This window comes from Lampetra fluviatilis, chromosome 23 (genome assembly GCF_964198595.1).
Source record: "Lampetra fluviatilis chromosome 23, kcLamFluv1.1, whole genome shotgun sequence".
Taxonomy (NCBI): domain Eukaryota; kingdom Metazoa; phylum Chordata; class Hyperoartia; order Petromyzontiformes; family Petromyzontidae; genus Lampetra; species Lampetra fluviatilis.
This window is the reverse complement of record NC_136297.1, coordinates 8,492,660-8,563,702: the sequence shown is the minus strand read 5'-3', so window position 1 is coordinate 8,563,702 and position 71,043 is coordinate 8,492,660. Positions and strand designations below refer to the sequence as shown.

The 71,043-nt window shown below is 45.5% G+C and overlaps 5 protein-coding genes across 11 annotated transcripts in view; 4 read left to right on the top strand and 1 right to left on the bottom strand.

The window, feature by feature from the left end:
• Positions 1–17,602, top strand: part of LOC144940718 (uncharacterized) — a 20,684-nt gene extending 3,082 nt beyond the window's left edge. The window contains exons 2-13 of one of the 4 annotated variants that reach the window (XM_078867076.1): positions 524–606; positions 1,018–1,129; positions 1,683–1,887; positions 2,711–2,829; positions 4,114–4,228; positions 5,116–5,247; positions 5,893–6,056; positions 6,780–6,873; positions 7,645–7,750; positions 8,188–8,350; positions 9,324–9,907; positions 10,295–17,602. In XM_078867076.1, coding sequence (XP_078723202.1) covers positions 524–606; positions 1,018–1,129; positions 1,683–1,887; positions 2,711–2,829; positions 4,114–4,228; positions 5,116–5,247; positions 5,893–6,056; positions 6,780–6,873; positions 7,645–7,750; positions 8,188–8,350; positions 9,324–9,907; positions 10,295–10,868 — 2,451 coding nt within the window. In that variant the 3' untranslated portion in view covers positions 10,869–17,602. Of the gene's footprint in view, positions 1–523; positions 607–1,017; positions 1,130–1,682; positions 1,888–2,710; positions 2,830–4,113; positions 4,229–5,115; positions 5,248–5,892; positions 6,057–6,779; positions 6,874–7,644; positions 7,751–8,187; positions 8,351–9,323; positions 9,908–10,252 lie in introns of those variants that run through there. The other 3 variants (XM_078867075.1, XM_078867074.1, XM_078867077.1) reach the window with 3 other exon arrangements.
• Positions 17,603–20,521: 2,919 nt separating this feature from the next.
• Positions 20,522–42,102, top strand: LOC144940717 (protein FAM114A2-like). 2 transcript variants are annotated; one of them, XM_078867072.1, is made up of 15 exons: positions 20,522–20,758; positions 23,442–23,572; positions 23,908–24,312; positions 24,835–24,919; positions 25,366–25,497; positions 25,653–25,786; positions 25,894–26,028; positions 33,383–33,550; positions 34,808–34,934; positions 35,122–35,207; positions 35,320–35,430; positions 36,309–36,448; positions 37,927–37,999; positions 38,365–38,418; positions 39,597–42,102. In XM_078867072.1, the coding sequence occupies exons 2-15, from the start codon at positions 23,462–23,464 to the stop codon at positions 39,705–39,707; spliced, it is 1,872 nt and encodes a 623-aa protein (XP_078723198.1). In that variant the 5' UTR covers positions 20,522–20,758; positions 23,442–23,461; the 3' UTR covers positions 39,708–42,102. The 2 variants fall into 2 exon arrangements, with proteins under 2 accessions (XP_078723198.1, XP_078723199.1); XM_078867073.1 differs by lacking the exon at positions 37,927–37,999.
• A 5,283-nt stretch (positions 42,103–47,385) lies between these two features.
• LOC144940910 (acetylserotonin O-methyltransferase-like) lies at positions 47,386–55,988 on the top strand. Its single transcript, XM_078867412.1, has 9 exons — positions 47,386–47,689; positions 47,832–47,940; positions 50,416–50,647; positions 51,407–51,536; positions 52,930–52,998; positions 53,291–53,409; positions 54,221–54,355; positions 54,768–54,890; positions 55,549–55,988. Exons 2-9 carry the CDS (start codon positions 47,842–47,844, stop codon positions 55,758–55,760), a joined length of 1,119 nt encoding a protein of 372 aa, XP_078723538.1. The 5' UTR covers positions 47,386–47,689; positions 47,832–47,841; the 3' UTR covers positions 55,761–55,988.
• A 1,650-nt stretch (positions 55,989–57,638) lies between these two features.
• LOC144940715 (toll-like receptor 4) lies at positions 57,639–60,610 on the bottom strand. The gene is given in 2 exon segments (XM_078867067.1): positions 57,639–57,736; positions 57,739–60,610. Coding segments are annotated over 2 exon segments (2,901 nt in total). The 3' UTR covers positions 57,639–57,707.
• A 7,952-nt stretch (positions 60,611–68,562) lies between these two features.
• LOC144940716 (heme oxygenase 2-like) overlaps positions 68,563–71,043 on the top strand; it is a 13,877-nt gene continuing 11,396 nt past the window's right edge. Inside the window, exon 1 of one of the 3 annotated variants that reach the window (XM_078867068.1) lies at positions 68,563–68,656. The gene's annotated coding sequence lies outside the window, so the exon portion shown is untranslated. Of the gene's footprint in view, positions 68,764–71,043 lie in introns of all 3 variants that reach the window. The other 2 variants (XM_078867069.1, XM_078867070.1) reach the window with 2 other exon arrangements.

The window sequence follows — 71,043 nt, the reverse complement described above, 5'->3', positions numbered from 1 at the left end:
TCTTGTACGCAGGCGAGATGTCAAACTGTTATGTGGAAATTAATGGAATGCAGTGACTCTCATGTGTTTTTTGTTTTAGTGTGGTAGATTAGCTTGAATAAGGTGGCAAAAGCATTGCCAATTAGGCTGAGGATGCATTCATAGAAAAAGTATAAACGTCTTGCTTGTGTTTCAATGATCAATACAGGGCATTGTGTACATAAGTGGTTTGTGTTGCTATCGGATGGTCGCTTTTTAACATGACGGAAGGACGTGCTTGGCATGGATGATGGTGGTGGGCATGTTATGGATTCCTTGTGGTAAGAAAGAGTTCAATAGTGGATGTTGTGAGACTGATGAATCAAACGCTCGTAATGGAGGTCAGCCTTTAAAAAAACGATGGCCTGCTGTGTGCCTGTGTGGCGAGACATCATTTAAAAGGGCACAGTCGTAGTATGGCCATGCTGCAATGTTGGGCTGAAAATTGCACCGTTTGTAACTCTGCATTGATGCGTTGTGTCTGACATGGATTGTTGTTTGGAAGGTGCTTGAAAAACACAAGAATGCTCCCATGAGCCAAAAGGACATTCTCAACTTCATTCAGAAGGACAAGCTCAAAGAGATCAGGTTGGTAAATATTGGCGTTTGAAAGTAAATTAAAAAGCGAGCAGCAGTACACACGTTTTGGCGGTCATGGCTTTAGAGGCCAACACATTGTCTTCACACTCTAGAAGTGTTGGTTTCGATTCGCAGTAGACAACCGACCAGGGTCGATGCACATAAGTTGATTGGTGGAGCGAGTGTGGTGGGTGAAAGAGTGGGTACCCCCACGGTCACAGCCCATGTGTTCGGCGTGCAAGAATAGGCGAAGGGGGAAGCCCCCGTGCTTGCCGTGTCGTGAGCGAGCGTTCCTGGGTGCGGTGTTTTTAAATAAAGTGCAGTTTACCTGTTCAGTGAATGCAATTGCTACGTCTTTGATATGTGTGTTCTTTGTAAATGTCACGTGTTATATCGTCAGTGGCATGTTGCTTTCTGCAGTGGTGTGAATTACCCGCTGAATGTGCTGGGTGCCATGCTGTATTCTAATGCTCGGACCACCAGCGGCATTTTCTACAAAGTTCCAGGAAAACTGGGGGTTTATAAGCTCAAAGTAAGCATGTGTTACATAAACCACCCACCACACTCTGCGCAGCATGATCACCTATTAAATAATGTAAATTTTATTATTGCCATGGAATTATACTCTTGACACGATATGCACATTTTATGGTGTAATTATTAGGAGGTTTGAACAAAACCTTTTCTGCACTATTGTATACTTTTCATATACAATATACTGTTTTTGGCCAATTTAAACTGTGATAAGTGGAGTTTAATACCTACGCTAATTTATTCCACTTATTTCACTTCTGAGGATAAACACTTCATACATTTGCACGATATAGAATGAGGCGTAATGGAAACGGACCCCTAATCTGCAAGGCATGAAGGAGTGTTGTGGTAAGAGGTGTATTGATGTGGCACCGAGTTACGTGCGTTGGCTCTTCCTTGGTCATTACCCAACTTGACGAGCATCTGTAATTGTCTGTAAGGATCGGCATTGTAGCCCACCCACCACTACACCGTAGTGCATCTAACGTACACCGCAAACACATCACATTCTTGCGCGTATGTACGCAGTGCCATCCTCCGTGTTCTTGCAGAAATCCGCGCCTAAGAAGAAGAAGAAGCCGCAGTCAAAGAAGCCGAATAAATGTGGAGGCTCACAGGGGGCTAAGGGCGTGAATAACAGCAAATGTAACTCGGCCACGCCGGGCAGGGAGAGCGGGAGTCGGGCAGCACACGCGCCGGAACGCGCATCCCAAGCGACCATCAACACAAGGGCACGCACCATGATCAAGCGCAGAGGTGACGGCTCGCTTCTCCTGGTTCTTGAGACCAAATATAGCTTATCGGTACCACCCAGAGAGGGCAAATGCTTACCATTATTTTATTCAAGGGTATTATCTCCAGATCACAAACAATTGTGAGAGCAAAGTCACCGTGCTAGTTTTTTCGGAGGAAAAAGAAGTCACTGTAAAGTTTACCATGATATGTTTAAGAGAGAATATTGTTTGGAGGAAAAAATACGAAGAAGATATGAAACGTACGGAATAAAGAATTAAATAGCAAGTGTGTCTTTAAAACAATATGCTATGTTTTCTCCCCATGGTGGGTATTCTCCATGGCGGATTCTGGTAATATTTGCCACCTCAGGTGGTACCGACCAAACCCCTTGGCTTATTGCCCCCCTTAATCAGACTGTGAAAGACGTGTGTCAGTTACCGCATTGGTGCAATGTGCGGAGAAGTCGCCGTCCTGTGCATGCGACGCACACCTGTATAATTTAGCACTGAAAGTAGGTTTGTACAGACTTGGGAGTGCAAAGTTTTAGTGTTATTCTCTTATGCGTATGTATGTGTGTATGTATGCAAAATTTTCTCTTGGAGCTGTGTTTTTATTTGTATTCAAATTGCATGTACAATACGTAAATAACGGTTAGCTTTTTTGTCTATCACCTTGTTTAGTTTTAGCCACTGTGCAAGAAGTCTGATTACGGTCGACCAAATGCTGCCAAGTGTGTTTCTGATGTGTGCGAGCCGCATTTATGCATGCTCTTCCGTTTGAAGTGACAGCGCAGCTCCACTTTGGCTCAGTGTCACGTTTCGCCCCCCCGCTTGTGCCCGTGCAGTGTCGTCACGGCTGGCCTTGAGACGGAGCCTGGCCCAGTCGGGAGGTGCGGTCCCATCGGCCTCTCCAGGGCGGCCAGTGTCCGTCAGCCAGCAGCACTCGCGCAAGGCTCTTAAGCAGGTCACCACAACCCCCGTTCCCTTATTGCACGACTCGCCGAAGTGTTCCCCTTGATGCTCAATTATAACATTTGTTTTGCAAGATAAAATGGGATAGGTTTCGGATTAAACCTTATTTAGGATTTTTATATGACTGGTTATTTACATGATCTTGTCGAAAAGCTTTCGTGACTGCAGGAATTAAGATTCTTTGGGTCTTTCGGTAAAGTCACGTAGATAGGTTCAGTTTGAGTTTCTGTACCGACAAACGTGATGTCACCTGTATCCACGGCGGGAAAAGCACCAATGTAACTTCATGTGTAGTGACTTAGCACTTCCAGTTTTAGAAATAATCTGAAACATTTTATCTGAAATTTCATATCAATGCCCGATTTTTCCAATTAATATGAAAATGTGGAACCCAACCCAATAATATAGTTTCGCAGTGGTATCACCTCACAGAAAAGTGTTAGATTTGGTTTATTACGGGGTTACTGCGATGTGGTGATGCTTCAGTCTACGTAAAATGTCTTAATTTGGAAACGCATAGCAATCGTCACCCCCTAATGTGAAAGGTTTGTGGGACTCCTGAAAACAAACTTTTGAATCGGTGTGATCACGGAGGGCTTGTCCACATTACTATGACAGTTTTATTTTACCAGGTAAGCCCCACTGAGCTATCTAGCTCCTTTTCAGAAGTGACCTGGCCACAAATGATCGCTCAATGAAGTGGATTATCATTTGAAAATTTACACCATCCAAATACTCGATACACATGTTTTGAAATGTGGAGAGAAAAATAAGAGGACCCAGAGAAAAATCCACCCAGTCACAGAGATAACATTAAAACTCCAAATTTCCAGGCATCAGGGTCGGGCTCATACCCACCATCTCCTTTTATACCAGGTGAGGTAGTTTACATCTCGCCACCGCGACACCACAAAGCCCCTGAAGCGCAAAGCAGCAGCATCAGAAGACAATGAATGATGGCCATTTATTGCTGATGATTCCTAACAAGGATGTAACAGGTGTATTGTGTCATTGTTTTGTTTACTGTCTAAAATATTATGGCCACTATTTTGATTCTTTCGAGTTGGTGGTTTTAAAGTAGGCTGTGTGCATTCCGCACGCAGCATGAAGATGTCACGTGACATGCAATGCGTGATGGGAGGAATGATGCAATGGTCACGTTTGCATCCATTGCGGTCTTTTGCGTGTATTATTATTACTCATGAATGGTGTCTCTAGCTCGGCCGAAGAAGCGGAGAATGTAAGCGGGAGGTGGTGTTGTGTGGTGCGGTCGCAGGCACTGAAGCGGCAGCAACAGCAGACCCAGCGCCGTGGCGTGGTGGTGTCGGCCGGCAAGCTCATGTCCCGGCTCATCCTCACGAGCTGCGGCACTTCTGAGCACACCCCACCCCGTGAGTCTCCTCTTCTCCATCTTCTTCCGAGCGTTTGTCGCGGCAACTCGGTGGGGTCACGACGAGACGCAATAAAGAAGGTGGGAGTGGTGGCATAACGGGGATAGCGTGTTGCGCGATGAAATAATAAGGTTGGACGCACCATGTCTCGCTTATAAGCGGTGTTTTTTTGGGCAACCCGAAAAATCGAATTAACAAAAATGTGACGAGCATGCAAAGCGATGCCAACTTGGTTGTCAGCTTCGGCTCCACGCTGCATATAAACGTAACGTGCCAGGCAGTCCCGGTTTAGAACTGTAGCATTGGATTGCAATGATCCAGAATTGGCTTGTCATCTTCGGTGGGATGCCACGGTGGCGAAATGTGAACTCCCCATTGCCCAGTATGCAGGAGGTCATGGGTTCGATCCCGACCTTGGCAACTGTATATTTGTAGTCTCACATGATAAGGCACTGTATATTTGTAGTCTGCATGTCTCTATCCCTGGGGTCACTTGGATTTTATCCTGGTCCTCCGGTTTTTCCCTCCACATTGAGAAACGTGTGTTTCGAGTACTTGGCTGCTTTAAATTTCCACATAATAAGCCACTTCATTGAACTATCATTTGTAGTCGGGTCGCTTCAGAACAATATTTTTTTTACCTTTTTATGTTCTGTTTTAATATGTGTACAATATACAACTGCAAATAAAATATGTTCCAAGGTGTAGGTGGGCTAAATTTGGTTGGAATGGACATAGCAGGCTTTTATTAAGAAAACTCATCCCGGGGCACACACCCCTTGAGTAATTCCGTATTTTGGGTAAACGCTACTGACTGTATTCGCTCCACTCGTAGTACCGGCGAGTACGGAGCTCACTTTTTGGTTTGATTTTGTCGTTCGGAGCAGCTTCGTCCAATGGCAAGGTGGAGCAGAACAACAACTCGAACAGCAACTCGCTCCGGGCTCCCGCGCTCGCGCAGACCACGTCGCTCGCCATCAAGAGGAGGCTCCCGTCTCGGCCTGACAAGCTGGATGCCGGTGAGCCACACGCGCATCCCCGGCATGGGGAGACCTTTCGCCGGGTTGCCCCCCACGCGCACGGGAATGGAACGTCGCCAACGTTGATTGTCAAAATCGGAATCTTGATCTGGACTCAAAGAATCCGATGGGCTTATGAAGCTCTTTCACACGTGTCCAGTAAGGGTGGGGGTTGGCGCATCACAAAGTTAGAACAACAAACGATGCAAAAACAGATGGGAGTGAAAAGTATATGAAAGCTAAGCAAGTAATTAAATGTAAATAAAAAAAGTATTTAAGTACAAATTGCATAAGTTGATTAATTCCTTCCGATTTTCCAACACCAAAATTTTTATCTTGGCAAGGCAGCAAAACAGAAACAGTCCCAGACCATACCAAGACAACACACAGTCCCTCAATAAAATTGCACATTAACATTGAACTATCACGGATTAACGTCGATTCTCACACTGATATACGCCCACCCTCTACATTAATTGGCAGCGATTCTCACGCTCGTTATGCGTGCATCGGTTCATAAAACATTCCTCTTTGGTAACTGATTACCGCGGCTAAGGCGCTGGTGGCGATTGATCCCCGAGTTCTTCAGCCCTACGTCTACAAGAAAAGCTCTGCCTTTGCGTGTGAACCGCCCTCACGCCGCAGGCGAGTTCAAGCGCGGCAAGGACTCCGGCATGGACGTGGAGAGCCCCGACTCTGTGCTGGTCAACATCGACCTGAAGGCGCTCATCAACCGGCACACCTTCGCAGCGCTGCCCAGCTGTAGCCAGCGCACACTGCTCTCCCTGCTGCCGCTCGGGGATGGGCAGGTGAGGGGGGCGATGATGGGCACTTGAGGGGGCGATGGGCACGTCAGGGGTGATGAGCAGATGATCGGGTGAGGAAAGGTTGAGGGAGGAAAGCGATTGAACTTTTCACATTTAAAACCCGTTATTTATTTAGAATATCTGGCTTGGCACCCGTTAGTGCTCCACTGAACATCTTCGGCTCTCATCTCTCTATGAGAGAAGAAAGGTTCAGTGATAGTAAGGGTTACTCTCCTGAAAAATAATTCCCATGACAATCGCCAAGAATGCAGCGTATCAGATCTCGGAGGCTAAACAGGCTTGAGCCTGGACAGTGCTTGGATGGGTGACCACAGTCCATGACAAGTTTCTATTGGCTGCTGTGTGATTACATGGTGAGCAGCAGAGGGCAGTTCTGCAGCAAATGCCATTAGACTGTTCTACGCCTTCGACTCACACTGACCAGAGTGGTGAAGTATGGTGAAATAACCCCCATGAGGCCCCTAGTCCAGCAGCGGATTGACAAGAGGGATGCGCATACTGGAAAAATGAACGAGCGTATCTTGTCGATTCTGAGACAGTTGTGACCACCTCTTAGTTTACATGTCCCTAGTGGTGCTCAGACGCAGGTTTATGCTTCCATAGTCACCCGTCTTTATTTTTTGCATTGTTTAATATTAACTTGAAAGTAACTATGGTTATGAGCGAAGACACGAGACTTGGCCGGGTGCCGTCTGTACGTTCCAGGCCACGGAGAACGGAGTGAGTCTCAAGAGCACGGCCCTCAACAATGAGTTCTTCAATTTTGCAGCTGGGGAGTGGACGGAGAGGCTGGGGGAAGGTGAGACGACGTCGAGGTGGTCGGGCTTTCAGGTTTCGATTTCGTAGCCTGGCTCTGAGCCTTTCTGGAGCGCGAGGTGAGATGCAGCGTGGTGCCATTTAATGACCCGGGCGATTCGACATGATGCGGGTCGCTACGACGCATCGTGAGCGAGCGCCGTGCCCCGTGGAGACGAAGTGTGGGCAAGCGCAATGGAGTAAGCTGCGTAGAGTGAGTGGCGTGAGATGCGGGATGTGGAGTGGGCTTAGCGAGGGCAGTGTGCAGAGAAGCAGATGCTTGCGTGCGGTGATTGGAGATGCATGGAGCGAAAGGGGCGGAGATGGGTACAGCATGGGAGTAGGGAAAGCAGAGAAATGGCAGGGGAGATGTATGGAGTCAGAGAAGCAGAGCGAGACATGGTCGGAGATAAGTATGGAGTGAGTAGCAGCATGGAGATGTATGGATTGTGAGAGGCAGAGAGAGGCATGGTAAAGACATTATTTATTCACCACCCTGAATCGGGACAATTCATCAAATCGCTTGGGAGAGGGATTTACATACAGTCAAGTCAACATTTGGTCCTCCCATAATCAATAAAGTGCAGGACACTGTGGGAAATTAACAAATGGTTTTCATTAAAATAGACTTGATCCTTTCCAAAGGGATAAGAAGTCTGCACCATGACTCAGGGATGGAACATTAGTGGTCGGCATGATGTTTTCTCATCAGTTTACAGCTGCAGAGCCACTGAGCTGGCACGCACTTGCGGTGCCGTGTGCAATGTGTGTCCAGGTGAGTTTACGCCCGAGATGCAGCTACGGATGAGACAAGAACAAGAAAAGGCGAAGCCCGTTGAGCAGTGGAAGGAGCGCTTCTTCGAAAACTACTACGGGGAAAAGTACGCATCCCCCCCAAGTCCTCGATTTCTGTCGTGACCTCTATGCAAATCTGACCGATGGGTTACGTTAAATCTTTGACTGTACATGTGGGTGTAAACATAGCCGATGGAGCGGTAGCATCGTGGTTAGTGCACAATACGACCAATCGAACGATCCCAGTTCGATTCCTCGCCGCCACCAATATCGGTGGCAAATAACTGAATCAGTTCTAGGCCCTCCCTTCAAGTCAACTTTAAATGAGCGCCAGGTGCAGTTTATAAACAGCATTGGGGAGATGAATGCAGCCGGCACGCGGTTTCCAGCCCCACTACTGCCCATGCTGGCCTTCATCGGTGCTTACCGACAGCATTTGCCCCGACAGGCCACCGCAGTCCAATTTGATGTCTTTGTATGCAGTATGTGCAATTGTTTGAACGTCCGTGTATTTCTCCACGAGGTCTGGCTTAACAAAAGAAGAGTCGAGGCAGCTCGTGGAGGGACACTGTGAGTTTTACTTGAGCCCAAAGCACGAGGCCGCCTCTCCAAATAATGAAACCCCCAACGGATCGGACGAGAAGCCCGGGAGGCGATCGGGGTCCAAGACGGAAATCTACGCTGCGGTGAGGCCCCCCATTGCATTCGTGATCATCCGCACGCTGCCCTTCGCGCGACGCCTAACTCGCGTGGAACCTGCTTTTTTAAAAATCCTTTATATTAAGTTCGCTCGCTTTCTTGCTTGCGCGCTTACGACCGTGCAAATCTTTCGGTCGTTTTTTAACCCACTTCCCGTGATCCAATCGAGCTGACATTTTGCACACAGACTCGTCGTGCGTGACAATTTATTTTCGTGAAATTTTTTTTCCAAAATTTTACACTTTTTAGGAAAAATTTCATTATTTAATTATCAATTGCTTAATGGTGGCAGGCAATCATCTGACCCATAGGTGGCAGCCATCTCAAGCCAGAGGACGAGAGGACTCTAGCCGCCACGCATATAAAGGATTTATAGTGAAAAACTTTGTTTTTACGGGTACATTTTTTACACTCATTGTGTGTCATCTACTGGATATCTGTGAAAGAGAGCTTCATAGCTCATCGGATTCATCCAGTATAAATAAAGATTCCGATTATGTGTATTGAATTTTAAAGAGGCCTTTTTTTTACACTTTTTGAGGTAAATACGGGTGTTAAGATTTTCAAACATCAAAGAAACCTATTACAGTGCATCATATTTTAGCGTAACCACACATACTTGTAGCAAAAACGCAAATAAATATGCTCTGATAATGTATGTATTGTCCTTGAAATTGATTGGCCTCCACCAGAGACAGCCTCTTTATGGCATTGTCTCACTCATCAGTGCTCGAGCAAACGCCTCCAAAAAGTGAGCAGTACAAGAACAATACGAACACCAATGCATGAATAGCTTACGTAGCTAGCTATTCATTGTGTGTATTAATGATGACGTTTGTAAGAATTTTGTTTCTTGAAAACTTTCATTTGAAGTATAATGGATGTGTCTGTGTGCGTGCGTTCCTCCACGGGTTGATTGCTTGTGGCGTGCACATGCTCGCTGCTCGCCCACCCGCTCAGAACTCTGCGCTGCCGCTGTGGAAGGCGCTGGGCTTTGTGAAGGAGCCTCCGTGGATGGTCGGCGGGCCCCTGGTCGCCTGGCTACAGAAGCTGTGGCAAGAGCAGCCGCCCCCTCTCAACGGCCGCTCCCTGCGCAGGACCTCCGAGAGACGGTCCGAGGCGAAAAACGACTGCAAGGCGAGCACCGCTGCCTCGGCGCTGGGCAAACTGGCCGCCTGCGACGAAGGCCGGCCGACGAGGTTGCCGGCGAGACGGAAACGGACGTCGGAAGCGAGCGGCGAGTCGACGAGGTCGCACGCGAAGGTCAGGCTGACGAGGTCTTCGGCACTTGCCGAGGAAATGGATAGGACGCTTTCGCAGCCGCCACTGGCAAGGACACCGGAGGGATTTGCGCCCGGCAACAACAGGGTGGCGGCGTTTGCAAAGAGGAGCAGGGACAGCCCGGCGGCGATGGTGCCAACGCAGAACCACCTGGTGGCTCTGATGTCGCCGCACGAGAACCCGCACAGCGCTCACGGCCGCCCACACCCTGCGCTCATCTGGGAGGCGAGCGAGGCGCAAGCGCCGGCCCACAGCATCATCAGGTGAGTGTCTGGGCATGCGAACAATCCGGCCACATCCTACACGAGCTATGTGCTCTGTACTCTACAGTTCAAGCTGGCATATTGTAACCCACCGTATGAACATTTTCTATTATCGTTACGTAAATAGGGCTACAGTAACAGAAAATAAAAGTTTGTCTTCACCAAGTGAGCATGGGAATGGATCTTTGAGGGGACTGTCGGTGGTCAGTGTGCTCACCGCCAAGTAGTTCAACCACCCATTGTATTTCGATGCTGTATTTAACTCGCATTGAATATCACGTTGCGTTTCACTGCCCTCCCTCTCTGGTGTCCAATATTTGCTGCTACTTGCGCACCTATTCGCAGCTGCCAAGATGGCAAACGTAATGTGACGTCCTCCGACAGCAGCAGCAGCAGTTCAACTCTGGACATGGCAGCACGCAGACCAGACTCACAGTGCGAGAAAGATAGAGTCCAGCAGCAGCTGCAGCAGCAGCTGCACCAGCAGCAGCTGCACCAGCAGCAGCAGCTACAGCAGCTGCACCAGCATCAGCAGCTGCAGCAGCTCCAACAGCAGCTGCACCAGCAGCAGCAGCTGCACCAGCAACAGCAGCTGCACCAGCACCTGCAGCTGCACCAACTGCAGTTGCAGCAGCTGCAGTTGCAGCAGCAGCAGCCACCGCCAGCGAGGCGAGCACGCAAGCAGCGCATGGACGCCCAGAGGCAGCTGAAGGACCTTGATGCACAAGAGGACGGAGAAGTCCGTCTGGAAGACGGGGAGGTGGAGGAGGGGCGACGACGCATCCTCAGCAAAATATGGCAGGGCCTCCAAGGAGCTTGGCCTCATCCACTGCCGCTGCAACAGACTTTGCTGCTGCCCCCACTGCCACAGCCGCCGCCGCCACCACCACCACCGAATCCGCAGCAGACGCAGAACTTTTTAGTGCTGTTGGAACATAATTACTGTCGGCCGGCCTCATGACCAGCGTGCAAGTCGTGACGGTGCGGTTCCGACGTGAGACGGGGGGGGGGACGCTTTACGAGAAGAGGGATTCGGCACAGCTCACAGGAGGAGTGGAGTTTCAAGAGAGAATTGTATGGAGTAAACATTAACTGCATGGAAAAGTGTTTACATTTCCAATGCTGTAATGCTCACAGGTGGCAGGGAATTTTGTTTTCTCCAGAGAATGGATAAAAAGAAAAGTTGCGCTTTGGGTGTGGATGTTTGGGGATATGCAACCGTCATACCAGGAATTTTCGGAATGAAACAATGTGCATTTTCTCTGTGACAAGTCTAGGGATGCGGCTGGTATAGCAAGGCACCGTAAAATAGTTCCGAGTCTGGATGAATAAGATAATTTTACGTAAGATTATGATTTGTTCTTCACTTAAACAGCAGCTCGGTAAAATAAGGGCCCAACACCTTACAACAGCAATATGGTATAGCAGCAGCCTAGAAACAATATGCAGGCTTGTAGTGTGAGAAAACCTCTTTGGTGTTGTGTAACAGTGGAACCTGTTTTCTTGAAATATCACATTTCCATGCCAATTCTTCTCTGGGGAAATAAGGCCCAGCTATTTTTTGTTGAAAATTCACAATGTTGTGCATAAGAGGTCAAACATTAGCGTAGTTCATCACACACGCGAAGGAAGATATATATATTTGTTTTGAAAACATGAGAGAGAAGCACTAACAGCCTGCAGCTTTAAGTGTAGCTGTACAAATACCAACCAACAGCAATTGGTCAAATATCTGGGGGGAAAACCAAGGCAGACACCAAACAGAACTTGTGCAAATATATGCACGACATGCAGCAAACAATACATCATTTCTGATGTCCGTGCCCACAGTTGCATCTGCATATGGCTGGGTGGTGAGCTGAAGGCTCTCTGGGCAGGCATTTTGGGTATGGTGCAGAAGGTGCATCACAATATCATGTTTTCTATTTGTTGTGCATGTATGTGCGTGATGTGCCACGTGTGCATATGTAGTCTTCTGCACTCCAGATGGTTATTGGCAACACTGGCAATGGCACATGAGCTTTACGCTTAACAAATTTTAGTGTAAAAGTCCTTTTGATGCTCTTAGAATTTTTTATTTAATCTTGAAGACATCAGCCTGAAGCTCACATTTCGGGGAGTAGAAAAGGATGGGGCTAGTGACTGTCATGCTCACCTTGGAGCGAGTTTCAAGTGAGCAGAGCACGGTCTAATCTCCCAACAGCTGCTAAGTTACTTTCTTGTTCTCAAGAAATGTCCAAAATGCACAATGTGCTGTAAACTGGATGTCAAAAATAACCAGGTGGTATCATACAAATCCCAAATGTTGAAATATTATATTTAATTTGCACATCATAGCATTAGATATGCAAGGCCGACTGATCCGCTCAACGGCTGTGGTCAGTCTTGAGCCACGGGGGGGGGAGAGCACCTTTCTAGGTGACTCGCACAACCACCCAGACCCATTTCACAGCACTTTGTATCAATGAATGGGTTTTGTTTAATATTGCCTTTTTTTGATTTCCTGTGTTGCAGTTTCACTCGCATGTGGTAATTTTTTTAAAGTTAAAAGAACTTCAAATTGTTCGTTTTGGTCAATTGAGTTAATTTTCAGGTCATGGAATCATTTCGGTGTGTATTGACATTGAGATGGAAGGTCATATCCTAATTTGCCTTCATAATTCGTAATAATTGAATGGACACATTTTACAAAGGAAGATAAAAACAAATGGAATCATTAATTTTTCTTAGTTTTTTTTGTTTCTAGGAGCTGCTTTACATCAAATTTTCTTCAAAAGCTCTTACGTTATGGAACATTTACTGTAGTTAAAATTGGATTTGTGGTTTTACTTCAGGAACCTGGCAACATGGGTGAAATCACACGCGTTTGTTTTAAAAGTAAAGTTGTACGACTTGTTATGCACATTTCAGGTTTTTAACTAAACGTGTGTTCCTTGTTGATTTGCATTGGGTGATGTAAACCAATGTTTCTTCTCAATAACAACATTAAAAGTACTTTTTAGGCTGGAGCGTTAACAGTTGCCACCACATTCTTTGGACAAAATGGAAGGTTTATGAAATGTACAAATGCATACTTGTAGATACGTAGTTTGGTTGCTGGGTGTTTTTGTACAGATTTTACGACACAGTTTACGTTGAGAGCTTGCAGCCGAGAATTGTGTACTTACATGGATAAATTAGGAGGCCACCCACTTGGATAGAACCGCAGTCTAAAAAGGTGAGCGTACACGATGCCATTAGTTTCTCAAGTCTAGTGCAATATTTAAGGAACTGACAGAAACTCGCAACAGCATTCACATTTGGGCAGACGTCCGATTGCATACGATGACGCGACTGGTTAGTTGGCAGCGTCGATTTTAAAATCTACAGTAATTGCTTTTAATAACCTTTTGGTCATGCACGTGGACAGCGGAAATATACATTGAAGAAGTTTATTTTGCTTGAAAGATAAAACATATATATGTAAACCTCAAGTTGAAACTATTTACGCGTGTTATTTTTTTTGTTCCCGGAGTACGTTATATCCCCAGTGTACTTATTTTAATGCCAATTTTGTCGTGAACAAACCTCAAAGTGTTACAGATGCTCACAAAACCTCAGGTCTGAAAAATACGTAGGGCTCAATGTGTACCTTGTCAAATATAATAGCACACTGTAAGTTATTATCCCTGCCTAATTTAGATCAGGTTTAATTTAGCCTTAGAATAGTAAAATAAAAACAGTTATTATTTTTGTTAGTTGATGTCCAGACTTGTTAAGATATCCAGAACACCCTAATAAGGAGTATGTTGTTTAAAATTGTAAAATATAAACGTCAAATTTTTGTTTAATATTCCTGAAATAAATTTGAACCTTTTAAAAAAAAAGCGTTGTTATGCTTTTAAAGTGCAGTTTTGGAATATTGACTTAAGCTGGCTCTCATTTATTCAATTACTACTTCATGAAGGCTGTCTTTGCTGATTTTTTACAATTTTTATATGCGATTAGACACTATCAACTACTCCAAAATTTTTATTTTTGCGCAAAAAAATACATTGCCTACGACTTTATTAAACTTATATTTAAAGACGTACCCATCCGAAACCGCTCAATTTCAAGATTCCTTGCTTTTTTATTAGAACAAATTAATGAACTTAATACTCTGAGAGGAGTTCAACACGTTGGCTTGAGGGGAAGCGCTTGTTTTTTTTTTACCGTTTTCGAATTCAGATTTGAACACCATGAAATTAGTGTTTTTTCGTTCAAAACCGCTTGAAATCCGAAATATCTCAAAAACAATAAAAGGTAGAACAATGATTCTCGCTTTAATCTTATTTGCTATTTAACGCTCTTATCAAACGAAAAAACCCCGCAATCTCATGTTTTGAACGGTTTATGAATGACACGCACAAACATGTTTAATGGGGCACTTAAAATCCATATTTGGGGGGGGGGTCTTAAAATGAAGATTTTCGGATTTTCAGATTGTTCCTGTTTGTGTATCAAATTTTCAGCTTTCTACCTTGTCGAGAAGTACCCTCGATGTTTTTGAGATATACAGCTTAAGGTCTTTATCTAGATCAGTGAGCAGTTTTTACAGCCCATTGCTGGGAGCTACTGATAGCACACACAGACGTTAAGTGGTTGTGTAGCATGAAAAATCATTCATATACATTAACGTGTATGTAGGCTTTACGTCTTAAACTCCATTGGCTAAGGTTGATAAAACAAAGCAAAGCTGTTCTAAAACGCACCCTCCAAAACAATTGTGAATTATGGAAATGTATTATACAAGGTGTGTACAATTAAATGATTGCGCACATCTCAATAGTAATCGCTATAAAGCAAGGATGGGGATCTTCAGGGCCCACTACTCGAACACGGGGACAGACCTGCGATATTTATTTGTCACTCCCAAGCATTTTAGCTGTACTAATTGTGAACTCAAGGCTAATATTTTCAACCTCGAAACATCGTTTTAAATTTTTGTTGCGCGCTCGCGGGTCACTTCTGTCGCCATGAGGTCCTCTTACAGTCGGGGGCCCCCTTGCATTGTGACGGAGTGAACGAGGAGTGTGTTAATGCGTGGCCCTGCCAAGGGTGATTGAAAGTCCTGTTCATCAGGAACGTGTTCCCCACCCATTGCTGTGACGTGTTTTGGACGCTCAGGGTTTCCCTGCATTTAGAAACAAAAGTTTATTTCAGCGTTGTGGCATTTAATATCGTGTAGTTTGCATCTTTGGTGAATTATTGTTTTTATTGCTAGGGACAGGCAGCAATCGGCGATGGTCATGGTACACGTTAATAACTAACGTTAGATTGTGCTTCGTGTCGCGTGCAAGAAATGTCTCTGATGTGATGACATACTCCACCAAAGGTGTGAATTCGTAAGCCGTGAACGTTCATTTTAGGGATCTTATTGTGACCGAAATGTGTGCTTTTATGGCAAATGGCCATGCTAGTAATGAGGGTAGTGTGTGTGTTTTTGTCTTTAAAGCAAAAAAAGTCTGCCAAAGCCAAGCACAGATGCCTGAGTGAATGTAAATCGATGGCCATACAGGAAAGATTCAAACAAAACCCCAGTCTGGGAATGGCTTAAACGTGGCCTCAACTGGACATTATTTTAAATTAAAAATTCTGTGTCACAATGGCTTCATCGCTCATCTTAAAAAACATGTTTTCTTAAATATTGTGGCCACATTGCGAACAAAGTAACGTGTTTTTAAGTGTTAAAAACATTGCAATCGGTACAAAAGAATTTGTTGATAACCTTAAAATGAATTAAATTTAGCAAAAGGCATTCAAATTCAATTTCACGATGTCGGGTCACGATTTGATTTTTGTTTTGTTTTTACCGTCTCATTTGTATTCGTTCTCGTTGTGCCTCGTTTGTACAGTCTCATTTACTTGCATAGACTAAATGTAATATCAACATAGCTTTAGCGTGTAGATTTTATTGTCGATCATTACGCGCGTGATTCATTGCAAGTATCGCGAGCGTAAGAATTCATATTAATCGATGAATCACAACATACCCATTTGGAATAAATGGTAACAGCTATGCTATTATACATCTGAAAATATGCAACGTGAATTGCTGCAATGAGCCCTACATCTTATCAGTCAGAGTGATTGTGAGCTCGTAATTAAAAGCAACATATTACCGTAAGAAATACATGTGCAACTAAAACCGGCTGTGCTGAATACCAGTAAGCATATAATGAAGGCGTGTATAAAGGTTGCTTAGATGCTAAGGTTATATTTAGTAGGGAGTGGAACGATGCATTGATTCATGCGCGATACATGCATCGAATCACACGTGTAGGAATCAATGTATTTAGATTATGGTGAAAGATAATTGGTTACATGACCCCTGAAGCGACTAAAGCCGGTTACATCCACCGTAATGTCAAACAAAACATATTCTTGAACCCAATTCACCACCGTGAATTATGAATGGGGTGGTGAATCGTTTTAGCCTCAATGCTTAGTATACACGTTAAATTGTTTGACAAATTCCAAAAATCTTTGAGAGAATAAAAACAACCTTCTGCACTTGATGTATGAAACGCACGCAGTTTTCCCATTGGTTGACTCTTTTCGGATTCGTTTCCTTTAGATTTGCTTTTGAGTTCAACTTAGATCTGTGGTTGATAAATGAATGTATACAAAACGGTGGTCCTAATGTTTTGACGAGATTAAAATACACAGACTTGGTGATTACCTATACGTCGTCAATACAGAAACATGTAACAGTGCACTTATTCTGCTGTTATCAATCAGTACTGTACAGTACTTGGTCGTTTGGATGAGAGACCTGGGGTTGCATTGGGAAAGCTCAAAACTTGGACTGGTTACTAAAAAGCGGGGATTTAAAATATGCGTAGTGCCAGGATGGATGTGGCTATTTGTGTATTCTTAATCTCAAAACGTCTTTACCGCCTTTCTCATGGTGTGTATATATGTACAAAACTTATACTGTATTGTATACAGTAGATTATGTATATGCAGTACATGTATATAAATGATATACCTTACAACACGTACAGAATGCGTCTTAAACTTTAATTTGACATGTATGTCTCAATAGGCCATTACAAACACATATACTAACAATTTAATATTTCAATTAAAATAAAGTCATGCAACATTCATTCACTTGGCTTCATAATGTATTTAAAGGAAACAACGGAAGTGCATTTAAGGGCATATTTAAATTCAAAATAAATAAATTACAAATTAGATTTACAATTCTGTACAAAAGACACTTGGATATTTCATGACATTTGAAGCATACCATGTTTAGTAAATGTCAGTAACTATGGCACTATATTATTCGCAGGCATAATTTTTGGGTCTTTTGGCAGACGTGGGGTTAAGCCTAATCGGGGTCACTTTTGGTAAACAAAAACCATTTCAATCTGCCCGACATGTCCACTTCTTGCACTAACCCTTCCTGTTCACTGCACTGTGCACAAACTGTTAACGCTGAGCCTTGTACATTTTCATCTCTCAACAATTAACGTAATAATGTATATCTTGTAAAAAAAAAGAGAGCCCGTTGTAGCATTTGTTTGTTATACTGGACCCAGTTGTTTTATACACGTGTACACAATTGAGTGGGGTTACGTCTTGGTTATATAGGTTTATGTATATAAAATCAATAAATGACCCATTGTACAGTTGCATACGATGAAATAAAACTCTTCTGTCTCATTGTGACTGAATATGGCTAGTTATTTTTCTAAATGTTCATTTGGAACCTTTGCCATGCCCATGATATTCACGTGCTCGCAGTTCCTGCATCGCATTGCGTGCGTGGGAAATAATATATATATAGAACGGAGGTTGCAGAAACTATAGTAATCATAAGTAACAGCAGACAAAACGCATTCAAACATAACAAAAAATTACATCCCATCAACCACATGGCCTTTTGAAAGTGCATCTTGACAGCACTGATTAGTTCAGTACTCGCAAACTTGACTGGTTTCGAAATAAAATCAATAAGTCACAGTGTCTTTATCAGCAGAGTCAAACATACTGGTTGCTACCAGAATTATATTTATACTGGAGGAATCCGATGAGCTTTAAATCTTTTTTTTAACAGATGTCCAGTAAATTTCGATTGAAAGCTATCGTGACTGCAGGGATTCATCTTCTTGGTTCTTTCGGTAAAGTCACGTGGAAGTGAAGTAATAAAATAATAAAAATAAAACAATAAAATAATTCTCACGTTTCGGCCACAACGCAAGCAAACCAGGTCTGTCGAGGCGACAGACCTGGTTTCACCTGAGGACGGCTGCTCACCTGAGGACGGTTGCTTGCGTTGTGGCCGAAACGTCGTGAGAATTATTTTATTATGTTTTATTTTTATTATTTTATTACTTCCCTTCTACGTGACTTTACCGAAAGAACCAAGAAGAAGATGTCCAGTAGTTTTCACAAATGGTTTGACCCAGACAGTTCGTGAGTTGGTGTCTTGTTTGGAAGCGGCAGTAATTGGTTTGCACGAGGATCTGGTGGCGTTGCGTTGAACCTTTACGACAGTCGACTGCACAGTTTTGATAAACAGGCTGATTTATAAAAGTGCTAGTTTTGTATGTTGGAAAGGTTACAAGGCGAGCTTAACTTGGTTAATGCAAATTATACGTTCATTCGGCATGTAACTATTAATCCATTAAACATGAATATTTTAACGACACAATCGTATGCGCACGATTGAAATAAATTAACATGCTGTTATATTTACAGTAAATGACCAAACAAAACTATAACAAAGCAAACAGTAAAACCAAAGTAATTGATTTCTTGATTCGGGTGCTTTATTTAATTTTGTTTGATTTAAAAAAATGTGAGAACTCATTTGAGTGACAACTCAAATGACAAAAGCGATAACATAAAATCAGTGAAAAAAATATAAATGGGAGTAATATAAACAACCGCGTTACGCTAGAAATCGAAAAATAATGCACCAACGTTCGTCAACACATAAAATGTATTTCCATTGATTCCCGATAACTTAGGGGCCGTCCATAAATGACGTCACGCACGGAGGGGGGGGGGTCAGACATTTGTGACGATGTGTGACGAGGGGGGGGGGGGTGAGAAATGTGACGTCACATCAAAATGCGAACTTTAAATAAATATTAACTAAATATAATTGTTATAACAACATGAATTTTGATGAATTTTCATTATTAACTATTTGATTATTTAAATTTACTAAGGTCACCTTTTGATAATTGGTTCTTTACCCTTCTATCTGGCAACAAAACTGACACCTTTTTTACAAGGAGTCATGTTTGCATAGACCGCAATACCTGCAGTCATAATACAAACAAAAGAACATAACTCTGATAATGTGCACTGTCCTTAAAGTTGATTGATCCACACCCGATACAGTTTTGTTGCCAGATAGAAGGGTAAAGAACCAATTATCATATTTTTACTGGCAAATGAGGTTCCCATAGTGTAGAAGGTCACCTTTTATTTATCCCATGGCGGAGCATTTTGCTTCTCCATGGGAGAATGAAGAAGCATACATGTTGTCAATTGTTTTAATGTTATTAAACATTTTGATTCTAATGGTTCTACGAGGGCTTTTCATACTGTGGAATGAATATGTGATTGTTATAATCGTACTACTACAAAGTTTCAAATATTTTTTTTATAGCTACAATTACTTTTAATATTTTATAATTATAAGAGAATTTCAATATAATATTCTGAACATCTGCAGTTTTAGTTAGACGTTTAATATTTTCACGTTAATTTTATGCTAAATGTAAGCTTTCCAACGCCTCCTTTTTAATAAATGTTTTCTCCTACAACATCAGAGTGCAGCGCCACATTACATACGCAATACAATGACAATAGTTTAAAGTGAGGGGGGGGGGCAGAGCTTTGTGACGTCATATCTGACTTTGTGACGGCGCGTGACGAGGGGGGAGGGTCAAAAATCGGCCAAAATCGCGTGACGTCATTTATGGACGGCCCCTTAAGACAAATGAAACGCATGACACTGACCAAACGGTACAATACAAACGAAATAAAAAAATGTCTATTTTTAAGTGTCAAACAAACGTAAACGTCACCATGTTCCCACGGCGATGATGTTGGCACGGACTCCGCACGTTCTTACTTTCCCGCGGTAAAATGACGTCACCGCCTTACCCCGCACGCCACCGCTTAAGAAAACGTTCGCGTGACGTCACCAAATTGTAACCGTGATGACGACAATGATGACGTCACCGCCACATACATTCGCCTTCGTCACCGCGTCAACAAAGTTCTGGCGGTGATGACGTCCACACCCACCGGGGGCAAGGCAGCGGGTTGGGGGGAAGTTTGACGCCTACGTCACGGCAAGCCCCCCCCTCCACCTAACCCCTTCGCTCAACGTCACCGCGTATTCGTGACGTCACCGCGCTTCACGGATAGTGGGGGGGGCAACGGTAAGGAGGCGGGAAAGTCCCGGCGCCGTGACGTCACCGCGTCACGGCACAGGCGTGTGACGCGGTGACGTCGCGGCACACGACGACTGGGACGCGATGACGTCACCGCGGCACACGACACGACGACGTGCGACGCGGTGACGTCACCGCGGCACACCACACGACGACGTGCGACGCGGTGACGTCACCGCGTAAACGCAGACGCCGCCGAATCGTGAACTCCGTCGACGTGGCCACGCGGAGGCGGCGGCGGCGCCGATGAGAAGAAGCAGCAGAGGGGACGACCGCGAGTGTGCGGCAACGTTGGCGGTGGAGGTTTCTAGGAGGCCGGGCTTCTATTCCCCTTGTTTGTCTGCAGGCTGACGTGAGGGGAGAGAGAGAGACACACCAAGACTTCGGGTGGTTGGTGGCGACGGTGAGGTGGGGGGGGGTGGACGATAGAATAAACAAGCAAAGTCATTAATGGCAATGTACAGTGCTGTGTCTTTTTCTGCAATATTTGGCTGTCTTTACTTGGATTTTCTGTTTGCACTCAGTCACATAGTCACTTTAAGATGTTTTTTTGTTCATGTTTTTGTTCGTTGCGGTTGCACCCGATTCAAGAGCCGAATGGCTCACAGGGCTTTACCTAATAAATTAACTTGAACTTGTCTTCAAAGACGTTTGGTTGGCGTGGAAGAGTAGGCCGAATACACTTTAAGCAGTGGTCGTGACCAAGCGATTGTGCAGAGCCACGCAATTTTTTCTACGTTTTTTTTTTCTGAAAGCTTTATTTGTGGATTCGGTGACTTGCCTTGGGCCGTGTGTTTGTGTGTGTGGCTTCCCTGGGGCTGCCAGGATCGAGCCTGAAACGTCGGTCAAGGATAGTGAAGAAGGTTTGGGGCGATGGGGTAAAATGACTTTAAAAGCCACAACAGCGCCCTTGTGACGTCATCGCGCCTGTGACGTCATCGCGCGGAGGCCGTGGTGCGTTCGTTGCGACGTCAAACTCGGGCCGGCGGTCAATTTTAATTGTTGATAATAAAGGTTTTTGGGTTCGATCGCGTTATTATTTATAAATGTGTCGTAACCCTCCACCACCCGACACGGCCAATCAGTCAAAAAAAGTGTCACGTTGACAAAGGACAAGTAGTTCACTACTTTAGCCCACCGTTGTTTTGAGTGAATTCACAACATTTATAAATAACGCGCTCTAACCCTAAAAAAAACCCCTTTATTATGAATAATATTGGTCGCGAAAGCCTACGTGTAAAATTTTTATTATCTCATTAGTTATATTCTTGGTTATTTCGGTAAAGTCACGTAGAAGGCAAATAATAAAATTATAAAAATATAAAACAATACAATTCTCACGACGTTTCGACTGCAACACAAGCAATCATCATCAGGTGTGAAATCCACAACAATAAATCAAAATTTATCCCATTAGTTGTAAAAAAAAATTAAAATCTTAACGAAAAAGAACCAAATTCATTTATTATTATTTTATTATTATTTTCTTACCTACGTGACTTTACCGAAAAAACCTAAGAGTATGAATCCTTGCAGTCACGGAAGCTTCAAATCTAGAATTAGGCTCCCTCCTTCTCTGAGCATCACGCGAGGCAAATTACGTGCAAGCCTCCTCGTCGTCGTTGTTATAAATCTACTGCTGGATTGACCGGCCACGCCGCACGGGTCGGTTAAGGTTAACTTGACCACGGATTTGTGACGGCGGAAACAATAAGAGGCCAGAGCATATTAAATACTGTACAATACGACGAATTATATTCTGACATGACTTAAAATGATTGAAAGCAAGAGGACGTTTTTTTATTATTACATTATTCTATATTAACTTTCTTTTCACCACGTGTTTTATTGGAACACCATTATTCATGTATTAACCGGTGAACTTGTTAAATGCGAATATACCCGTTGATTGGGACCCTTTTGACTTTATGGTGAGGTTTGGTTAGGTAACGTTACTTGCAATGCCGACATTGGATTGTGCTCAGCTTGGCCACGTCCCAGAGCAGTTCCCTCTTGGCCGCTCGAGGCTGATGCTCTGGACATGTGGCTCAGCGCAAGCATTTCAGGGCTTTACGAGTGCGCATGTGTGGACTGTTGAGTGTCAACAACTTGGTTCTTTCTGTAAAGTCACGTAGAAGGGAAATAATAAAATAATAAAAATAAAACATAATAAAATAATTGTCACGACGTTTCGGCCACAACGCAAGCAGTCGTCCTCAGGTGAAGAACAGGTCTGTCGGAAAGACAGCGTCTGAATTTCTAATTTTCAGACGCTGTCTTTCCGACAGAATTTCTGAATTTCAGACGCCGTCTTTCCGACAGACCTGTTCTTCACCTGAGGACGGCTGCTTGCGTTGTGGCTGAAACGTCGTGAGAATTATTTTATGATGTTTTATTTTTATTATTTTATTATTTCCCTTCTACGTGACTTTACCGAAAGAACCAAGAAGATGAATCCCTGCAGTCACGAAAGCTTTAAATCGAAATGTCAACAACTTGTACAGTACACTATATGCAATCTCTTCATGGGTTCAGCCACGGAGGCGAGATGTTGTTTCCGTCGCCTGGTTTGCAGGAGGAATATATAGGTTCGATCCCGACACTGACGATGCCTGTATTATATTTGGAGTTTTGCGTGTTGTCGTAGTCGCGTCACGCGTGGATTTTTCTCTATGTCCTCTGGTTTTTCCCCTCCACGTTTAGATACATGCGTTTAGTTTAGATTATTTGGCGACTATAAATTCCCTTGTGATATAAGCCATTTCGATGAGTGACCACGTGTGGGCAGGTCACCTCTGAAAAAGAGCTAACAGCTCAAAGGGCTTTACCTGGAAAAATTAAAAAAAGAAGTTAAGTTATTGTATACAGTAGTTTTCAAGTGCAAAATAATGTCAAGTGTACGCAACCAGAGATCTTAAGCTATCACTCAATGAAAGTCAGTGGAGGTGGATTCCCCCATGTCCGTTGACATTATCACCGGATGCTGTTTAACATAATACACTGGACATGCCCACTTGATATTGTATAATCAGTGTATCTTTTGGTTTGACAAAGTGTTTTTATGAATTTACACTTGTTTTTTTTAGAAACAAACGAAACTTGAAGGATGGAGGGAGATGAGAGTAAGGTGGACGCTGCTGAGGAGGAGGTTGCCGAAACTGTGGACGTGGAAATGAGTGCCGTTGTGAGCGGCACAGAGGCAGGAGCAGAACCAGTGGTACTCCTACACCATTCTCGACACTTCCATAGAGAAGGAGGTCCTGCATATAAACTGTGACTGGGTGGAAGGCTTGTCTCTGTGATCACATTTAATTTCTTTGATCAGACCCTCAATGTTCAATTCCAAGATATTAGGTTTGAATAGAATGTGTATTCTGATGTCATGGTCAAAGCCCTACATGTTAAGATTTTCACAACATTTATAAATATAACATATCTGAGGTCCTTCTGTTGTTACCCATGTCTTCCTTTGATAACCTATCATCATGCCTTCGTGACTCTAAAAAATGACTTAATTGATGATAATCATGATAATCAATTGTGTTCTTTCAGGCAGAAGATTACAGCTCCACAGGTAGCGGAGAGGACGAGCCTGTGTCAGCCAACCCTGATGGTGTCAAGGAGGTTGCCAAGGAGCTTGCCAAGGAGGATGTCAAGGAGGTTGCCAAGGAGGATGTCAAAGAGGTTGCCAAGGAGGTTGCCAAGGAGGTTGCCAAGGAGATTGCCAAGGAGGATGTCAAGGAGGATGTCAAGGAGGATGTCAAGGAGGATGCAAAAGAAGACGCAAAGGAAAAGGCCAAGGATGATTCCAAGAAGGATGCCCTGAGCACAGCCGATACCAGCGAGGGTCCAGGAGAGACCCAGACAGCTCAGCCCGCCACTCGGAAACGACCAGAACCCAAGCCGGGTTCCCCTTCCCCCGTGGAACCAGACACCCAACCGCAGCCACCACAAGAGGTGCCTGGCATTGTCGGATATCCGTCATAATTTCCATTATGGGCTAATCAGTTTCGCATGTTTGGAACATGCACCGGCAGTGTATTTTTGAACGCCCGCTGACGGCAGTGCAGCCATGATCGAGAACCAGTGATGTGAGAAGATCTTAATGTCTGAGTGCCCGTGTGTTTTTTAATCATTTGCACAGGTTATCTCTAAAAGATGACATTGAATATTCTCAGCCTTCTTGTGAGCTCTCGCATGTATTTTACTATCAGTACAGTTGAGACATCGATCGTGTCCTGATAATTGTTTTGTGTGGGAAAACTAAATTCGACTGACCAGCTCACATCGTATTAACCTTATTAATGTGTGTCACACATCTCAAAATTTCTATCATCGTAGCATTGCACTTTTGCACGTTCTTTGCAGGCATTAGCTGGATGTATGTTGAACTTCTTACGTACTGTGCGAAATAAGTTCAACGTACACACGACCCACAGAATGAATGAATTTTGCTGATGGCTGTGATTTGTTGGTTAGGCTTCTCAAGGAGGGGGCTGGGGGTCGTGGGGCAGCTGGGGAAAATCCCTTCTTACCTCTGCAACTGCAACAGTCTCCTCCGTTGGTGAGTCTCGCGTTATTTCCACAACATGCACATTTACACCATTTGCATCCAATGTGATTTTTGTTCAACAAATATCGTTGAACGTTTCTAGCGGTTTCCTTTAAGTTAAATCATTTTGAAATTTTAGTCCAATAATAGTTGGAACTAAATAAAAAATAACTGTAAAAATACACTTCGTTTAAACCAGAAAAGAGCATCCACTTGAAAATAAGATAATTGCCAATTTGAACAAGTTTCAGATGAGTGTAATTATTATTTTTAACTTCAAGGTAAGTAATCCAAGCAAGAAGGGAGCGGTATCATTAGCTTTGTGATGCACTTTAGATAAATGGTCAACTGTGTAAATCATAGGGGAAACAAATTTACATACAAGCAAATGAAGGGTATGAGTCTGACACTTCGTGTTTTATGTGACTTTACTCCTGCGCTTGTTGCCGTACCTGTAGGCCATGGAATAACACACGTCATGGAGAAAGCCGAAGCTTCTCTGGGCATCCCAACACCGGCTGATCTTTCGGCAGATCAGAAGCAGGCCGAGGATGCTGCAGTGGAGACCACCACCCCACCAAATGAGACAGGTACCTCGACGGGGAATGTGCCGACTTGCACCATGAGTTCAGTACCATATGTGTCATACGTCACCGTGTGTTGGCCTGTGCATTGACCTACATATTTAATTGTTTTACTCCTGCCAAACCCATAAGAAGTTTGAACTCCTTGGGTTTTCTTACAGCGACGGAGGCAAGCGGCAGCCCTGTGGTGGAAGGGCAAGGAAAACCAGTTTCACCGACGGGTGGGGCGTTCGGCATGCTGTCTAAATACGGTGGCATGACTGCATCCGCGATTACAAATGCTGTGCAGAATACGGTAGCTCATCTCATTTGAAATCCACATCGGTGCATTTTTACACGCCTTGCATTTAACCCATTGACCGTGTTCAAAATCACGACTCCTTTTTCCACGTGTTGATGTAGAGCAAGACCGTCATCACTGGTGGCCTCGATGCACTTGAGTTGATTGGCAAGAAGACGATGGACATCTTGGCGGAGGGGGACCCTGGTTTTCGGCGTACAAAGGGTCTTCTGCACAAGACGACCACCCTCTCTCAGGTCAGAGACTCACAGGTGGATGTTGTGGAGGTACTGGCCAGTTGTGGTTAAGCAGTGCCTCATAAATGAAAACTGTAAACATTTTTTGTAAACTATAAACTATTTAGTTTAATTAGGTAAGGCTCACTGAGCTATATAAAACAGAACATAAAAGGTAAAAAAAAATTCAGAAGTGACCTGGCCACAAATGATAGTTCAACGAAGTGGCTTATCATTTGGAAATGTATAGCAGCCAAACACTCTTTAACGCATGTTTCTCAATGTGTCGGGAACAACCGGAGGACGTGGAGAAAAATCCACACGACCAAGGGGAGAACATGCAAACTCCAAATATACAGGTTTCAGGGTCGGGATGGAACCCACGACCTCTTTATTGACCAGGCGAGGTAGTTAACATCTCGCCACCGTAGCGCTCCAAATCATCATCATGTCCTTGTGGCATTACATGGAAAAGAAAGGACATAATGGTGTTAAAGTGAGGTACATGTGTAGGGGTCTTACGGAGGGAATATGTGTCGAGCTGATATGTATGGGATCCAACGGGAAACTAGCACAGTGGGCGGGGCTACGTCAGTGCACGGGCAGGTGCCCTCTACGACGTCCGCGCTTCGGACGTTACGATCCCCCGGGGCCCCACCCCTCAGGTATAAAAGGGAAATGTATCGGGGGGCTAGGGAGAGTTTGGTTAGCTAAGAAGAGAAGACGGAAGACGTCCCAGATAGAGCCCTGGTCTCCCCCTGCTACGCCGTCCTTGTCAGGACCGCGCAGGCTCGAGTCAGTGGCGTGGTGCCAGAGCCAGAGCCAGGGTTGGTCTGGACTCTGAGTACCGGGCCCGACTGACCAGTGTCGGGCCAAGATAGCCTCCCCTAGTCCACGAGAGGAGGACTCTGAGGCAGGCTAGGTTTAGCCTAGAGGTGTGTCCTCAGATAGACGGGTGAGGGGGCCGATACCCCCTCAGTGTGTATGTCACAACGTGTGGTGTTAAATAAACAAGTGTGCCTCCAACTCCGGTGTGAACGAGTCATAAGAGTACTACATCTGGCGTCAGAAGTAAACAACGAACATGGACACGCGCCGAACAGCTCGGGCCGGGGTACATGAGGCGGAGGACACCGCGGGAAGTGCGGTACCAGAGACGGCTGAGGGGGCCAACGAGCAGCCGGGACCGAATGAGTCTTTACCGGGCCATCGGGAGGAAGGGGAGTCGCTGTCCGACGGGCTGCGGCTGGCGCACGCGAGGTTGGCGGAGCTGCTATACGCTGCTGCCGCCACACTCGAGACCATCACTCGGCTGGGGGCTGCTGGACCACCGCGAGGCGAGGACAGCCGACGGCCGTTGCACCTTCCCGCCATTTCTAACGTCGGCACTTTTGAAAGTCCCGCCATCGCCGCAGCAGCTGCCGAGGGCGTGGCCAACCTCAACTTGGGGTCCGACATCGACTCCGCTGGAGCTGCCGCGTCACCGCCTTCGGACGGAGCGTCACTATCTGCGCGACAGGCGATTACAGCTGCCGTTCGTGCTGACGCTCGGCCGAGTCGCGGGGACATCAAAGTGCGGTCCTCCACGGCGGTCGCGGCACTACACCAAAGACTACCCCCGCTGAAGGAGTTCGTGGCTGAGGAAGGCGACTGGGGGGGATTTCAGCGGCGCTTCCTCGCGCATCAAGAGATGGCGGGGTGGTCAGACGACGAAGCCCTCTGCGCACTACCGGCGCTCCTGGACGGCGACGCCCTCGCCGCTCTTACGTCCGCATCGAGGGACAAGCGCTCTACTCTTCAGATGGCGCTGCAATTGCTGGTTGGGGTTTACGGACCATCGGCCGAGTGTAGGCAGCGATTCTACGACCGCCAGCGGGGTGCGAAGGAGTCGCCCCTCGCCTACCGTACCAGCCTTCTGGCGCTCGCAAAGACGGCCTTCCCTCGTATGGATGACCAAGGCGTCGACGCCATGGTCACCGAGAAGATCCTTCTGCTGGCGGACGACCTGGACGTCGCCATCGTCGCGCAGGAGGACGTGGAGATGGGTTCCCTCCAAGCGGCGCGCCTCCTCCACGCCAACCTCCTGTCGCAGCGAAGGAAGGCCAGCAGGGCAGCTGCCGGCCGTACGGTGGCTGCCGTCACCTCACCGACGGAGGAGGTCTACGCCGCCGACTTCCGACAGCAGCAACGGATGGGAGCGCGGGCGGACCGGGATGGCCCGACCCGCCCCGACCGCCCGTCTTCACCACCTGCGCTCCCGCGCTGCTATAACTGCGGCGTCCGGGGCCACGTCGCCTTGGGGTGCCGTTCTCCTCGACAGCGGGGGACGACGCCTCGCCGGGACGCCGGCCCTCCTCCTCCTCCCAAGCTCCACCGACATGACCCGGCGAGTCGCGGCACCCCACATGTTTGGCCAAAGCACACACCCGTTACACATGTACACACCGCAACGAACGGGGGGCCAACATTGCACGCCATGGGGCCAACACGAACCACTATGGGGACCAAATTCGAACCAGCCCAGTGGTCCGTGTTGGCCCATCGCGTTCTAGCTGCGCCGTCGGGCTCGTCGGCCGTAGTAGGGTATATTGACGGGATCGAAGTGCGTATCCTCGTCGATACAGGTGCGTCGGCAACCATCATTTCGGAACTAATATACAACATTCTCCCTGTCCAAAGTCGTCCCTTGCTACCGGTTAATGTGCCATTCTACGCTGCTAACGGGGGCTCACTGGGTATCATGGGGCAGATTCGCGCGCAAATTTCGATCGGTGATATTAAATTGTCCGGCCCTATTTTTGTGTCCTCCTCGCTGGCGGTTCCGTGCCTGCTGGGGACGGATTTCTTGGGCAAAATGCCGATTCGGATCATGATTAATCAGGGTTGCATTGAACTCCCGTCGGGACGGCGGATGGCGTTTTTGCCTTCCCCTACTACGGATCGTTCGGCGCTCGCGACGGTACCCGCGTTTGTAGTTCAGACGGTTCGCGTGCCGCCAGGGGCACAAATGTTGGTACCCCTGAAGCTTCGTAGGCCCTTCGCTAAGGGTCTTGGGGACCAGGGTGTCCTGCTCGGCCCATCTAGGGCTGGGGTTAGCGGGCCGCATTTGATTCCCGCTCAGACCATTGTGAGGGGGGACGGGGACCCCTTCATCGCGGTCCTCAATGTGGGGTCGCAGGCCGTGGTAATTCCCCAGGGGACCGTGCTTGCTCACGCAACGCCGGTGCCCTGTGAGGAGTCTGTCGCAAATCACGTGCATGCTGCCACTCTGCCGACTCCACATTCGGACACCGATGAAGGGTGGCTTGAGGCGCTTTGTGCGGGATCGACGGACCTGTCGGATGTAGAGCGTCAAAAACTTAGGACACTGTTGCGCGAATTCGCCGATGTGTTTAGTCAAAACAAATTCGATCTGGGCTGCACCCAATTGCTGCGTCACCATATTGATACTGGTGACAGCGCGCCCATACGCCAAAATCCCTTCCGGCTGAGTCCCGCCGAGAAGGAACATGTCAAATCGGCTGTTGATGACATGTTAGCCGCCGATATCATTTCTCCCTCTACCAGCCCGTGGGGAGCACCGATCGTTCTGGTAAAGAAACAGGATGGATCGTTGCGGTTTTGCGTCGATTTTCGCCGCCTCAACAAAATTTCCGTTGCTGACGCATACCCGCTTCCCCGTATTGATGAATCACTCGACGCCTTGGCGGGGGCGCGATTCTTCTCCACATTGGATTTGCTTTCGGGATTCTGGCAGCTTCCTCTGGATGATGAATCTAAGCCTAAAACCGCTTTCCGTACGCCACATGGTCTCTTCCAATTTAACCGGTTGCCGATGGGATTACACTCGGCGCCGGCGACTTTCCAGCGATTGATGGAATTGGTTTTGGCTGGATTGCAGTGGGATTCGTGTTTAATCTATTTGGACGACGTTATCGTCTTTAGCAGAACATTCGACGAGCATCTCCAGAGGTTGCGGGCCGTTTTCCTCAAAATGCGGGCTGCTAATTTGAAATTTAAACCCCAAAAGTGTCATTTGTTGCGCGAATCGGTACGTTATTTGGGGCACATCGTAGGGCGCTCGGGTATTGCTACCGATCCCGCCAAAACGCAGTGCGTCAGCTCCTGGCCGACTCCCACCTCGGTGGGAGAGGTCAGGAGCTTTGTGGGTTTCGCGTCATACTACCGACGTTTTGTCGCGGACTTTGCCACCATTGCTAAACCCCTGCACGCTTTGACGTCAAAGGGGGTCCGTTTACATTGGGGACAGGAGGAGGAGGCTGCGTTTCGCTCACTTCGGGACGCTCTGGTTAATGCCCCTCCCCTGGTTTATCCTGATTTCTCAAAACCCTTTGTGCTCGATACTGACGCGAGCAACACAGGTATTGGGGGCGTGCTGTCCCAGGTGGTCGAGGGCGTCGAACGGGTGGTCGCGTACGGTAGCCGAGTGTTGTCTCCGGCGGAGCAACGATATTGTGTCACGCGTCGGGAACTGCTGGCAATTGTCTACTTCATCCAGCAGTACCGGCCGTATCTGTACGGACAGTGTTTCACCGTCCGTACAGACCATGCAGCGCTACAGTACGCCCTGCGAGTCCAACAACCATCGGGACAATTGTCTCGATGGCTGGAGGTTCTCCAGGATTTTGATTTTCAGACCACGTACCGTAAGGGCGTTCGCCACACCAACGCGGACGCCCTGTCACGCATGCCGACCACCCCCGAATGCGCATGCCTCCTGGGGTCGGGTCGGTGCAGGCATCCTGCTGAATTGCCTGTCCCGGTCTTGGCGGCTGCTGATGACGCAGCATCAATGACTAATTCTATCGCACAACAGGGTTCTGATTCCCTGTTGGGGTTGCCTGCTACGGAATGGGGCCGGTTGCAAATGGAAGATACTTCCCTCCTTGCGTTGCGCCGCCGCGTCGGGGACCGGGGGCGGGGGAGGGGTGATGCCGACGCATGGGAAATGCTCGGTGGGTTGTTAATGCATTGGGACGGGAAATCCCATCGCCACCGGCTAGTGGTCCCTTCGGGGTTACGGGGTAGGGTGGTGTGGGCCGCTCACGAGCGCCTCCTCCACCTGGGTACCCAAAAGACCCTGGCCTTGCTCCAACTTGATTTCTTTTGGCCGGGCATGACAAGGGATGTCGGGGATCTGCTAGCATCGTGCCCTAGATGTGCGCAGCGCAAACCACCAGCGAAGGAGTCGAACCCGCCCCTGCAATCTATCAGGGTTTCCCGGGTGAACGAACTCGTCGCGCTGGACATTCTAGGACCGTTCCCCGCCACCCCTAGGGGAAATAGGTATTTGCTAACCGGGGTTGAATATTTCACGCGCTGGCCTATGGCCTGGCCCCTGGCCAACCAGTCGGCGGCAGCCATCGTGGAGGCCTTTGTCCAGGGATACGTCCTTGACAAAGGTGCTCCCGAGAGGCTGCTGACTGACCAGGGTAAAAATTTTTCAAGCAAATTGCTCAAACAGGTCTGTGACATCCTTGGCACTAAAAAGATTCGCACCTCTCCATATCACCCACAAACCGACGGGATGGTCGAGCGGTTGCATCGTACCATCACGTCGATGCTGTCGCAGCACGTTTCTGACTCACAGACGGATTGGGATTTGAAAATTCAGGGGGTCCTGTCAGCATACCGGTTGGCCCCCCATACTGCGACGGGATTTTCCCCCTTTTTCCTTATGTACGGCCGCGAACCGGAGCCACCTGTTCAGGCCCAACTGCAGATCCCGGCGCCGCACGGAAAGACTCAATTGGCCGAACACGTTAAATTCAACCTGGAAAAATTAACGGAGGCTCGGGATGCTGCCATGCAAAATTCTGCCAGGCGGCAGAGGGCTAATGAGCGCCTCAGAATGGGTCGCGCGCATGTAATACAGTGGAAGCCGGGGGACAGGGCGTGGTTGCACTGTCCCCAGGTACCGCTCGCGTCCTCCTCTAAACTGCTGCGACCGTGGCGGGGTCCCGTCGAGGTGGTTGAGGTCCTGAGACCTCAGTGCGTGCGCATTCAATGGGGGAGGCGCCGGTGGTTTGTACACCCTGCCAGGCTAAAACCCTTCGTTGCGGTGCGAGATCCCACTACACACGCGCGTGGCCAAGCATGTGGGGGGGCGTCCGACTCAGAGGGGTCTTCTCCGTTGCTCCCGCCTAACGTGCTGCCGGCTGTCCCACCCCCAGGCGCACCGGGAGTGACGGGCTCACGCCCGACGACCCCCGCAGGGGATGCTGAGGGTCTTGCGACGTCGGCAACAGACTCGCTCTGTGACGAACACCTGCCGGCCAACGACCTGCCGGCCGACGACCTGCCGGCCGCGCCTGTCCCGTGTGACGGGCCGGCGGCGAGAACGCGCGCAAAAATGCGCAGACTCTTGTGAAAAAAAAAAGAGAGAAGAAAATTTTTTTTTTTTTTTTTGGGGTCTTTTGTGCTTTCTCTTCCGGTGTACATTCGCATGTTGTGCTCACGGTGTGGGGCGTCCGTGCTGTGTTCCCGGCACGTGCCGCGCTGCGTTGTACGATTATTGTGTTGTGTGTGTTGTGTGTGTTGTGTGTGTTGTGTGTGTTGTGTGTGTTGTGCGTCGTCTGTGGGGGGGGCTGGAGGGGGACTCCAGGTAAAGATACACGTGTATATACGCTCGTCCTACGGTTTTCGTATTTATTCGCGGGGGGGGGTTCGTCGGATTATTTTTTTTCTTTCTTCCTGGTGTTATGCTCGTTGCGTTATTGTTCAAAAAAAAAAAAAAATGAGGCACACGCTGGGGTATCGAGGGCTGAATAAACTTTTATTGTCGATGTTGCAGCCGGGACGGCTGCGAGCTGTACAGGGGGGGGTGATGTAGGGGTCTTACGGAGGGAATATGTGTCGATCCCCCGGGGCCCCACCCCTCAGGTATAAAAGGGAAATGTATCGGGGGGCTAGGGAGAGTTTGGTTAGCTAAGAAGAGAAGACGGAAGACGTCCCAGATAGAGCCCTGGTCTCCCCCTGCTACGCCGTCCTTGTCAGGACCGCGCAGGCTCGAGTCAGTGGCGTGGTGCCAGAGCCAGAGCCAGGGTTGGTCTGGACTCTGAGTACCGGGCCCGACTGACCAGTGTCGGGCCAAGATAGCCTCCCCTAGTCCACGAGAGGAGGACTCTGAGGCAGGCTAGGTTTAGCCTAGAGGTGTGTCCTCAGATAGACGGGTGAGGGGGCCGATACCCCCTCAGTGTGTATGTCACAACGTGTGGTGTTAAATAAACAAGTGTGCCTCCAACTCCGGTGTGAACGAGTCATAAGAGTACTACACATGCAAGGATCTAACTGGGTGTTTGCGTGTTTTCAAAGTGTGTTTAATTGCATTGTCATGCCATTCGGTTGACCATAGGTCCTGCGGGAGGCCAAGGAAAAGGAGGAGCAACGTCTGTCTCAGGAAGGTGCGGCCGGGGTGATTGGTGATGGGAAGAAGGCCCACTATGGCCTCCTCTTCGATGAGTTCCAGGGCTTGTCTCATCTGGAGGCCCTGGAAATACTGTCCAATGAGAGTGAGAACAAGGTACATGTGATGCAGGCACAGCCACTGTGCGTGTTGTGAGTGTCTGGACGCTAACATTTTTAAAATATGCCTAAGAGACACCTACAACAGTTTGTACAAACACGTGGTATTTTTGAGTGTGTGGTTTTCTTCGTTCAACGAGGTGACATGCATATTATGCTGCTGACAGAACCTTTAAATACAGGTATCCCATGATTTATGAGCGTTAAGTTTACGAAATGTTGCGTTCACACAATTGACAAATTGTGGACACTTTTCGATTCACGAAATCGAATTTCCGAAAGTTCACACGGCACACGCCATGAGGTCAAACAAGAAGCACCCGGGAGGCTGCATCATCCATCCACGACAGCGTCACGGCACCCCTTCAGTGTGACAGTAATGCATTTCTATTGGCGAGTTTCATGAAAATTGTAATTTTTTTGTAAATGTATTATTATTCAATCACTTTAATATTTATGTTCATTGTTATTGTTATATTGTGAAAAGTGATATAGCTGAATATTTATGTTAGGAGTAGAGTTGGAATGACTGTCTGAAACACATCCCCAATATTTTGTATAAATTAATGGGAAAAACCATTCCGATGTACGAAATTTTGTTCTACGCTTGTTTTTTGGAAGAACGCATTCCTTTCATAAATCGACGGGGGATACCTGTACACAGTAGCATTTACACAGACTGAGTTGTTGTATGGATTTAGTATAATTATTTGTACAGTAGAACTTATTTGCGAGTCTGTTACCTGCAACTCCTATTATCTGCGGCACCTCTGGATGTGGGACTTCCCCCCCCCCCCCGCCAACTTCCAAACTGCGGCTGCATCCCTAATGCGAAGCCAGCACTAATTTCTATCATAATTACACTTGTGACCTCATTAAGTGTCGAAAGTATGTTTCGTGATAGTGTACCGAGGACAAATCTGCATTCTAGGGGTGACAGAGCTTTCGGTAGTCGGACGCTTTATTTGTGGAATGTCTTGCCCCAGGCCGTTAGGGACACTCCGTCAGCCGAGGTTTTTAAGGCCCGTCTGAAAACACATTTACTTTCTCTTGCATATCCATCTGCGTAGAGTTGTTTTACTCTAAGTTTTAATGTTAAGGGTTTTTACTGGGATTGCGTTGTAAAGCACTGTGAAGCCGTGTGTGAATTGCGCTATGTGCTTTACTTACTTTGGTATCGATTGCATCTTTAAAAAACAAATCTCACGGAAATGTCTGCAAGAACTTAAAATGCCCGCTGGTGTGCTCTATGTAGGTGCAGGCCGTGATAGCGGCATTGTCGGGAGAAGACCTGGATCGCACTCGGCATGAGTTGGAGCAGATTAAATCTGCGCTCGCCCTGGAGGAGTTGGATGAAGAGGCGGAGGCCACTGACGAAAAAGGTGCTGTGGTTAGCACCCACAACCGTTTAAAATGTTTTCGTATGACATGGGACTGACTTTCAGTCTAAATGTTACTGGTTATAGCCATCATAGTCGACACAAATCTGGAGCTGGGATGTTCCGATTGTTGAAATGATGGGAGTATTGGTACGATTATTTGACTAACGCGCACTCCATTTGTTTTCAGGAGAAGAGGGCCATGATTTTGTGAACGTCATAACTGAGCTCCTCTTCAGCCTTCACGTTGGGGTCACACCGGACAAACTCAACAAGGTAGACGCCTGCAGGCTGCAGGGAGTGCAGAACGCGTTCAAAGTGATGCCGACGTTGGTTTGTAAAATAAGATGCACACACCTGAGTGGTAAAATTCTCGCGTGTGACTCAGGCGAGAGAAAAAGCGGACACCTGGCTGAGGGAAGTGGGTGAGGAGACTCTGAAGGAGGAAGAGGAGGACAAGAATGTGGAGGAGAGCCCGAAACAGAAGAAAACCGTGCAGGCAATAATAAAAAACCGACACAAGACAATTCATATTAACACACACACAGTAATAGAAGTGCCACTTTAGTCAACTTGATAAAAGTAGAGAAATCGGCATTGTTGGTGCAGTGCCACGCTAACGTCTAGCCAAACGACGCCTGGCAAATGTCTTGTGCACACGCATCGCTTGCCGTGATCATTTATTACTGATGAAGGTTATTTGTCAACAAAGTGTGTTTTGTTTTTATCCAACGATGTCCGAGTGGACAAATCATCAAGCATGATGATGACTAACACCCAAGCGTAACTGACTTTGACGAGATGACTGATGAAATTAGCGAGTCTGTATGAAAACATAGACTAAGATAATTTTGTTTATGTAATTCGAGACTGCAGTGCACAGAGGAAGACTGAAAATGGTAATTTGCTATATTTGTCGGAAATAATTTTTACTCTGTTCACTGCTTGTCTGACCTGATAAAACAGGGGTGAGGGGGAGGAAGCACGTACCCCTAACGCCCACATTTAATAACGAAGGGTGAACTAACATTTTGACTGCTTTAGATATTTCGATTTAAAGCTTTCGTGACTGCAGGGATTCATCTTCTTGGTTCTTTCGGTAAAGTCACGTAGAAGGGAAATAATAAAATACAATTTTTTAAAAATTATATTTTATTTTATTATTTCCCTTCTACGTCTACGTGACTTTACCGAAAGAACCAAGAAGATGCTTTAGATATATAAGTGAATGGCTAAATCAAAGCTACAGACGCCTAAAAAACTGGACTCAAAATTCCACAACTTATCATCAACTAGACTTATCCCTATGACCAAGACGAAGCATGCCGGCTCAATTAACGCTAATTGCACCAATGGCCCCGGCCCTGGGTGTTGCAGGACATCCATGGCTTGTGCATCGAGAGCCTGGCGGAGGTGACCGCTCGCTCCATAGAGCAGTTCCACAAGGCCGGCGAGCTCATCCTGCACGGCACGGAGCAGGAGCACACAGCCCTGCAGAGGGCGCACAGCCTCACCAGGCGAGTCCGCCAGACGCCACCGCCCCCACCCCCTTGCGTGCCAGAGGTCGCAAACGGGTTTTGATTCCTTACCCGTACCCGGCCGCACCAGGGTCGCAAACGGGTACCCGTACCCGTACCTCTGGGATGAAGCCATGTTGCAGGCGCGGGTGGGTTGATTCTAGGAACTTGAATTGTGAGAAGAGACAAGACGTTGGGAAATGAGTGACAAACAGTTACTCACCAGTGACTCACGGTCTACCCGTACCCGGCCGCACCAGGGTCACAAACGGGTACCCGTACCCGGCCAGGTACAGGTAGCCGGGTATCGGGTAGGGTACGGGTATCGGGTACCCGGTTGCGACCTCTGTTGCGTGCCTCGCGTGGCTCGACAGTGTCACCGCCCTTGTGTCACACGTTCACTGCTTGTTTCAGTGCTTCGTGGTTTGAGCATTAGCGGGTTCCCTGTTTAACAATGGGGCGCGGAAGTATTAGACGCACGTACAAGCCGACTGCTTTCACGTTGGACATCAAGGATGTTTGTGTGTGTAGCAGGCCGCGTGTGCTGGTCCAAATTGGTCAAATAGCTTGCAGATTACGCAAATTGGTCAAAACCACACTGCTGTTCCTGTGCCGGTGTTTCAGTACCGGGACAGAAACGGCAGCACGGCCTGAGTCTCCAAAACGCTGCGTGAGCTGTGTGGCTTCTTCGTAGGATCAGCACCTACTGCTCCGTTCTCCCACTCGCCGCCTTTCCCCCACCACACTCCCTGAATGCGGGGTGGGAGTTGAGAAGCAGTCTTACTGAGCATACTTCACCGTGCTGATGAGTGTGTGTTGGTGAAAGCGGGGAGCATAGACATGGTACAGGACAATGGATGTTGGTTACACTGCCTTTTTCTGCCCATGAGTTGGCCTCACAGTACCTGTTATGCATGATGGTCGCCCATCCATTCACTATCCGGGCGTATGCTGGGTGATTTCATCATTGGCCTTTAAATTTCGATTTAAAGCTTTCGTGACTGCAGGGATTCATCTTCTTGGTTCTTTCGGTAAAGTCACGTAGAAGGGAAATAATAAAATAATAAAAATAAAACATAGTAAAATAATATAATAATATTTTATTATTTCCCTTCTACTTGACTTTACCGAAAGAACCAAGAACATTGGCCTTTACTTATAATGGTGGCAGTTGCCACCGACTCATAATTTCCCTTCAAGTCCTGAAGAAACACCGATTAAAATATAAATCAATTTACCAATTATAGTGACAAATTAACAAGCTGATTTCACACCCCCCGTAGACCAGTATTGAACTATGGATTTCGGCGATGTTATCTCAGATTTTTTACGAGGATTTTTAGACCTTTGGAGTCATGTAGCCCACTTAGTAACGTGTGCAATGTTGTGTACTTTCTTTGCTTCTTTCAGAACCAGTGGTGCATCTATGTCTTGATGTGCTCACAGGAAAACATAACCGCCGTTTTATTTGATTGTAGGTTAACAGTGGTCTTGTGCAAGGAGTTGTCGACGCTTTCAACAAAGTTTACAAACTGCTTGAGCACCGTTGGGGTAAGAAAACATCCTTTAAATTTCGATTTAAAGCTTTCGTGACTGCAGGGATTCATCTTCTTGGTTCTTTCGGGTAAAGTCACGTAGAAGGGAAATAATAAAGTAATAAAAAATTTACATAATAAAATACAATTCTCACGATTGTATTTTATTATGTTTTATTTTCATTATTTTATTTTTTCCCTTCTACGTGACTTTACCGAAAGAACCAAGAAGAAACATCCCTTACTTTATGAATCGCACCAATCTAATAATGGATTTTATTATTTCAGCCATTTTATGACACTCCTCTCTGCCGTTTGAGTCGGTGTCCTTTATCACGATCACTCGCATTCGATGAGTAATGACTTCAACTGTCATCACAGGCTCACGAGAAGTCAGAGGTGCTGAATCCACTCATCACCAGCATTTTCTTGGAGGTAAGCTTTACCCCGTGAGCATGCACACAGTGTGCGATGCACCAAATGTCCAATTCACCTGTGGCTCCAGCATATAATAGGCATTTATTGTATTCGAATACATTGTTTAAAGTAATGAAGAAATGCCTATGGGAGCAAAGGCCACACGATGTTCAATTCAGCTCAATTCCGTGCTGTCTGGTCCCTTTCCTCCATTGCAGATGTGTCTTAGTCTGCCAAGAATCCTCACATCACCCCAATGTCTCTTTGATTTCCTCTTGACCTGTAGTGACATAACAAACGCTTCCTCATTTAATCGTTTTGGGTACAGTAAAAGTCCTCTATTTACGTTGGGTATGCTTCCCGGGAAAACACAAGACTTTGTACGAAACGATGTAAATATAAACTGAACTTTCGATTTTAGAAAGTAATGCCTCAAAAGTGGCCTGACCACATATGAAAGCTCAACGAAGTGGCTTATCACGTGGAAATTTACATCAGCCAAAAACTCGAAACGCATGTTGATTCTAAATGCGGAGAGAAAAACCGGAGGACCCAGAGAAAAATCCACGGGGAGAACACGCAAACTCCAAATATACAGCAGGCGTCACGGTCGGGATCGAACTCACGACCTCCTGATTGCCAGGCGAGGTAGTTAACATCTCGCTACCGTGGCAGCCCTTATACCTATTTGCCGTTGACTTAAGATTATATACATTTTAGATACGTTCCTGGGGGTCATTTTTCATACAGAGTACTCACCAGAGATTGCTGCGGAGATTGCATGTAGAGAGAGTAGCGAAGCGTACAGTATGGCGATTTGTAAACACAGGCTTGAGCCCTCGCTCGAGGTCGCTGTTGGCGTAGCGCGCCGTCGTCGTTATGCACACGCGGCCCGTACGACTGCATTCTTTCAATTTTACGAAACAATGTAAGTGAAATTTCGATTTAAAGCTTTCGTGACTGCAGGGATTCATCTTCTTGGTTCTTTCGGTAAAGTCACGTAGAAGGGAAATAATAAAATAATCAAAAGAAAACATAATAAAATAATTCTCACGACGTTTCGGCCACAACGCAAGCAGCCGTGAAAATATAAGTGAATCAACGTAAATAGGAGCAATTTCTCTGAGTTGCCTGTGATGTTTTTTTCTTTCTCTGCCCACATCCTTTGTTATCCCCAACCTTCACCTACAACGCAGGCCTCAAACAGCACGACGTACATCCAGGATGCCTTCGCACTGTTGCTGCCCATACTACAGGTTTCTCACATTCGGCAAGATACGGACAGTGCCTCCTCCTCCTTCGCCTAAGGCTGATGATATGCTGAGTTGTAGCGCACATCACTCCTGCGGTGTGCCGTCATGCCCCAAGTAAACTATAAAGGGATCAGCGGGAGTTGTGCTCTCTCGTGGACTGAACAATAATGTGTTTGCACTCACCAGACTTTCCAGTTCCCCTGGGTTTTTGTCTCACGTCTTGATGCATCGCAAAAAGATTGGCTTATCAACGAGGACGGGTGGCATGGATTGCTAACACTTTTGTCTGAGTGTTGAGCCAGCACCTCTGGGATTGGTTCGAATCTCGGGGGGGGGGGGGGGGGGGGGGGGGCCTCGATGAAAGATTAAACCACGTTCTCAAGCGCAGCCGGATTTAAGTTCCTGACTGGCATTCTCAAGTGAACTTGCCGGAACAAACATCTCTCGTACCTTGCGCTTGGCAAAACGAATGCTATTAAATTAAGAACAAACATCCGCGAAGAAAACCATTACCTTGTTTACATTTAAAAACACTACCATTACCACACCCATTGAAAGTAATGGCACAAAAGTTTGTTCAAAATCCAGTGGTTTGCATTTGCAGGCTTTTGATGTCCCTGTGTATCTTGACTGACTGAGGCCAAATTGATCGGCCAGTGTCAACTTGCCATGAGAGAGGATATTTGAAGTGTCTGTTATTTACGAGAGGCGATTGAATGTCTGTGGCCTGACATGGAGAGCAATAAGTGAAGCTTAGGAAATGTATCTTGACACACATTCTTGAAAAGGGCAATTAACTTAGGCCATTTGTTTCAGGGTTTTAACCCCTACCAGGATGGAATGTTCCTCTTGCTTCTTAAACCATTATTTCACAGCACGTAATTTCACTGCCACTGAAACATTTATTTTTCAGCAAATCACAATTTTTTTTTTCTTTCTCTTTTTCTTGGTTCGGTAAAGTCACGTAGAAGGAAAATAATAAAATAAAATAAATAAAACATAAAATAATTCTCACGACATTTCGGCCACAACACAAGCAGCCGTCTTCAGGTGGAGAACAGGTCTGTCGAGAAGACAGACCTGTTCGAGAAGACAGACCTGTTCTCCACCTGAAGACGGCTGCTTGCGTTGTGGCCGAAACGTCGTGAGAATTATTTTATTATGTTTTATTTTTATTATTTTATTATGTTTTATTTTTATTATTTTATTATTTTCCTTCTACGTGACTTTACCGAAAGAACCAAGAAGATGAATCCCTGCAATCACGAAAGCTTTAAATCGAAATTTACACCACAACTTTGTAAACGGAAGTCACTTGTAGCCAGTTTTGTGGGGATTTCTTCAATATGTTATGGATATCTTAAAATGTCTCCCCATATTCCTCTGGGGTCTAAATATTTCCCGACAATTCGGTTAACATAAAAAGCAAGGTTTCAAGTATCTATTCAAATGACCGGTATAATCCATTGCTATGAAATGCGATACTGCTTTAACATTGCAAACTTATACAGCGAAACGTTTCCCCGTTTTGTCGTCGCACCAATACTTTGTGAGGCTCCAGATTCTTCGATCGGTGTGAGTGTCGTGCCTGTGCGTGGCCATTCTGGTTTTAAGCCCACGTGCAGTTGCAAACAAACATCGAGGTGCTGGTTTTGAGAATGTGACCCCTGTGGCTACCAAATGAGCAAACCACTCCAGCAAGGTGAATGTTTTAATAATGAAAAAAATTATAATTTTCATAAAGGACATCTGACCACCCAATTCTATAAGCTGCTGCAATAATATTTTGTTTTTTTTTTACGTTTGTGTGACCGCTTCTGTTTTCTTTCCGAGGTAGTTGCCATTGGAAGTGTCAGATAATGACTTGTCAAATGTATCAACTTGTTCACCTGCGCTGTACGCAAGAATGGAAGCGCTTTCGGCGCATAGGAAATATGTCGGTGGATCCCAAGTGGGTAGAGAAATTGAAAATGAGGCCAGTGTGGATGAAATGTTTGTCCAACCTAATTCCTCTCAATCCTGCGCAGCGTAGCAATGTTGCTGCTTCTGTTACCTTGCACAATAAATAATGGGTTAAGGAAAATAAACAAAAATGGAAATGTTCCGCCTGACGCATGCTTTTGCAGAAACATCCACAGAACATTGCTTATTGCCACTAACAGGCTAATCAGGCCCTGTTTGTCACTAAGCAACAGAGACATCTTTTAATACAATCATTGCTTAGGAATTACTGTACTGTATTGTATTTAGTAAATATTCAGTTGTATCGCAATGATTTTTTTGGATTGTGTTGTTCCCGTTCGTTGACAGTGTAAGTTTTCCAAGTTTCCTTTCAAATTTTTGTCTTTTATTTTCAAGCATCGCTACTAATTCCATATTGCTGCAAATTTCATGCTTAACACATGATAATTGGTTTTTTACCCTTCTAGCTGGCAACAAAACTGACACCTTTTTACAAGGAGTCATGTTTGCATAGACCGCAATACCTGCAGTCATAATACAAACAAAATAACATAACTCTGATAATGTGCACTGTTATCAGAGTTATCAGAGTTATGTTATTTTGTTTGTATTATGACTGCAGGTATTGCGGTCTATGCAAACATGACTCCTTGTAAAAAGGTGTCAGTTTTGTTGCCAGCTAGAAGGGTAAAAAACCAATTATCATATTTTTACTGGCAAATGAGGTTCCCATAATGCTTAACACATTCAACTCTTTTAACGTGAAGTCATTTGATGTACCTTACCGGCGCTGATGAATCAAACATTTTGATACGATACATTGTTCTTGTGAAATAAGTTCAAGAGGTTTCAAATGTATAACACAAGTAGGTGGCTGGGATGTTCATTGTAGACTGTGTACGTTGTTTGCACCCGGCATGTCAGTTTCTGTGTTAAAATCATGGGTTCCCTTTTTGACGTGCGTAGACTTTGTCTTATTCACCAATGATTACGCAACCGAAGACGATCCTATGCAATGAATGCAGCCTTACCCAAACATTAAAGGGAACAACATGTCTGCAAGACAAAGCAAAGCTGCAAATCCTCGCACCCTATAACAAGGCATTTAATTAAAAGTAGATTTAAAGAAGACGGATCGTTATGGGTGTCTAGTTTAAGGATTTGTACTCCGCCGTGGCCGATGCTTTGCCAATGCTGATCTGACGGTTGTCCAAAAACGGACAAGAATATGTATTACCTTGTGCGGAGTAATGCTTTAGCAGCCTAATAGCAGCAGCCACATGTCGGGTAGGAAAGTGCAATCACGAGTTTTTGCTCATATCTATGCTCAACATTCCGATTATTTAAAACGACTGAAGGGCTGCCTGTCAATAGCATGCAATGTATTTTATTGACCTGTGTTTGAAACCTATAAATAAATAAAAACTTCAATTCTCCTTATGTAGCTTTTTGGGCATCGAGGTCTATGTTTTATATAGTGACAGATTTTTTTTCGGAATTCCACTGATGTCCTCTTCACCACCCCCCCCCCCCCATGTGTGCAGATACTACTGGGTTGTACCTCAAACGTTCATTATTAGATGCAAAGAGAAATGTACAAAATTCAAATGTCTGTGTTGGTATTTTACTCGCCTGTTTAGCACCATCCTTGACCACACCAAACCGAGCAGTCAAACTGAGACGTCTGAACATCATTGGTGGGGGGGGGGGGAGACGGATGTAGACATAAATGCCGACAAAATAAATCTCGACTCTATTGTATGTAGGGTGTGTAGGCATAGAGGCCTACAAAATACATTTCTTTTTTTGGGGGGGATCAACTTTTTACCCCCACAGTTGGGGAGGGGTCCACTTTCTAAAACATTTTAATTCAGCCCTCATGAAACGCTCTAATAATTTAGTTGACGGACACCGGGCTTTTATAATAAAGATGGTTTGGTCACCCCTGGACTATACCATTCTAGGAAAGCTAATGTTTCGGAATATTTATAACAGCTCTGAAGGTAGCTAATGATAATACTGTACAGGGTGGGCCAAATGTCTTATGCCCCCCAATTAATTGACCCCCTATTTTTACCCTTTGCATATTCATTTCTTCAAATTAACCTCGAAAAAATATATAAAGTTTTAGAGAATTAAATGAAGGTCGCAAGACATCTGGACCACCCTGTGTGTAAAATGCCAAACAAGGCGCGCATCTGTTGATGTCGGTGACTTCAATAGCCTCACAGGCTGCAGTCTAAACGATTTGTAGGGGGCAAAGGATTAACCGACTGGGCATTATCGAAAGATACAATTCTTTCATCTTCTTGGTTTGTTCGGTAAAGTCACGTAGAATTGAAATAATAAAATAATAAAATAAAACATAATAAAATAATTCTCACGACGTTTTGGCCACAACGCAAGCAGCCGTCCTCAGGTGAAGACCAGGTCTGAATGAAACAGCACCATGCTTGGAGCGTATATTTAAGCTGGGTTGGAAGGGGGGGAAGGGCGCCTTGACAAAATAATTTGCATTATTATTATTTCCATTCTACGTGACTTTACCGAAAGAACCAAGAAGATTAATCCCTGCAGTCACGAAAGCTTTAAGTCGAAAGAGTAACCGTTTGTCACTCATTTCGGGTAGGGTACTGGTAAGGAATCAAAACCCGTTTGCGACTTCTGCCGCAAAGTCTACAACCACGAGTTGGCAACTGGAATATAAGGAGTGCGATATAACAACAAAATCTATTTTTTTTAAACCTTCCCCTCTAAATATATAAAAGGCCGCCAATGCACGTGATTACGAGACGACGGTCCTTAATGAATAACGTCATCAAGCAGCCCTCGAAAGAGCCGCAGGTTGATGACCCCCTGGTCTACACCCTAAACGACCACTTGCTAAAAGCCGCACAACACTCAAAATGAACTGGGCACATCTAATCCCCTGATAAGATTTCAACATGGGAGTGATAATAAAGGTATTTAATGAATGGCTGATAACCTATTTTCACCTGGTCAATGAGAGTCTGCTGTTTTGAGCATCGTTACTTTGTGCGATGGTCAAACGAGGACACCTTAACGCAAGTTAAGAATAGAAGAAACGGTGTTAGCAGTGACACATAACGATCAAGGGGGGTCAATACTGTCCAAGCAGACAAGTGCCGACAGGAGTCTGGCACGTCTGTCCCTGCGGATCTTGTAACCATCGACCAGAGCTGTTCATCCCATCATATTGAAAGGTCGTCCGCACGAGTGATCGATCCCTGGCAAGGGGACGTTTTTTTGTTGTTCCAGCAACACTCATAGGAAGCTCTTCCCGGAGCCCCGAGCTCTCGGCAAACACAGCCCTTTATCTAACCTTGCACTCCACACCATCAGTAAACCTCACGGCCTCCTTATTACTCTTTGTTTTTTTCGGTAAAGTCACGTAGGTAAAAAAAAATCTAATCAAATAAATGAAAACAACTAGATTAAATCACGACGTTTCGGGCGCAACACAAGCGTCCTTCTTCAGGTGGGGACAACGTAGCGAAAGCACAACCGCTTAAGTGTGTCTAAGAGATGGTTGTGACGAGGAATTATATCGTCGCGGGGGATGAAGGGAGGGGCCATGGTGAGTGTGTGGGCGGGCTGTGGGCTGGGAGGCAACGATGTGAGGAACGGGGTGGGCGCAACGTACCGGAGTTCAAACTGAAGCTTTGTGATGCAGGGGGCGGAAGTAGATAAGGAAGCTAAGATTAAGCAGCCTTTTGTTATGCTGCCGAGGAAGTATGTATCATTAGGGTTTATTCCAATACCCTATGTGAATTGTCGCGCCTTCGTTAACTCCGTCGGTTTTCATCATTTCTCTTGGACGTTTGAGTCCCTGCATCACTCCGTGATCCCACCAATGCCATTTCGCGAGTGTGGTCCCGTGTGTCCTCCCCCCCCCGTCCACGTAACCTCGACACGACCTTCACAATATCTCGTCGGGGCTGTGCTTGCCCGAGAGCCGGCCCATTCACTCTTCGCTCGGTGCTCTTTGAGTTGATGAAATGCGAAGGGGGATGCCACTTATTTTAGTATTCGTGTAGGGCTTGGGGGATTCTGTTCGGGGTTAGGAACTGTATTCCCCTAAGACTGCTTTTTCTTTGGGATTCGTGTAAGGTTGGGGGTCTATCGCTGGGGTTGGGATTAATCTGTAAGGCCAACCGTTGTCGTTTTCGTGTCGGGTTAGATGCATTCGTGTCTATGACTCCTTACCGTGCGCCGCATCTGCATGGCAAAGGGGCCGTCCATAAATGACGTCACGCGATTTTGGACGATTTTTGACCCCCCCCCGTTCGTCACACGACGTCACAAAAAGTCAGACCCCCCCCTCAAATATGACGTCACAAAGCTCTGCCCCCCCCCCCCCAAAAGATAAAACATGCTTCAAATCGCTTTAAACTATTGTCATTGTAGTGCGTATTTAATATGGCGCTGCACTCTGATGTTGTAGGAGAAAAGATGTATTAAATAGTCTATTTAATTAAGTAGAACGTGTTGTCTATATTTATTTAAAGTTGCGCCCCCTCGTCACACATCGTCACAAATGTCTGACCCCCCCCCCTTGTGCGTGACGTCATTTATGGACGACCCCAAAGTCGCCTCGAGATCAAGACTCAGCATTGCTCCGAGCACATTTTTCGGCACGTGGGGGGAGTGGTGCAACTGGGTCGGCATCGGGGATCAGAGTCATGGGTGGAAAAAACACAATTTTTCCAGCGGCAACTTAGAGTGGGGTGCGGTCAGTGAAATGCAGCATTGCAAGATTCCAGTGGAACTCAATTTGCTCTCTCCTCGCCCTCCTTCAAAACAAAGACAAAGCTCCCCCGTGTAGCCTGTAACAGACTGTTGGGGCAAGTGCTGTTAGCGAGCAGCACTTATGAAGTTCGGCACAGCCTTTGTCTCCCCAGTGGCGATGTTTACACACCGCACCAGGTACTCATTTAAGGCTGAGTCGACCTAGGGGATGCCCGAAGCCGGGTTCGCTGGTGTTGTTGGCCGTGAGCGGTAATCGAACTCGGGTCACTGTGTTCGTAGCACAGCACGCTAACCGCTACACCACCGCTCCCCTCCAACATACACACACGAAGAGCCAGGAACAACATTGGACGGTGGACAATAGCAGGGCCGTGCATACAGAACAGGTAGTCATGTCAATCGTTTTTTTTTCATAAGGTGAGAGAAATGAACACCGGAGATGCATTTTTCGAGATTTGTTTTCATTGCAAAATTAACGAATAACATCCAAATTTCGATTTAAAGCTTTCGTGACTGCAGGGATTTATCTTATTGGTTCTTTCGGTAAAGTCACGTAGAAGGGAAATAATAAAATAATAAACATTTAACATAATAAAATACAATTCTCACGACGTTTCGGCCACAACGCGGCTGCTTGCGTTGTGACCGAAACGTCGTGAGAATTGTATTATATTATTATGTTTTATTATTTTATTATTTTATTATTCCCCTTCTACGTGACTTTACCGAAAGAACCAAGAAGATGAATCCCTGCAGTCACGAAAGCTTTAAATCGACCTTTAGCGATGTCTGCTTCACCAGGGCCCCTTTGTTACCATGTCAATTGCACCAACGACCCCCACCCCGCGATTGTGAAATATATTTCACCGCCACACACACACACATCCAGTGCTGTAAACAGGCTGTAAACTGCACGTTTCGTGGTAGGCTTTTGTGTGTGTGTGTGCGTTTCACTTGAGGCTTACTCCATACTTTGAACGCAGAGAGCCCCAGGGTTTAAATACTTCTAGATTTGAAGCTTTCGTGACTGCAAGGAATCATATTGTTAGGTTTTTTCGGTAAAGTCACGTAGGTAAAACATCAAAATTAATGAAAATAAAATAAAACAAAAATCACGACGTTTCGGAGGCAACACAAGTCTCCGTCATCAGGTGGGACCGTCACAGCCGAATTAGCTACTTATTATCCGTTCGTCAACCGGTCAGTCGAGTCAGTGGCGTTTGCATCTTGAGCGCTTGGTGCAGGAGACGCGTGTTGTTGGCCAGCTGTCAGCCGCGCAGTGTTAAATCGACGATTATTCACCGGTACATGGTCGAACGTAACTCGTTTCTTCCGCTGGTTCTGCGTTTGTATGTTTTCGCTCACGGCTTTAAAAAAAATATTAATAATCGAGAAACCTTTTTTCGAGCTAAGTAAAATTTTTTTTACCCCTTTCCACATCCGAAGGTGAAAGCAGATGGCTCTCCAGCAGACGACCGAAAATCCGCAGGCTTCCGCGGAAGACGACTACCCGACCTATATTCAGGAATTAGCCAATGGATATCGCAAATCGAAGGTGAGTCTTCGTCTTGCGGTCCTCGTGTCTGAAACTCGGCACAGTCGTCAACAACATTGCAATGAAATGCATACAAATTCTAGATTTGAAGCTTTCGTGACTGCAAGGATTCATACTCTTAGGCTCTTTCGGTAAAGTCACGTAGATAAAATAATAAAATAATATTTTTTCATTTATTTTTATAAAAGAATATAGTTTCATTTATTATTATGTTATTTTATTATTATTATTCTTTTTTTACCTACGTGACTTTACCGAAAGAACCTAAGAGTATGCATACAAATAGCTCTTTTGCATACAGCACAAGGGCGATTGCCCGAAACGTCGCCTATTATGTGTGTGCCCCCCCCCTTATTTTTTTAAAGGCCGTGTGTTAGTGACGAATGTCAATAATAAAGGTGTTTTTGCACGCTTTTATTATTTATCTCACTTCGTCTGTTGTATCCTCAAAAAAGAAATCGTGTAACTAAATTTTTACACACTTCCCAATGTGCTATCGACATACTGATGACAACACTATATTCTATCATAAAAAATCAAAAACATATTTTTAAACTTTTACACGCTTTTATTTAACTTACTGTATGTGTTGTATCCAAAAATCTTGTAACTCAATTTCAACCGTATTCCCAATGTATCGACTGCAAACTTCGTATAGCTGTCATACTGATGACAATACTATATTATATCATTAAAATTTTAAATAAATATGTAAAAAAAAACTTGGTATACTTATGTCATACTGATGACAATACTATCTTCTATCATAAAAAAAATATATATTTTTAAAACATTCTTTTTTATATGTTATGTTTCCGCTTGGGTCTAATTGTTCACGGTAAACTGACGTTGGCTGTAATTGGCCACGGTCCCTTACGTTATGGCAAGCTTCAGGGCCACTTCTTGGAGTCCTGGAGTTCTGCCATTACTAGTTCAATTCATAAAAGCGTGTTTAAAAAAAAGTTTTTTTAATATTACTTATTTTGTGTTAGATCGCGTAAATATAAAAGTGCCGTTAAACCCACCACCCGACACAGCCAATGAGTAGTAAGGTGTGGTGTCACGTAAACAGAACGTGGCAATTCGTTACTAATGCAGATGAGTCGGAGACTGGTTACTCGCTTCTTTAAACACGAGTGCAGCACTAACCGGTTGTGTGCTGGAGAGTAAATACACAACATTTTCAATTCGAGTACGACGTTTCGCCAGTAATTGCAACCAGCATCATCAGGCGGCAGCCAGAGTTGTGGAGAAATCCTCCTCCTGTTTCGGTCTTCAATAGAGGGACACACGTGACGTCGTCACACTAAAGTGAAGAACGTTTTGCGTGTTTGTGACGCCTGTTCATGCACCGCTGCCAATGCGGTCGACGATTCTGTACCGCAAAGTAACGGTATCTAAAACTAGGGTGTAATCGTGCACCGAATCGTCGATATTTAGTATCAAGTTCATGATGCGCATCATGCATGCTTCGAATGGCATGTTGTACGAATCAGTCTTTTCAGTTCATTATTGTTGTTGTTGTGGACGATACTGGGGGAGTGGGGGGGGGCATCTACAGCGGTGTACATTGCACATTTATACCTGGAGTGCAGGCGGAATGAAACACTGATCCGACCTCACCTCCAAAATGAGATGTTTTTTTTAACTCAAACTTTTCCATTGCAAGACCTCCGATTAGCTACGGACGGTGCGAAATAAGTTCAACATGCAGTACATAACAAGACAGGCACTTTGCCACGGCACCATCAGCAGATCGTGATAGGTTCATGATACAATGTTCATTCCTATGCCGCTCCACACTGCTGAATGAAGGCATTCCCATATTGCGTGGGGGGTTTAACCAGACTTTTAGTCGTGATAACATGGGGCAGAGACGTTTCGGTGGAGCACGCGTGTTCAGTTTGTTGCAAAGGTTCGCTGTTGTAGCCCAGGGGCCGCCCTGGTTAACGCTGTGGGTGTCTCAACAATGTGAAAATTACACGCGCCGCCTGCTTCGCAGTTGAACGTCTAAGATCCCTACTCTAAGATCCCTACTCTAAGATCCCTACTCTAAGATCCCTACTCTAAGATCCCTACTCTAAGATCCCTACTCTAAGATCCCTACTCTAAGATCCCTACTCTAAAATCCCTACTCTAAGATCCCGACTCTAAGATCCCGTGCCGTTGTTTGAAGAAGAGTCGGCTGGCCATCGTGTGTCGGTGTGACGGTGCAAATTTGATCAATTGCTCGCACATCAATGATGGAAGCCACTTAACAACATCCACCCATAACCGTTTGCTGGCCAGTGCCGCGTTCACGTTGTGTTTCACAGAGACAGCGGCCATAGGGCGCGGAGCCTCAAGACGCACTGAAACATGGGGAGCGTGGCACAAGTATTCCTAAGTAATCTGGATCACGCTTTGGAAAAAACTCACAAACACACGCACAAATTGTTTGAATCGCGCTATGTGTCTGTGATTCCTGCACTAAAGATCCTGTTTACAGCCTGTGAGCTGGGGGTGTTCGATCTCCTTGAGGACACCCCGGACCGTGCCGGCATGACGGTAGCAGCGTTGATGGCAGAGATGGGGCGAGCAGGAGAACAGCAGCAGGAGCAGGAGGGTGCAGGAAAAGGAGAAGCGGTGAGCAAGGACGGTCTGGAGCGACTGGTGGATGCCTGCGTTGGGCTGGACCTGCTGAGAGTGAGCACTCACGAGGGAACAGGTATACACCACTGGTGCAAAATGGGGCTGTGTCACATGTGTACACACACAGCCGTCAGTCATTTCTAAAGTAAACTATTAAAAAAAATAGTTTTATCAGGTAAGGCCCACTGAACTATATAGCTCTTTTTCAGAAGCGAATTGGTCACAACTGATAGCTCAACGAAGTGGCTTATCGTGTGGAAACGTTTATCAGCCAAATACTGTACTCTTAAACGCATGTTTCTAAACACGGAGGGAAAAAACCGGAGGACCCGGAGAAAAATCCACGCGACCATGGGGAGAACATGCAAACTCCGAATATACAGCAGGCGTCCGAGTCGGGATCGAACCTCCGACCTCCTGCATACCAGGCGAGGTAGTTAACATTTAAATAAATCAGATAATTTATTTCAGTTGGCATATGAATAACTAAAATGAAGTGGACAAAAATAGTAATTTCCAGTACGGTTTTGCCTTTCAGTTTTGTTTATTCTCATTTGTCTGTGCATGCGGTCCATACTCAAACTGACCATCGTATGGTCAAATAACCCTCACTGCCTGCATGGCATGGGAGACCCCTCATCCAGCAGTGATTTGTCAAACAGGCTGTACATGTGATTGGTGTAAGTTGTGAAAATATTAACAGTTCATTGTAACGGCGAGTCCTTTCCTGCGTAATGGTAGCATAGAGTAGAACGGTTCTGTGTGTTTGATTAAAGCTGCTTTAAAAAATAAAAAATCTGCAATGGTGAGCCCCACCGCTGTTTATTTCCGACAGTGATTTACAGCAACACGAAGCAAGCGAGCACCTACTTGACTCGCTCCAGCCCCAAGTCCATGCACGACGTCATGATCTTCAACTCGCACACTCTCTACCCCTTGTTTTATACTCTCCCATCGGCTGTGAGGTGACCGCGACTAAACCTATTCTACTTTTATATACTTATATATTTGTCCCAGGTGTAAGGCTCACTGAGCTTTTTAACAAGTAAACCCGTAAAAACAAAGTTTTTCACTATAAATCCTTTATATGCGTGGCGGCTAAAGTCTTCTCGTCCTCTGGCTTGAGATGGCTGCCACCTATGGGTAAGATGATTGTCTGCCAGTATTAAGCAATTGGTAATTAAATATTTAATTTGTTTTCCCCAATTGTCACACACAACGAGTCTGTGTGGAAAATGTCAGCTCGATTGGATCACGGGAAGTGGGTTAAAAAACGTGCGAAAGATTTGCACGGTCCTAAGCAAGCAAGCGAACTTAATATAAAGGATTTAAAAATATATTCGCCTGTGGAGGACGCGGGGATCGATCCCGCGACCTTTGGCATGGGAAGCGAGGGCGCTACCAACTGCGCTACTCCGCCACGGCCTGTGGAGGGGTTACGCTCTGGGCTCCTACACTGTGACGTTCAGCCAAAGCCATGAATGAGTTGTATTTAAATAAATGTAAAATACATTTCTTTTGCCTAAAAAGTGTAAAATTTTGTAAAAATTTTTTCACGAACATTAATTGTCTCGCACAACGAGTCTGTGTGGAAAATGTCAGCTCGATTGGATCACGGGAAGTGGGTTAAAAAACGAGCGAAAGATTTGCACGGTCCTAAGCAAGCAGCAAGCACGCAAGCAAGCAAGCACGCAAGCAAGCAAGCAAACTTTATATAAAGGATTTAAAAAAGCGTCCTGGCTGCAAATGATAGCTCAACCAAGTGGCTAAATCACGTGGAAATTCACAGCAGCCAAATACTCGAAACGCGTGTTGATTCATAATGATGCGGAGGGAAAAACCCGAGGACCCGGGCAAAAATTCACGCGACCATGGGCAGAACATGCAAACTCCAAATATGCAGGTATCAAGGTCGGAATTGAACCTAGGACCTCCTGTATACCAGGTGAGGTAGTTAACATCTTGCCACCATGGCTCCCTTAGCGTCTGTCCTCAGAGTCAGCGCAATGCGTGAAAACAACTATTCAATGTGGATGAGACCGTTTCGGCTCACCAACACTGCAGGCCAAATCACTTTTGGCAGCCTTTGGTCTAGCACTGGTGAGACAAAGCCACGAAAGAGGCTATCTCTGGTGTAGGCCAAGCAGTTTCAGGGGCTGTGCACACATTATAAGCAAAATCATCATGTGTGTAGTTAAATGCAGACTTGACGCCTTGTAAATTGGTGTATACAGTATTTGGTGTTTTGACATCTTAACCCCTGTATTATTGCCAGAAAGAGTATTTTTTATCAGGATTGATCAGGTTTAAACGAGCAGGTACATCTAATTGTTTTCATTTTGCCCAATTGTCTTGCAGAGAAGGTAAACACCAGCATAAAAAAGCTTTTGGAGTACAATCTGAGGACATATTTGAGGCCCTGTACCGGTAAGCTTCATCATTGTTTTTTACATTTCACAAGGTCTTTGGATAGTCATCATCAATCATGATTCATCTACCTGACGAAGGCCTCCCCAAATCCGCCAGCATATATCACTATCTTGTGATGTAATAATCGCACGGGTAAATTGAAACGCTCCATCTCTTCGGCAGGCGTGATACTGGACCCGTTCTGCCCTCGGCTGCCCATTCCATTATTTCTTGGCCATCGGCCATCGGGGATATAATGCTATCCAGCAACTTGAATGTGTCAAACTGCTGCATCGTTGCTTGTGTGCAGGACAGAGGAGGAGAGGATGAAGTTCATGCGTTTTTTTTATTCCGTCTGGTCAAACGACGGCCCCTATATCCTCAATGCCTTCGATCTCTCCTCCTTCAAGGATGTCTGTGACGTTGGAGGTGAGTTGAGGACAAGCCAGCAATGCATGCCACCAGATAAGCACTGAATATCTTTACACACTTGGTCGTGCACAACTCTGGACCGGACTCCAGCTCTTTGGCCGAAGTATATTTGACAGTGGCGCAAATAACAAATACCGTACAAGAGTTAATTCCCGACATCGCTCGTTAAATAGCGTTTAGATGTGTTACATTGACATTTTTTTAAAATATCCTGTTGTCTTGTAAACAACTTGATGTAATGCAGATCAGCCTTGCAACTGAGACAGTGTATCTTACGTATCTTTGATCTTTAGTTGAACTCCTTGTTTAAATCAAGGATACTGCGACGATTGCTGTGAAAATTTTAAATTACTTTCAACAAAAAAATATCTTCCAATGTCAGTGCGAGTCTGTATCTCTCTCGTAGATTGTCGTAGTTTAGCGGTTAGCGCACGGCGCTACGAACCCGGCGACCCGGGTTCGATTCCCGCTCACGGCCAACACCAGTGACGATGATCTGAACCAGTTCTGGGCCTCCCCCTAGGTCGACTCAGCCTAAAATGAGTACCTGGTGAGGTGTGTACACATCGGCACTGGGGAGACAAAGGCGTCCGGGCGTGGTGCTGGCCACCCACCCCCTCGTGTGCCGTGCCGGCTTTCGTAGGTGCTCGCTAACAGCACTTGCCCCTGCAGTCTGTTAAGGCTACACGGGAGGCCTTTGTCTTGTCTCTGTCGCAAAAAAAACAAGAGTGAGAGTAAAGCTGGCTGTTGTCAATTGCAGCAGCAGGAAGGCGCTGATAAGATCGTGTGTTTGCTTTCATGAGTGCAGGAGGCACGGGTGTTTTGACTCAGCAGTTTGCCAGAATGTACCCCGACGCCCGGGTCACCTTGTTCGACCTCCCAGATGTTTTGGAAGTCGCACAGAAGCACTTCCTCACCTCCGGCAGCGTGAAGCTGCACGCAGGTGACAACACTGGCTGCGGCTTCCCATCGTCGTGTGGATTTTTTCCTCCGGTTTTTCTCGCCACATTTAGAAACATTGCGTTGAGTGTACAGGTAGTCCCCGACTTACGACGGAGATGCGTTACGACGACCCCATCGTAAGTCGACAATGTCGTAAGTCGAAGATGGCCTCGCCTACCCAGCGAGTCTTAAAGAATGGTTGACCAGTGTAATAGAAAGCGGTCACTTTATTGATAAACCTTCTCTCCCTATCTTGATTCGAAGCTTTCGTGACTGCAGGAATCCATACTCTTTGGTTCTTTCGGAAAAGTCACGTAGGCAGAAATAAAATCAAACAAATCGCGACGTTTCCATCGTCATCAGGCTACCCCTATCCCTCTAAAATCTGCGCTCGTGTGTAACGCTTCGCGTAGGTGACTTCTTCAAGGACAAGATGCCTGAGGGCGACCTGTACATCCTGGCGCAGGTCGTACACGACTGGAAGGAAGAGCAGTGCCTCACGCTGCTCCGCAACATCCACTCCAGCTGTCGGCCAGGTCACTCGATTATTGCTTTTATCTTGTAGCAAGAAAGTGTCCGCGGGGATGGGGGGGGGTATTTGCACAGCGTTGTTCCCCTCTTTGCATAAAAATGGAACTTAATAATTTTTTTTACCCTTTTATCTGGTAACAAAACTGACACCTTTTTTTACGAGGAGTCATGTTTGCATAGACCACAATACCTGCAGTCATAATGCAAACAAAAAACATAACTCTGATAATGTATGCACTGTCCTTGAAGTTGATTGGTCCACACCCGAGACAGCTTTTCTTAGAGCCTAGTCTCACATGGGTTGGACCAGATGACGCCAAAAGGCGCACAACTCAAAATGGAACTTGTTTCTGGCCAAATCATTTGTGCCCTTTTCACGTCATTTCGGCACTTTGTGTGTGGCAGTGGACTGAATCGGCCAATGCGACACGGTACAGTACCTCAATATACTTGGCGTGGTGAGACTGGGTTCCCCATAATCAGATTCCGTTTATCCGAATGAAATGAATATGGGGAAAAAACTCATGGCAAACGTAGGTAAATTATCCACTTGTTTTCAGCAATTCCCATGGCAGTCTTAATTCTGTGCAGTTAATCTTGGCAATGTGTCTTTGTTACCTCTCTTTTTCGCCGATCTACGACTGCGGTTTCACGTTGCTGCAGGCGGAGGGGTTCTGATCATCGAGACTCTGCTGAGGGAAGACCGGACCGGGCCAATAACCGCGCAGATTCACTCTGTCATCATGCTGATGCACACCGTGGGGAAGGAGCGCACGGCCACGGAATACACGGAGCTGCTCACCAAGGCTGGGTTTCGTGATGTCCGCGTGGCCCACACGGGCAAGACGTTCAATGCCATTCTCGCGCGAAAATGACGCGCGCCGAGTAAAAACCGTCGCCAGAAAGAAAAAAACCCGATTTGGTTAATGGGAGATTTTTTTTGGGATCAGTTAAAAAATATTATATTTTTTTTAACTGGCAAATTATTTCTTTTACGCACGTTTTTATTCGAAATGACTTTCACGCATGCAAATATAATCGCCTTCCGATTTAACATCGCGCCAAAGTTTGTCTCTCAGCACTGGCCTATAACACAATTACAATGATGCATGTATGCTTGGTGTCACTCTGATCTCTGGTGGAACTGGGTGCTTGGGTAATAAAACTAACAAAAAATAAAAATCGTGGCTTCTTAATATAAAACTGGATGTGCTCATACTCTTCGGTTTTTTTCGGAAAAGTCACGTAGGTAAAAAAATATAATAATAATAATAAAATAATAATGATAAATGAAAATAACTAAATTAAATCACGACGTTTCGGAAGCAACACAAGCCTCCGTCATCAGGTGTAACTGCTCCAGTAAAATTACTGTAGCGTGTGAAGAAAGCTGTTCAAGACACGTGTTATCTCCCCCCCCCCCGACTCATTGGCTCCTCCCTGCCCAGCACCCTATAAAAAAACACGTGTCTTGAACAGCTCTCTTCACACGCTACAGTAATTTTACTGGAGCAGTTACACCTGATGGCGGAGGCTTGTGTTGCTTCCGAAACGTCGTGATTTAATTTCGCAATTTTTTTGTCTGCTCACAAGTAATCCCCATCGACGTACGGTGACCACTGGTGGTAATTACTGGTGAAACGTCGTACACTCAGATTGTAAATGTTGTAGATTTACTCTCCCAACACACAACCGGTGTGCTGTACTAGGAACGAATTGGTCACGTTCTGTTTACGTGACGAGCCTTTTTCGAATTGGCTGTGTCGGGTGGTGGCAGCGGGTTTAACAACACACATTTATACTTGTACTAGCTGTACTACCCGGCTTCGCCCGGGACTTGTATCCACCACGCCCGGCCGCCTTTGTCTCCCCAGTGGCGATGTTAATACGCCACACCAGTTACTCGTTTTGAGGCTGAGTCCCTCCCTCACCACTCTCCCTCCCTCACCACTCTTCCTCCCTCACCACTCTCCCTCCCTCACCACTCTCCCTCCCTCACCACTCTCCCTCCCTCACCACTCTCCCTCCCTCACCACTCTCCCTCCCTCACCACTCTGTAGAGGACGTGAAACTTTGATGAATTTACCTCAGAGTCGCGTGGTGGGTGTCGAGGCCTAGTACCGTGCAGAGCCTCCGGCCTCGCCTGATTTTCCCACCCGGCTGACGCTGGGTACGGGTGCCGTTCCCCCCCTCCCCCGCGCTACAATAATACTGTCTAATCGCTATAATTTTATAATCGACCGACCCTATAATAGTAATTGCACACATTGTGGTGGGGGGGGGAGTGAAGAGGACGTGAAAGTTTGATGAATTTACCTCAGAGTCGCGTGTTAATGCGTGCGCCTATTTTTAACGGGAATTAAAAATGGCGTCCACCCCGCCGCGAAGGCGTCGCTACCCGTTGCCAGGGGCAACCGCCGTCCAATGAAAGTGCGTATGGTCCGGCGACACACAGACAGACAGATTTGCGATTTTATATATATAGATTTATGGGTGCTACCACCAACTTGGCCATGTCACCACCCCGGGACAAAGTGCCAGGTTGAGTGTGGGGAGTGTGGAGGTTTCTGAGGCACATCTAGACTCTTTTTTTTCTGAGGCGCTGAGCAACCTGCAACCTGACCCCCACCCCCACCCACCACCACCCATCTCGCCCTCCCTTCTCCTTGGCTCCCCTCTGATTCCACAATCCATCTCAATTCCGCGCATTAGCCCATTGCCCCCCCTGGATGCATTCTCCCCATTGGCGGCCTTTCGTGTCCACCTTTCTCACCGATCTGCTTCAGTTTTATATTCCACTGCGAAAATGTAGATCTGCTGGCTCACGGAAGCTCGTGCTGCTCACGGCCCTCGGGGTCGGCCTCCCGAGGGCCGTACGCAGCTTGGCCCAAAACAGCTCCCGCCCGATGTCATCGTCGGGCCACACGATGTACGTCTTGTTGTTGACAATCCTGCGCATGCGGTAGTAGGCCGACAGCTTGTATCTGGGGATCGTTTCGAGGAAAACCATGATGAGAACGTCCTTGTGCTCGTTGAAGAGGCGGTAAGAGGCCATCTGGATCTCCATGGAGCACCACTCGCTGAGCAGGTAGCTCTCGCTCACCACGCAGATGGTCTTGCGGCTGTTGTAGATCGCGTCCACGATGTTGTCAACGATGTACTTGCCCAGCATGAAGTCGCGGTGATGGACGCAGAGCTTGAAAAAGGGCGGGCCCTCTTTCTCCAACTGGGGGACCATCTCGGACATGACCCAGTCCTCGTTCATCGAGTTGTACGAGATGAACGCGTCGTAGGTGTACACCTGTTTGTCCGCGGCGTTGCGGGGGTAGTCACGGAACCAGGCTCGGAACATGTAGTAGCCGTAGATAATGTGCCAGCGCACCTTTGCGTACACCAGCGGGATGAGGATGGTGAGCAAGATGGTCGGGGTCGTCGAGAGGAACATGATTTTTCCCAACTTCTCATGACAGACGGATGTGTCAAAGTCGACGAAACGGGAAAACGTGAATCCATGTCCCACTTCACATTGCAACGTGTAGAGGCCAGTCACCTGTATATTGCTGGCGAATGACCAGTTTTTAAACCAGGCATTGTCGCAAGTGCAATCTACAGGATTATTTCTCAAGTCTAAATATTTCAGGTTTGTCATGGGTGTAATTAACTCCTCCGTTACATAACGAATAGCATTATCATTGAGATACAATGTTTCCAAGTGTGTCAGGTTCTGAAACTGCTGGTTGTTGATGGAACCCAGTCCATCGTTGCCAAGGTCTAAGCTGGATAATTTTTTAAGTTTGTAGAACATTGTCTTGTTCATTATTTGTAGGCCACTGCACACATCGTGAATATCAAGGTATTTGAGGTTATGCATGCCATCAAAAGGGTGCCCTTCGTGGAACAACAGTTTGTTGCCACCCAGTTGAAGTTTTTCCAAAGCGTAAAGCCCCTTGAAGAGGTTTTTAGGAATGCTCTTCATACCATATGGCTGTTGGGCACTCAGTTTAAGGTTAATTAGATTGGTCAGTTCAACAAAGGGTGGGTTTTTAATGGTTGGGGAGTTATATACAATCATGTTCTTGACCAGGTCGAGGACACGCAACGAATGTAGCCCAGCAAACACAGCTCGGTTGTCCAGGCTGCGGATTGCATTCCTGTCGAGGTAAAGATTTTTCAAATTTGAAAGTTCAGAAAATGTCTCTCCTTGAAGATACGAGAGAGCATTGCCACCCAAGTCCAAAAACTCCAGGTTTGTTAAATTGGAAAATACACTTCGATTCAGAATTTTCAATCTATTGTTTCGTAGCATGAGGCTTTTTAGATTTTTGAGCGGGGAAAATGGCGACTGGACGTTCAAGCTGCGGATGACGTTGTTTTCCAGCACCAGATAACTGAGGTTGTGCAAACCGTCGAAGGGTCTTTGGCTCAGTCTTAAAATGTCATTTCCGGTTAAGTCTAGCTTGCGAAGGTTTTTCATATGAACGAAGGCGTAAGATTCCAATTGAAAGATATAGTTGTTCTTAATAAATAAGTTTTCTAAGTAAGGAAGAGGCGTGCATATCACACATGTGGAGTTATCCTTTTTTACACAAGACTCTAACACCTCAATTTGGTTCCTGTTCAAAGTTAAATTACGCAACGTGTTGTTGGGGCTCAGGAAGTTGTACCTCTCTACTGACTTGATTCTGTTGAATGAAAGGTCCAAACTTTCAATCTCACGACAGTCGCAAAAAGATTCACTCACGTTTGAGATGTAGCTATTCGTCAGAGTGAGAGACATTACCTGCCTGGTTACGTTCAGCCGACAAACTAAATGCAGATTTGGCAAACTACGCAAGGGTAAATATGCGAATGTGAGTGTTTTTGGAAACATGTTATTTAACGTTTGAAGTTTAGAGATGTTCAGGTTTCTCATGCTAAGTCTCAGTTGCAAGAGGCTACTCATGTTGAGGCCCGCGAGTTCTGAAACATTCGTGAGGCTGCTGTTGAACAAATCGAGTGAAGTAATGTGATTTAAGAAGTCGTGCTCAAGGGAAATGCTGTCAATAGAGTTGTTTGAAAGAAACATCAATTCCACGGTCTCTTGAAGTCTCAGATTCTTTCCGACAATTATCTTTGTGAGCCTGTTGCTCTCCAGATTGAGCGATTGCAACAATGGCAACTCGTATATGGCCTCCACGACCCGCGAGAAGTTCGACAATTCGTTGTTGGTGAGACTCAGTTGAATTACATTTTTCAAGGGCTTGAACATTTCAAGTGTGGGCTCAAGCCTGTTGTTATCAATGATCAATTGTTTGAGATCTACTAACCCATTGAAGGCACCAGGTATTAGCCTACTGATGTTATTAAACGACAGGTTGAGATGTTGAAGTTGGCCAAGGCCGTTGAATGCTCCCGCCTCAATGACATAAATGTGGTTGATGTCCATCCTCAGGTGGATCAGGCTGCCCAGTTTTATGAAGCTGTTGTTCCTAATCACGGTCAAGGCATTGTTAGATAGGTTTAGTATCACGGGAGCTCCATGGAGGTCGGATATGGCTTCTTCCAGTTCATGGATATTTCTATGCACACAGTTGGCAGTCGTTATAGGCATCTGCTTACAGTTCTTTAATCCATAGCCGTGTCCCACAGGCAGCGCAAGAAGCAAAAGGCTGATACAAATGAGCACGCGTCTGCAGCTATCATTGGGCACTTGTTGGAGCGTTGCCCTTGCACACGATGCTGCCATGGTGCTCTACGCGTGGCCGGCAGTAAAGCCCTCCGTTGTTGATGGCGGCAGTGTGTAGCGCCAGGTGGAAGTTATGGGATGTGCTCTGGTTGTTTTCGTTATCTCGTTCTCGGTCAGAATTGCGAGGATGTGGGTTCCTTACGGAGATAGTGTTCCCAGAAGCAGAGTCCTGTGTGCATGGTTCAAAAGAGGAAACAGGGACGTATCAGTGATTGCTCATTGTAGGGCTTTTATTATTGTATGACAGTGTTTATGAATATGAGACACGATTGCAACATCAAATTATCTACAATTAAAACGTTACAATTTTCATGTAAGCGCTGCGATAGAGTTATTTACAAATTTTATTATGCCCGTCCAAATTAAAATTTTAAATATATCCTTTATCATCGTGAGCCATCGTGAGCTGGATGAAGGCCTTCACCATGCCTTCATAGTCGCTCATGATGCAGCGATTCCACAATCCATCTCAATTCTGCACTTTATCCCATTGCCTCGCTGGATACATTCTCCCCATTGGCCGCCTTTCGTGTCACCATTCTCACCGATCTGCTTAAGTTTAATATTCCGCTGCGAAAATGTAGATCTGTTAATTCTGGTCGAATTATGATTCCAAAGACCAGACCTTGTTTTATAGGAGACGGAGCTGTTTGCAGCTAGGCTCCGTGATTGTGAAATTCCCTTCCTCGATCCAATAGGGAATCTGAGTCTGTTACACTTTTTAACCGTGTCTTAAAAGTCACCTGTATTATTTTACAAACTTTCTCTACAACTTAAGCTGTTATGTAAAGCGCTTTGAGACTCAATGCGAATTAAGCGATAACAATTTCGGTGTAATATTATGTTGTTATTATTATTATAGCACTACGTCTTGCCCAAGCCCACATACATTTCTCAACAGTCAATAACAAACAGATTAGAAAGCCATAATCCGGATGTGAACATGTTTACAATGACAACAATATACATAATTTCCCCTACATACCATTTCGAAGCCCTTTTTATATATGAGTAAATCAAACGTTAACTGAACTATTTTTTTATTAAAAAAATGGTCATGCAAAACAAAAACATGTTAGCTCCCAAATTAAAAAAAGATAGTGTACACTTCGCGCAAGAAGAACACACAAGTGTTGTTATTATATCTACGCCTATATTTAAGGAACGCGACAGGAGGATTTCTTTACAAATCTGGCTATCGCCTGATTAAGCAAGTTGTAATTACTGGCGAAACGTCGTACTCAGATTGTAAATGTTGTGGCTTTGCTTTCTAACACACAATCGGTGTGCTCTCGGTAAAGTCATGTAGAAAGGAAATAATAAAGTAATACAAATTAAACATAAATGTTTTTATTATTATTTTATTATTTCCCTTCTACCTGACTTTACCGAAAGAACCAAGAAGATGAATCCCTGCAGTCACGAAAGCTTTAAATAGAAATTTCATCGGTGTGCTGTACTAGTAACCAATTGGTCACGTTCTGTAGACGTGACAACCCTTACTAATTAGCTGTGCCGGCTGGTGGCGGGTTTAACGACACATTTATATATTTACGCGATCTAACCCAAAAAAAAAACCTGTTTTATGGAGACACTGTACCGTAGTTTAATTTTCTGAAACGATTATCAGTCTTAAGGAGTCGTGGGAGCTGCCGTGTGGTCGGCTGCCTTGATGACTTAAACAGCCAAGCACACGTGGACATTCAGCATGAAACACATTCTCAAGATGTCTCGAAACACGAATACTCACTGTCAACACAGAGTCTTGTACGCGCCGCACGGTCGAGTTCTTCTGCTGATGAGAAATGCTCTTGAGAGACGTATGACGCCTCGGCTCCAGCTGAAAACAGAAGTGAAAGCATCCGCAGAGGACAAGCATGACCACTCGCGATCCCCTCCTCACTGTTTCCCATGACCTCTCAGTGTGCCTAGCGATGGTCACGGTGGACAGCGGTGGCAGTGATCGCGTGTGGGTGGTATCATCATCGGTGGGGCAATTACGTGGCCTGCCTCCAAAAACTGGCCACGTCTTTCGCTGCGTTGCTTCAAAACTTTCTGCGTTTACATGGAACTTTCATTTGGCAACTCTCATTTGTAATGGCTGCAATTGTCCGAATGTATTATTTTACCGGCCACTTTGGAGAATCGGACTTTGTATCTGCTTTGAGTGTCCTGCTGTGGATAAGGGTGGGTAGGGGTTCAAGAATTGAAAGATAACTATTGACAAAGGCATGGACTTTGACCTAAATGTGATGCTGTGGTGATTTGGGGGTCTGGTGTAGAGTACAAGTATTATCACTTGTCAACACACTTTTTCTGGCATAAGGTTGTCCGACGGGTTTAAGGTAATTTTGGGGTGCTGATTCCAAATCTGGCATCAGTTGTTGTCTATCACATCAAGTTTTTGAGATATAAAATATTGCATTTTCAATCAAAACTGCAGAAGAAAAATATTAAATAAATGTGGATATCTACATAAAATGATATTATAAACACACTATTCTAAAAATACAGCACCATATTTTAACACTAAAGCAGTCACTGACTCGCAACAACTTGCAATCATAAGTGACAGAGTTAATTTCGGGTAAAATCAATGAAAATGGGGTATGCCGATAGCATAAAAAATGAGATGTGATAGAGCAAATCTGAGATCAGATTTGGAATCAGCACCCTGAAATTAGTCTAAAACAGCTGCAAAAGTCCAGGCCAGAAAAAAAATGGTTTTTTTGTTGACCAGTGTTATTCAAATATATCTGATATATCAGAGTTCATGAAATTTCACCAGGCTCACTGTTCATGAACTCTTGGAAGTGCTTGCACAAAGGATAGTAACATCTCATCCTGTGTTCTTTGGAATCTGAAGAAACTAGCAAACTTAAACTCAGACTGCTTACTCTTTGGTTCTTTCGGTAAAGACTTTACTGAAAGAACCAAAGAGTATGGATTCCGGCAGTCACGAAAGCTTCAAATCAACTCAGACTGCTGTGCAGAAATTGAAAACACTTGGATATTTTTTTCGAGCCATGATTATAATGTTCTAACCACTGCTGGATAAAGCCTTTCCTTTTGTCATCGCCACTGCAAACAGCATCCCGAAGCTATAATCCATCTCGTTGTTGTACATGCGCTGATCTCATAACTCCATCTCCATTGTGATTGTCCTATCGTGGGTGATTCCTCCTTTGCCTGTCATTCCTCTTTCTGTAGAATAGTGTCATTTGAAGGATGCATCTTTCCGTGCTTCTCTGTGCATTTCCCCCATTTTCTTTGTCAGTAGGCAATGTGCAATGGTTGAACATTTTTAAATCCTTTATATTAAGTTCACTTGCTTGCGCGCTTACGACCGTGCAAATCTTTCGGTCGTCTTTTAACCCACTTCCCGTGATCCAATCGAGCTGACATTTTGCACACAGACTCGTTGTGCGTGACAATTTATTTTCGTGAAATTTTTTCCATAACTTTACACTTTTTAGGATTTTTTTTTTATATTTAATTACCAATTGCTTAATGGTGGCAGGCAATCATCTTACCCATAGGTGGCAGCCATCTCAAGCCAGAGGACGAGAGGACACTAGCCGCCACGCATATAAAGGATTTATAGTGAAAAACTTTGTTTTTACGGGATAATTTTTCTTCTTCGGATAGCACTCGCCGCTGGGGTTGTAATCATGATCTTGTCTCCAGATTACTTGCTTAGAGCACGAACCACTGCGCCATTGCTCCACCCCCCACAAATGTGCATTGTTAGTAATATTTTTTGTGAACGAGGAAGGAGTAAAATATTCTCTTTGAACCGCCTGTTTATTAAATTGATTTCTGTCTTGCACAAGAGCACACACAACATCTGCTATTGCCCACAATGTTACTGTGCAGTGTTACGTGCACTTTTGCTGCAGACTATGTATTGCTGCAATTCTGCAATGGCTTTTAACTTCTCCTTTCAGCGAAAAAACCAGTTTTTGAAAAAAACCCCCCCATGACTTTCCCAGCTAAAATGATTTATAGGCAACGACCTGTGATGGGTATAGTTTTTAGAACCTGTCAACCCAACATGACGGTCAATGGTGGTTGTTTGACCACACGTTACCGTGGCAGTCAGCGTGGAATGGTAAAGTGGTGAGGATGGAGGGGTTCCAGGAACAGTTCGGATTTTACTCACAAGTCATGTTAGCCATGGCAAGGCATCGAACAGATGACCACCAACAGGGTAGTAATTTTATTCAGTTCTTTCTTTTTTATTGTACATTCCACAGTGGAATTTACAGTATATCCTGACTTTCCCATCACAACTCGGGGGTCACAATTCAACAATGCATTTTTTGTGTGATCTTATTTGTATTTGTGTCTGTACCACTTTGAATTATTTAAGCATGATATTAACTATAAGTTCCTGGAGACACATGATGCATTGTCTCTTTCGAAACGATCACCTGGGTTACACGCAATTAGGTAATACAATAGAATTTTAAAAACATAAGTAAAACTAATCTAGACCAGTGGTCCCCAACGTGTTTTTCTCGAGTTATATAATCCACTAGAAAATGTCCTCCCACTTCAACTGCGCTGTCCGATACTACGCTCGTTAATCCGTTATTTAAAGTGGTGACAATGATTTAATTTCTTCCCCCACCCCACCCCGGGCATTTGAAGTTGGTTTAAAATGTTGTTTGTTTTCCACCCACACCTCCGATTCACATTGTTGGCTACGTACGGTGCAAAATAAGTTCAACATGCGTTCAATCATAAAATCAACCACAGTACCTGCTTACCTAGATTGCTTTGATATTAACTGTCATGGTTTTCATAAGAGGTTTGTGGGGTTAGATCGTGTAAATTTATAAATGTGTCGTTAAACCCGCCACCACCCGACACATCCAATTCGTAAGGGTTGTCACGTAAACAAAACATGCCAATTCGTTAATTGTACAGCACAACCGCTGTGTTGGACAGTAAACACACAACATTTACAATTTGAGTACGACACATTTATATTGACACGATCTAACCCAAAAAACCTCTATCATGGATAATATTGGTCGCGAAAGCCTACATGTGGAACTGTCCTGGTTTTGCCTGCAATTGTTTCTCCCCCCCTCCTCCCACTTGGCCCTGCTAACCTGTGTTGGTGGTGGCATTCTGAGCTATTTTATTGTTGAGGACAAGAGACGCCTCTGTCAATGTGGACAATAGTAGAAGTGCAGCCAAACAATAGAACTTTAAAATTGCCGCACCGCCCTCTGCTGCCCACCGCAGCTTATAAACAGTCTGTGTGTCATATTCTTGGTTCTTTCGGTAAAGTCACGGAGAAGGGAAATACAGTACATAGTTTATTATTATTTAATAATGTAAATTTTTTTATTATTTCTCTTCTACGTAACTTTACCGAAAGAACCAATAATATTAATCCCTGCAGTAACGAAAGCTTTAAATCGAAATTTAAGTCTGTGTCATCATCCACGGCCCACAAACCCATCCCGAAACACTATCCAGGCCGAGAAATCCCCGATTAGCTTTCAAGATCTGACCAGATTGGGTGCATTCAAGGTAGCCTGGTCGTCGCAGGCGTCAATCTTATACTCTGCACTGTACAGTATCACACGAAACAAATTATTGTATGGATATAAAATAATCGATACGGCTCAAAATACGGTACAGGATTACAATTGTTACTGCTGTGATCATGCGCCACGGATCTCCCGTGGAAAATAGCTGGGAAACTGGCTAAACGGGACCTTTAGTGTAACAAATAAATAAACAGGTCCCTGCGGGGTGGGCTGGTAGGAACGAATAACCAAAGAATATAAACATAATGTATTATTACACTTGTTTAGCCAGGAAAGCGTCACTGAGTGTAAATGTTTTTGTAGGGTCCTGCCAAGTGTTTGCAGTAGGGGGCGATGTTGCTACACCTAATCGGACATCGGACGGACGGACGATATAATCTATTGTAGGCTGGTTCACTTCGTTCCTACCAGTAAAATCCACACTAAACACTGACGAACTGTGTCGCAACCTACATTGTAAACGCATTCATTATTTTGTAACAATTTTGTTTATTTGACCAGTCCACAATTGATAGGCTCCACGAAGTGGCTTATCATATGTAACTTTATAGCACCATCCAAATACTCTAAACGCGTGATGATGATTCTGGATGTGGAGGGGAAACCCTGAGGACCCGGAGAAAAATCCACGCGACTACTTAGAGAGAGACACACCGCAAACTTCAAACATACAGCTGGAGTCAGGGTCGGGATCGAACCCACAACCTCCATCATTTTTCGATTTAAAGCTTTCGTGACTGCAGGGATTCATCTTCTTGGTTCTTTCGGTAAAGTCACGTAGAATGGAAATAATAAAATAATAAAATAAAACATAATAATTCTCACGACGTTTCGGCCACAACGCAAGCAGCCGTCGTCAGGTGGAGAGCAGGGCTGTCGAGGAGACAGAGTCTGAATGACACACTCCAGGCTTGGAGCGACTATTTGTCAAGGCGCCCTTCCCCCCTCCATCCCAGCTTAAATAGCTTAAATAGTCGCTCCAAGCCTGGAGTGTGTCATTCAGACTCTGTCTCCTCGACAGACCTGCTCTCCACCTGAGGACGGCTGCTTGCGTTGTGGCCGAAACGTCGTGAGAATTATTTTATTATGTTTTATTTTTATTATTTTATAATGGTTTATTTTTATTATTTTATTATTTCCATTCTACGTGACTTTACCGAAAGAACCAAGAAGATGAACCTCCATCATGTATACCAGGCGAGGATGTGTTAACATCTTGTCAACGATTATTGGATGATACTGCGGCGTTGGTTAGTGATTTAGATATAAGCATTGAGATTATTTTGGTGCTTTAAATGTCCAAATGATGGTCGACTTTGTTGAGCTATCATTTGTGGCCAGGTCAATTCTGATCAAATCAGTTAATACCTCGGTGGGCTTTGCCTGGTAGGATGGGGATGGTTTTAGATTTGAAGCTTTCGTGACTGCAAGGTTTTTTGAGGTAAAGTCACGTAGGTAAAAAATATAACTACAATTAATAAAAGTAATAATATAAATAAAATATTTTATTTCTATTATTACTTTTATTAATGTTTATTGTTGTAACGTTCTTACCCGCCCCTACTGGACATCTGTGAAAAAGATCTTAATAGCTCTTCGGATTTCTCCAGTATAAATACTTATTCTGAAATACCGACATGGCCACATACATTGATGTTGCGTTGCCATTGCAGGCCCATTGCACGAAACCGTCGCCGATTATTTCACTGGTAGTTTTCCTTTTTTGTAAGGACACACACATCAATATAAACACACACACGGTGAGTTGAGTGGCTTGTTGACGAAGAGTCCGTGTCGCTCGCTTTAAGTGCGCACGCTGACTCGGATCGAGCCGCTCTGCGCTATTCAGGCTCCGGGTCCTCCCCCTGAGCGACTATTCAAGCTCCGGGCCCTCCTCCAGAGTTGCTATTCAGGCTCCGGGCCCTCCCCCAGAGTGGCTATTCAGGCTCCGGGCCCTCCTCCAGAGTTGCTATTCACGCTCCGGGCCCTCCCCCAGAGTGGCTATTCAGGCTCCGGGCCCTCCTCCAGAGTTGCTATTCAGGCTCCGGGCCCTCCCCCAGAGTGGCTATTCAGGCTCCGGGCCCTCCTCCAGAGTTGCTATTCAGGCTCCGGGCCCTCCCCCAGAGTGGCTATTCAGGCTCCGGGCCCTCCTCCAGAGTTGCTATTCAGGCTCCGGGCCCTCCCCCAGAGTGGCTATTCAGGCTCCGGGCCCTCCCCCAGAGTGACTATTCAGGCTCTGGGTCCTCCCCCAGAGCGGCTATTCAGGCTCCGGGCCCTCCCCCAGAGTGGCTATTCAGGCTCCGGGACCCCCCCCCGAGTTGCTATTCAGGCTCCGGGCCCCTCCCCAGAGCGACTATTCAGGCTCCGGGCCCTCCCCCAGAGTGGCTATTCAGGCTCCGGCCCCCCCGAGTTGCTATTCAGGCTCCGGGGCGCCCAGCGTGTGGCTTGAGGTCTTGAAGAGTCGCAGCGTCACGGTGAGGTGCGTTCGGGTTTACAATCATCGTCGTCATCAACATCATCATCGTCGTCGTTATTATCTGGTGTTTATCACAATCCGTCAAACATTTCCACGCCTCTCGAACGACGGTAATTAGCCTTTCCCTGCCGTGGCGGTGTTGTGCCGTTGTTGTTGTTGCTGCGATGTCTTTTTTCTGCAATATTTTGCTGTATTTTCTTGGATTTTCTGTTTGCACTCAGTCACATTTTCACTTTAAGATGTTTTTTTGTTCATGTTTTTTTTTGTTGCGGTTGCACCCGATTCAAGAGCCGAATGGCTCACAGGGCTATACCTAATACATGAACTTGAACTCGGGGCTTGCGCGCATCAAGAAGGACGACTGCCCGAAACGTCGCCTGTTGTCTCTTGCTTTCCCTTTGTGGGGGCGGTGTCATTGTCCGTGGCTGTGTGCAGCGTTTCTCGAACGTTGTTTTGTGCCTGACGGACGGTGGCACGCACCGTGTCGCCCACGCAGTTGCTGCTGCTTCATCAGAATATCAAAATATACATGGGGAACCTCCCTTGTTGACAAGGATTATTTGACACTGGCAAGGCACGGAAGGTCCCATGATGATGTAGCTGCTCACCCCGAGCTCTCAATGTCCTGATGGTGGCATTGTCTGTGTGCTGGTCGCCTTTTGGCGTCCTCTGATCTAACACCGATTGAGACTAGGCTCTAAAGAAAGCTGCCTCTGCTGTGGATCAATCAGTCTTAAAGAGAATGTACACATTACTAGAGCATGTTTTGTGGTTGCATGTTCACCACAAGTATATGTGGTTAATGCAGACATGATTCCTGTTGCAAAAGGTTTCAGTTTGGGGTTTTAACATCTTCACATCTGTTTTATTGCTAGAAAGGGTGAAACCTATTTTTATATTTTGATTCTGGCAAAGGTTCCAAATTGTAGCTGCTCACCCGAGCTATAAATGCCCTCATAGTGGCATTGTCTGTGTGCTGGTCGCCTTTTGGCATCCTCTGAGTTGTTGTTGTTTGACTTGCATCCCACTGGGATTTTTGCACACAGCGTTGGTGTACGGTGTTTTTTCTGCAATATTTTGCTGTCTTTTCTTGGATTTTCTGTTTGCACTTAGTCACATATTCACTTTAAGATGTTTTCTTGTTCATGTTTTTGTTTTTTGTTTGTTGCGGTTGCACCCGATTCAAGAGCCGAATGGCTCACAGGGCTACACCTAATACATGAACTTGAACTAACACCGATTGAGATTTGGCTCTAAAGAAAGCTGCCTCTGCTGTGGACCAATCAGTTCCAAAGACAATGCATTTACTACCAGAGCATGTGTTTTGTTTGCATGTTCGCCACAAGTATGTGTGGTTTTTACAGACATGATTCCTTGCAAAAGGTTTCTGTTGGGTGTTTTAACATACTATTTGGTTCTTTTATATAAAATAAAATAAAGGGTATGTTAAAACACCCAACAGAAACATTTTGCAAGGAATCAATAAAATCAATAAAATAATTTTTGTTATTTTATTTACTACCTACGTGACTTTACCGAAAGAACCAAAGAGTATGGATTCCTGCAGTCACGAAAGCTTCAAATCAAGATTGTTTTAACATCTTAACACCTAATGATGACGTCACCCTGCTGCTGCTCTATCTGACCCAAAAAAAAACGATATTATGAATCCTAACACCTGTTTTATTGCCACAAAGGGTAAAACCTATTGTTATATGCAGTAAAATTTCGATTTAAAGCTTTCGTGACTGCAGGGATTCATATTCTTGGTTCTTTCGGTAAAGTCACGTAGAAGGGAAGTAATAAAATAATAAAAACAAAACATAACAAAATAATATATATTATTTTATGTTTTGTTTTTATTATTAACAAAATAATATATATAATAATAATATATATATTAATATATATTATATATTATTTTGTTATGTTTTGTTTTTATTATTTTATTACTTCCCTTCTACGTGACTTTACCGAAAGAACCAAGAAGATTTCTGCGATAAAGGACTCGACGTATTAATGAGCGTCGTTGTGGAGTTATAACATTACCAAATAGACGAGTAGAATCTTAAGCGTTGCAGCATACGTGATACGAATAGTGTTATTTAATGGATTCATGTCGATCGACATCGATTGTTGAGGTCGCGACACATGCGGAGAACCGCACGTGAAGATTCGTCGCTCGTGATTTGTCTCCCAGGTCCCCGCTTGCAAACGAGATTCTTTATCATGGTCTCTTTGAATTATCACCTGGTAAAGCAAACCAAACTTGAACTTGTTAAAGCAGTGGTTCTTTAAACATGTGGTGCACGCACCCCCTGGGTGTGCGAGACGTGGCCAGATCTTTTTCGAAGGTAAATAATCGAAAACACAAATTAAGCACGGGCATG

Coding starts and splice junctions, on each gene's coding strand:
- LOC144940717 (XM_078867072.1), top strand. CDS start 23,462: ATGGAGGGAGATGAGAGTAAGGTGGACGCTGCTGAGGAGGAGGTTGCC. Junction 25,498..25,652: donor CACCCCACCAAATGAGACAG/GTACCTCGACGG, acceptor GTTTTCTTACAG/CGACGGAGGCAAGCGGCAGC. Junction 33,551..34,807: donor CCAATGAGAGTGAGAACAAG/GTACATGTGATG, acceptor TGCTCTATGTAG/GTGCAGGCCGTGATAGCGGC.
- LOC144940910 (XM_078867412.1), top strand. CDS start 47,842: ATGGCTCTCCAGCAGACGACCGAAAATCCGCAGGCTTCCGCGGAAGAC. Junction 52,999..53,290: donor ATATTTGAGGCCCTGTACCG/GTAAGCTTCATC, acceptor GCTTGTGTGCAG/GACAGAGGAGGAGAGGATGA. Junction 54,356..54,767: donor CAGCGTGAAGCTGCACGCAG/GTGACAACACTG, acceptor CGCTTCGCGTAG/GTGACTTCTTCAAGGACAAG.